General features: G+C 45.7%; 1 protein-coding gene across 1 annotated transcript; it reads right to left on the reverse strand.

Annotated features, from left to right (window-relative positions):
- Positions 1-10,586: 10,586 nt before the first annotated feature.
- LOC309563257 (uncharacterized protein) lies at positions 10,587-38,902 on the reverse strand (the record flags this gene model as incomplete). Its single annotated transcript, XM_082267664.1, has 8 exons — positions 10,587-10,699; positions 19,049-19,116; positions 19,198-19,322; positions 20,453-20,695; positions 26,808-27,152; positions 32,237-32,470; positions 36,982-37,116; positions 38,884-38,902. The coding sequence occupies 8 exons, from the start codon at positions 38,900-38,902 to the stop codon at positions 10,666-10,668; spliced, it is 1,203 nt and encodes a 400-aa protein (XP_082123790.1). The 3' UTR covers positions 10,587-10,665.
- Between the last annotated feature and the right edge of the window lie 33,187 nt (positions 38,903-72,089).

Genomic DNA, 72,089 nt, shown 5'->3' on the forward strand with positions numbered 1-72,089 from the left:
TGTATAAAGTACTCGAAATTTCTACTTGAGTAAAAGTACAAGTGCTCGATCAAAAAGTGACTTGAGTAGAAGTGGAAGTGCTCGCAGAAAAAGTTACTTAAGTAGAAGTACTAAAGTATTCAACATTTTTTTTACTTAAATATTGCAAGTAGTTTTTTCAAAAAATTTGCTACTTAAGTACTAAAAGTAAAAAGTACCAGTAGTTTTGAAAAAAAAATTCTACTCAAGTACTGAAAGTAGAAGTACAAGTACTGTGTTATGTAGTTATTAAAGAAAGAAGTCAAACGTTTGAACATCATATTGTTTTTTATTATTTCAAATGATTAACCTGTGTTTGTTAGTAGTTTCTTGATGCACTTTAAGCGCTGTAGCACCATTTATTTGTTTGTTTCATATTTTCTTTTTATTGGAAAGATTTGGTATAGCAGCTTTTATTATACACAGCCTTTATTTTCGTATGCGCTGATTTACAAATGACATTATACACATTTTTTTGAGCTTTATGCAACCTGCCATCTACTGTTCTGGCAGTGGTAATTTTTTTAAAAGTAACGAGTAACTATGCAGCACAAAAAAAAAAATACTTGAGTAGAAGTATCGAAATCATTGAAAAAATGTAGTGAAGTAAAAGTAGAAGTAGGAGAAAAAAATTCTACTCTAGGAAAGTACAGATACCGCATTTCGGTACTTAAGTACAGTACTTAAGTAGTTCTACTTCGTTACTATACATCTCTGGTAGGAACTACTTCTTTACCCCCCAGAATCCGAAAGCGAGTGGCGACACAATTACATAAAAAACAGCTGATTGACGTATGGCGTTTACTACATCCTGGAGAAAAGGATTATACCTTCTACTCCCCTCCACATACATCATACTCGCGGATTGATTATTTTTTAGTCCCACATGCACAACTACAATCTGTACAGTCTGTAACAATCGGTTCTATTCCGTGGTCCGACCACGCACCATTGACACTAATATACACATTATCAGATACACCCCTAATCAGATCACAGACATGGTCATTGAACTTGAGCCTCCTACAAGATAAGACGGTGATTAGCGAAGTGGAGAAGGAACTCACACATTATTTTCAAACTAACTCAGATGAAGAATTAAGTCCGGGAGTGATATGGGAAGCTCACAAGGCAGTAATTAGGGGGGTATTTATCAAACATGGTGCTAGATTGAAGAGACAACGTATACAGCAGATGAACGAACTTCTACAGAATTTACATGATTTAGAGTCACGACACAAACATGCACCTACAGCAGAATCGACGAGAGAGCTTACCACAATACGCAAACAGATAGTAGATACACTACAATATAAAGCCAAAGCAGCACTACAGAGAACCCGTAGGGTGATGTATGAATCAGGGGACAAGTGTGGGAAAGTGTTAGCTAGAACCTTACGTGACACACAAACGAGAACCTATATCTCTAGGATCATATCACAAGCAGGGCAGAAAGCTGAACGACCTGAAGACATAGCACGGGACTTTCGAAAATATTATCTGTCACTTTATAATTTGTCTCCGCAGCCCATTGATCCGGAAGTAGTGATTAATTACATTTCTAAATCAGGTATGATAAGATTAACAGAGGAGGTGAGAGAAGAATTATCTACTACTATCTCCCTGATGGAATTACAAACAGCAATTAAAAACACAAAAACAGGAAAGGCACCAGGGCCGGACGGGCTGCCAATACAGTACTATAAGACCTTTTTTCAAATTCTCGGCCAACAAATGATAGATATGTTTAATAAATCACACACAGATACCCCGTTTCATAGAGATACGTTAAGAGCACACATAACAGTTCTGCCAAAGGAAGGGAAGGACCCTACAAAATGCCCTAGCTACAGGCCTATTTCATTATTAAATGTAGATCTGAAATTATTTTCAAAAATCCTCGCTAATAGACTACAACCTCACTTACCTACTTTGATACATCTAGACCAGGTGGGCTTTGTACCCACCCGAGAGGCACGGGATAACACTGTAAAGGTTTTAAATCTTCTGCATGTAGCGTATAACTCTAAACAAGCATGTATATTTGTCGGGACGGACGCGGAAAAAGCATTCGATCGGGTCAACTGGAACTTTATGTCCGCGGTATTGAGGCATGTAGGGGTAGGAGAAAGGATGAGAGAATGGATACTACAGTTATATTCAGCCCCTTCGGCCCGAATTAAAGTAAACGGGGTTCTATCTGAGAGCTCACGACAGGGGTGTCCGTTATCACCCCTATTATTTGTTCTCACTTTGGAGCCCTTTCTGTGCACTGTTAGAAATAACCCCGATATCAGTGGCATAAAACTGGCAGGCACTCAACAGAAAGTATCCGCATATGCAGACGACATGTTATTTAACCACTTAAGCCCCGGAAGATTTTACCCCCATTCCGACCAGGGGGTATTTTGCGATTCGGCACTGCGTGACTTTAACGGACAATTGCGCGGTCGTGTGACGCTGTACCTAAACGAATTTGGCGTCCTTTTTTTCCCACAAACAGAGCTTTCTTTTGGTGGTATTTGATCACCTGTGCGATTTTTTGATCACGCGCTATAAACAAAAAAAGAGCGTCAATTTTGCAAAAATAACAATATTTTTCACATTTTTTTATATGAAATTCCCCCCCAAAAAAATGTAAAAATCTAAATTTTTTAACATTTTCGGCCAATTTGTTTTATGCTACCTATGTTTGGTAAAAAAATCGCAAAAAGCGTATTTTGATTGGTTTGCGCAAAAGTTATCGCGTTTACTAACAAAGGGAAAGATTTTTGTCATTTTTGTTGTTTTTTTTTTAACGCGTAATGGCGGCGATCTGCGATTTTTTTTGCGGTACTGCGACATTGCGGCGGACAGATCGGACCCTTGACTGACATTTTTGACACTTTTGGGGTTACCAGTGACATTTCTACAGTAATCAGTGCTATATATATGCACTGTTACTGTAAAAATACACTGGTAGTGAAGGGGTTAACTTTATTTGGGAGGGAGGGGCTGTGTGTGTCCCTAGGGGCGTGCTTTCTACTGTGATTGGCTGTGGCTTCAGCTGTAAGGACACTGATCAACGGATCTACATAGTAGATCCATGTGATCAGTGTCTTTGCAGCGAGGAGAATGACAGGCAGCTTGTTTACACAAGCTGCCTGACATTCTCCCTCTCCCCCGCCGATCGCCGAGTGGCCGGCGGACATCGGGTCTGCTGGTCACACGCGCGGGGGGGGGTCCGTGACCACGCGGGAGCGGGAGCGCGCCTCCGGGGGCGCGCGCTCGCTCCCTAGACCTTCACAAGCAAGCAACGTAGCCCTACGTTAGTTTGCCTGTGAGGGGCTGACCGCCGACGTAGATAGTCGTGCGGCGGTCGGCAAGTGGTTAATCTTACCAACCCTCTGATTTCTCTCTCTTTAAAGATCAATCTGAGTAAGTCTAAAGCAATGGGAGTAGGAATTTCACAATCTCTGAAGGCACAACTGTATACAAATTTTAATTTAAAATGGACAGACTCGGCCTTGAAATATCTGGGGACCTTATTACCACCTGTGCCTTCTCAGATATTTAAGATGAATTTTCCACCATTATTGAATAAAATAAGAGACCAATTACAGAGATGGCGTACAGGACTTAGTTCCTGGTTTGGTCGCAGTAATATAATTAAAATGAACATATTACCGAAATTCCTATATCTCCTTCAGGCTTTACCTATTTCGATTCCATCTAACTATTTCCGACAGGTGCAGGTAGTATTTTCAAAATTTATTTGGGCCCAACGGAGACCGCGACTTAAGAAACAGTTACTTTATCTTCCTAAAAACTATGGTGGATAGATATTAGCGGTTCCAGATATATTAAGATATTACCACGCAGTTCACCTAGGCAGACTTATAGACTGGAACCGTCATAATGAGATTAAACTATGGCCTAGTGTAGAACAGGCGCAATGTGATATACCGCTGAATAGAGCACCATGGTGCTTCGGCTCATTACCACGAGATATGACACGCCACCCGACTGTAGGTACAACGATCCGGATATGTTCAAAAATTTTTCAAAACCCGGCTTTCTCGACAAGGCATTCACCATTAATGCCTGTTTTAGGGAATCCACAGTTTGCCCCGGGATATCAGGAGAAAACTTTCTGTAGATTAAGAGACAGGGGGATCTATCAGGTATCCCACTTTTTGAGATCAGGCTCTTGGGTGTCGGTGGCTATAATGACCTCCCCTGAAGAGGGGTATGGATTAGACCATTGGAAAGCATTCCAACTTCATCATTTTTTACAATCACAGCGTACCCCACAGGAATTCGATAGGCCACTAACCACCTATGAGAAGATGTGTACACAAACAGGAACGATATCCCATGTAATATCAAAGGTTTACTCCCTAATACTCACGCCAACATCAGACTATAGACCATCTTACATAGATAATTGGGAGAAAGAATTAAATTATAAGTTTTCATTAAGACAATTACAACATATCTTACAATTTACATTTAAATCCTCCATCTGTACACGGGTACAAGAGACAAACTATAAATTGATATCTAGATGGTATTACACACCAACACGCTTACATATATTTTCACCGAACAATTCAGATAGATGCTGGCGCTGTCAAAAAGAAAAGGGGACTTTACTACATATTTTCTGGGAATGTTCTAAACTTGATAACTTTTGGAAACAGGTGCGAGAGATTTCCCAGAAATTTACAGAACACATAATACCGGACGAACCTGTTTTCTTTCTTTTTCACGCTCCGGATATGCCGGATAGGCAATATAAACATTCTATCATTCGCCATCTATTGGATGCGGCTAAGGCGTGTATACCCCTGTGCTGGCGAGAAACTAACTCGCCGACTATTAACATGTGGATAAACAAAGTAGAAGAAATGAATAAATATGAAGACCTGATTCTATCAACACGAGGTCAACACGAATTATACACTAAAACATGGACATTATGGAATCAGTTTATAGTTTCAGATGAAGGGAGAACCCATTACACTTCCCCTTAGTTAGTAGAAAATAAATGGGGGGTAAGGGAGGATACCAGACTCATAGGGAGAAACATTTAGACAACATCGTGATAGCACGGAGAATACAATAGGAGCATCAATGGACACTCCCCCAAATGGAGGAGGGGTTTTTTTTTTTTTTTTTTTTTACACAAGGGGTGTGGATGGGTCACGAGTGGATTTAATTGGCACAAGTGGAGGGGAGGGTTTGTCCTCCCCCCCCCCCCCCCCCATAACAAAAATTTTTTTTTTTGTATTTTATATCACAGTTAACCATGTCACATTTTCAGTAGAAATACATTTACTGTTGTGACACAATACTTAAATTAAACACATAGTAGCACCATTTTTAAAAGGTATTGGTTAACGAGACTATTTAATTGTAGGTAGCCTTGGAACACTAAGGATAAATTTAAATAAACATAGTATCACTTGACACAGGATTACACAGATACAAGAAATATAAGGAAACACAATAGGGAACACCAAGGGAAGGGGAAGACACTTAGAAATAGGATTTGGGGGAGGTTGATCTGAGCGAGGGGATTACTAAACTTAGGAGAATTCTCCGTGGACCGAGGAACCCCCCTTACATTACTCCCAAGAACATCTCCGTCCTTCAAGGGAGCAGTTCATAGAGTACCTTTGAAGGAAATATAAAAGGGAAAATGAAATGAATAGAAGAGAAGAAAAGAAAAAGAGGAAGCTTATAAACAGAGACCTTTGGGAATAGAAAATGAGAAGAGGACATATAGGTATAACCCCATTTAGGGATTCTGACTTACGAATTTAGGGGAGTATTATGTAGAGACAGGAATTGATGTAATAAAGGATAAAGAGCTAAAGTATTTATGGGATAACAGTTGAGGGGGGGAGGGTAGAGGGAGAGACTTTTGATTTATATTTTTTTATTTTTATTTTTATTTTTATTTTTTTTATTTTTTTTTTTGTTTTGTTTTCTTTCTTCTTTCTTTTTCTTGTTTTATTAAATAACGTTAGAAAATATTAGGGACATTGGAGAGTACCGATGACTTTAGTTAATTGTATCAATTAAGTCCTACAACCTTGATTGAATTTAATTTAACAGATGATGCTGGAAATAATCTTGTGTTGAATGCTTTATAATGTAGATTGGACTTGAAATGATGTACTGAAATATTTTCATTGTCTCTTTTGAATAAATAAATAAAATATAAAAAAAAAAAAAAAAAAGGAAAAAAGAAACAAAACATCCAACGAAGCAAGAACAGAGTCCTTCAAAAGTCTTTGTCTATGTAGTGCCAGAGCAATAGACAGTGCCTTTAATGCAGGGTCATTGGTGTCAGTTATAGGAACCACCGTACAATGTCACCACCACCAGCTCTGGCACTACATAAACAAAGACTTTTGAAGGACTCTGTTCTTGCTTCGTTGGATGTTTTGGATTATTTATGCAATTTATGCACTTTATTTATTTGCACTTTAAATATCTCCCAGGTGATAGAAAGTTCTATTGATAAATGCGATATTCTGGCATCTTATTGGCAGAGAACAATGGGACACGCAGCAATTTGGTAATAACAAAGTAACATTTGTCCGGATGAATGTTACAATGTAACAATGAAGTCATCCGGAATTCATTCTCATCACCACCCATACATTGATCATTGATAAGATGTCCAACTCTGCAACTTCCCATCATCTACGGCCCTGGAGCCCAACCAGCCACCCAGGGGCCACACAGTGCCACAGGGGCCCCTGCAGACAGCGATCTGTTTCCGTGCTCACTCCAACCAGTTCACAAATTCTTTAGACTGACTTCATGTTGTAAATTCTTTGGCTTCTCACTTTCTATCTTACAAAAGAAGAAGCCCAAGCTGAAGTACAAACCGAGAATTATTAAGGATAATGAAATTACCACATGCTGCTTACACTTCTTCTATAGGGTGCTTTTATTGAAAAAAAATCACTGTCCGCGCCATCTAGTGGCCATATTGCGGTATTTTCCTGAAAAACCTAATCAGGAAAATCCTCCATTACGGCCACTAGATGGAGCTGCCATAGGAAATAAGCATTTTATACATAATACTGTGATTATTTGTGACAACTGTGCAAATGCTTAAGGCATAAATAGATATACAGTATATAGGCCCTCATGTAAATATTTAATGCGGAACAAGTGCTTTTTTTGGAGGACTGTAGGGAGCACAAAATGTAGAAGTGTTGACTTGTAAAGGGGTCGTTAATAGTAATGATCTCTAACAGTCTCATGTAACATGTCCCCAGTCTATGACCATCTCCTGAAGCATGACCCCAGTCTATGACCATCTCCTGAAGCATGTCCCCAGTCTATGACCATCTCCTGAAGCATGACCCCAGTCTATGACCATCTCCTGAAGCATGTCCCCAGTCTATGACCATCTCCTGAAGCATGTCCCCAGTCTATGACCATCTCCTGAAGCATGTCCCCAGTCTATGACCATCTCCTGAAGCATGTCCCCAGTCTATGACCATCTCCTGAAGCATGTCCCCAGTCTATGACCATCTCCTGAAGCATGTCCACAGTCTATGACCATCTCCTGAAGCATGTCCCCAGTCTATGACCATCTCCTGAAGCATGTCCCCAGTCTATGACCATCTTCTGAAGCATGTCCCCAGTCTATGACCATCTCCTGAAGCATGTCCCCAGTCTATGACCATCTCCTGACGCATGACCCCAGTCTATGACCATCTCCTGAAGCATGTCCCCAGTCAATGACCATCTCCTGAAGCATGTCCCCAGTCTATGACCATCTCCTGACGCATGACCCCAGTCTATGACCATCTCCTGAAGCATGACCCCAGTCTATGACCATCTCCTGAAGCATGTCCCCAGTCTATGACCATCTCCTGACGCATGTCCCCAGTCTATGACCATCTCCTGACGCATGACCCCAGTCTATGACCATCTCCTGAAGCATGACCCCAGTCTATGACCATCTCCTGAAGCATGTCCCCAGTCTATGACCATCTCCTGAAGCATGTCCCCAGTCTATGACCATCTCCTGAAGCATGTCCCCGAGTCTATGACCATCTCCTGAAGCATGTCCCCGAGTCTATGACCATCTCCTGAAGCATGTCCCCAGTCTATGACCATCTCCTGAAGCATGTCCCCGGTCTATGACCATCTTCTGAAGCATGTCCCCAGTCTATGACCATCTCCTGAAGCATGTCCCCAGTCTATGACCATCTCCTGACGCATGTCCCCAGTCTATGACCATCTCCTGACGCATGTCCTCAGTCTATGACCATCTCCTGACGCATGACCACAGTCTATGACCATCTCCTGACGCATGACCCCAGTCTATGACCATCTCCTGAAGCATGTCCCCAGTCTATGACCATCTCCTGAAGCATGTCCCCAGTCTATGACCATCTCCTGAAGCATGACCCCAGTCTATGACCATCTCCTGAAGCATGTCCCCAGTCTATGACCATCTTCTGAAGCATGTCCCCAGTCTATGACCATCTCCTGAAGCATGTCCCCAGTCTATGACCATCTCCTGAAGCATGTCCCCAGTCTATGACCATCTCCTGAAGCATGTCCCCGAGTCCATGACCATCTCCTGAAGCATGACCCCAGTCTATGACCATCTCCTGAAGCATGACCCCAGTCTATGACCATCTCCTGAAGCATGACCCCAGTCTATGACCATCTCCTGAAGCATTTCCCCAGTCTATGACCATCTCCTGAAGCATGACCCCAGTCTATGACCATCTCCTGAAGCATGTCCCCAGTCTATGACCATCTCCTGAAGCATGTCCCCAGTCTATGACCTTCTCCTGAAGCATGTCCCCAGTCTATGACCATCTCCTGAAGCATGACCCCAGTCTATGACCATCTCCTGAAGTATGTCCCCGAGTCTATGACCATCTCCTGAAGCATGATCCCAGTCTATGACCATCTCCTGAAGCATGACCCCAGTCTATGACCATCTCCTGAAGCATGTCCCCAGTCTATGACCATCTCCTGAAGCATGTCCCCAGTCTATGACCATCTCCTGAAGCATGACCCCAGTCTATGACCATCTCCTGAAGCATGTCCCCAGTTTATGACCATCTCCTGAAGCATGACCCCAGTCTATGACATCTCCTATAACGTGTTGGCAGTCTCCGACCATCTCCTGTCTTCACCCTAACAGCTTTCTGTAGCATTACATACACTGAATATTATATGTGGCCCTATGGTGATGTCTAGGGCCACACTTGTGACCCCCTTTATCAAGTAACGTGACCACTATTGGTCTATGGAACCTCTCAGCCAGCTCTTTCACCCAGTGGTCCTCCTTCACATCTGACAGATTTGTGTTGCAAGATAAAGGGGGCCCACATTTGTGGTCCCCTTTATCAAACAAACTGACCACCCTACGGAGTATCAATCAATCCTGTGGTCCTCCTTCACATCTGACTGGTTTGTCTTGGAAAATCAAGGGGTCTTGTACTTGTGGCCCCCTTTATCAAGGTGACCACCATTGGTAAGTAAGTAAGGTGACCGCCATTGGTCCCTTGAGCCTCAGCCAGCTCTTTGACCCCGTGATACTCCAAGTGTGCCCCCCCTTTATTAAGTAAGTTGACCACCCTACGGAGTCTCAATAAACTCTGTGGTCCTCCCTTTCACCTGACAGATTTGTCTTGGAAGATAAAGATGGCCCCACACTTGTGGCCCCCTTTATCCAGTAAGGTGACCACCATTGGACTATGGATCCTCAGCCACTTCTTTAACCCAGTGGTCCTCCTTCACATCTGACTAACTTGTCTTACAAAGTAAATTGACCCTGGCCCTTGTGGTCCCCTTTATCAAGTACTGTAAGTTGCCCATCCTATGGAGTTTCAATTGGTCCTGTGGTCCTCCTTCACATCTGATAGATTTGTCTTGGAAAATAAAGGGGGTCCCGCATTGTGGCCCTCTTTATCAAGTAAGTTGACCACCCCACAGATTCTCAATCAACTCTGTGGTCCTCCTTCACATCTGACAGTTTTGTCTTAAAAAATCAAGGAGTCCTGTACTTGTGGCCCCCTTTATCAAGTAAGATGACCCCCAATGGTCCATGGAGCCTCAGACAGCTCTTTCACCCCGTGCTCCTCCTTCATATCTTACAGACTTGCCTTGGAAGATAGAGGGGGCCCCATGCTTGTGGCCCCCTTTATGAAGTTGACCACCATAGGTCTATGGAGCCTCAGACAGCTCTTTCACCTGTGGTCCTTCTTCACATCTCACAGATTCATGTTGGAAGATGAAGGGGGGGACACAAGTGCGGGGTTGTTGTAAGTAGACCCCCCTGTGGAGTCTCAATCAGCCCTGTGGTCCTCCTTCACATCTGATAGATTCGTGTCATAAGAAAAAAAAAAGCTTCTGCAGTCTATTTGACTATTTACAGCCGCAGTATATACAGTGCAATATATCTGTAGTCCATACAAGGGCGGGATTCATATATACAGTGTCCCGTAGACTGACTACGCTCATCCCACATAACAGTCTAATGGAAGAGTCAGAAGGTGCCATGAAGTATCCGGTTCTTCGATTTTTCATTTTCATATAAGCATTCAGTCCATCTAGAAGTGTAATAGCCTGCAGGGGCAATCAGTGCAATATTCTGCAGGATATCCAGTGCAGTCAGATGTTCTCTCTGAGCCTCTTGGGTGCAAACCTGGGAGACAGAAGATATAAGAGATCAGATCAAAGCTTCATTTACTCTATATTACTAATATATATATATATAGCAGTCTACCAATATATTCCATATCTACACTAATCAGCCATAACATTATGACCAACCGCCATAACCCGTCCAGGCATGGACTCTGCTAGACCTCTGAAGGTATACTATGGTATTTGGCACCAAGCTGTCACTAGTAGATGCATTAAAGAGGTTGTAAACTCCGCTGAATTTTTTTTTTTTTTTTTACACCCTGAAAGAGAAACACATAATGAGCTAGTATGCATCGCATACTAGCTCATTATGAAATACTTACCTTAGAACGAGCCCCCGCCGTGCCGCCCGCTTACCTCTATGACGGGCGACATGTCCAGTCGCCCGTCTTCCGGGATCGCGGCATCCGGCCATCTGATTGGCCGGAGCCGCGGTGACATCACTCCCGCGCACGCGTGCGGGAGCCGACAGTCACGGCACGGGACTCTGAAGAAACGGCACCAGTGGCAGTTCCTTCAGAGCGCATGCGCCAGTGACGTCACTGGATGCATGTAAGGTAAATATCTCCTAAACGGTGCAAGTATAGGAGATATTTACAGTACCTATAGGGAAGCCTTATTATAGGATCACCTATAGGTAAAAGTGTCAGAGGAGGGTTTACTTCCTCTTTAAGTCCTGTAGGTTGGGAGGTTGGGCCTCCATGGATCAGATTTGTTTTTCCAGCACATCCCACAGATACTCGATTGGATGGAAATCTGGAGAATTTGAAGGCCAAGTCAACATCTCAAACTCATTTTTGTATTCCTCAAACAATTCTTGAATTAATCTGACCAGGCTACCTTCTTCCATTGCTCCATGTTCCAGATCTGATGCTCACGTCCTCATTGTAGGGGCTTTTGGCTGTGGACACGGGTCAGCATGGACACCCTGACCGGTCTGCATCTACAGCCCCATACATAACAACCTGTGATGCCGTGTGTGTTCTGACACCTTTCTACCAGCCAGTACCGGGACAGTCTCTTCCAGCGCCCCCTCTCCCCCATTCCTAGTGCAAGCCATAGAATGGGTGAACCGCCTTGTGCCCATTCACTGCCCCCTTGCACCGACTGTCAATGGTCGGCATGGAATGTGCACTACACATTTGTGGCCATTTTCTTGATTTTTACAGTAGTAGCCATCAAAGCAGATATGTAGCTACAGCCTGTCCCTGTTTATGAACCACTATTCCTGAAGCTTGAGTGCAGTAAGGGCTTCCCTCTACTGCTGCGCCCAGGGCGGCTTCCTCTCCTGCCCATCCCTTGTCTCCGCCCTAGATTCAGCATTAACTATTTCAGCAAGTTGAGCTACAGTCGTTTCTCTATTGAATCAGACTACGCAGGCCAGCCTTCCCTCCCACCTCTATCAATGAGCCTTATGAGCCTTCCCTCCCCACCTCCTTTAATGAGCCTTCCCTCCCCACCTCCATTATTGACCCCTATGAGCCTTCCCTCCCCACCTCTATCAATGAGCCTTTCCTCCCACCCTCCATCGATGAGCCTTCCCTCCCCACCTCCATCAATGAGCCTTCCCTCCCCACCTCCATCAATGACCCCTATGAGCCTTGCCTCCCCACCTCCATCAATGAGCCTTCCCTCCCCACCTCCATCAATGACACCTATGAGCCTTCCCTCCCCACCTACATCAATGAGTCTTCCCTCCCCACTTCCATCAATGAGCCTTCTCTTCCCACCTCTATCAATGAGCCTTATGAGCCTTATGAGCCTTCCCTCCCCACCTCCATCAATGAGCCTTCCCTCCCCACCTCCATTATTGACCCCTATGAGCCTTCCCTCCCCACCTCTATCAATGAGCCTTTCCTCCCACCCTCCATCGATGAGCCTTCCCTCCCCACCTCCATCAATGGACCTTCTCTCCCCACCTCTATCAATGAGCCTTCCCTCCCCACCTCCATCAATGAGCCTTCCCCCCACCTCCATCAATGAGTCTTCCCTCCCCCCCTCCATCAATGAGTCTTCCTTACCCACCTCCATCAATGAGCCTTCCCTCCCCACCTCCATCAATGAGTCCTCCCTCCCCACCTCCATCAATGAGCCTCCTCCCCACCTCCATCAATGAGCCTTCCCTCCCCACCTCCATCAATGGACCTTCTCTCCCCACCTCCATCAATGAGCCATCCCACCTCCATCAATGAGCCTCCCCACCTCCATCAAAGGCCCTTCCTTCCCCACCTCTATTAATGAGCCTTCTCTCCCCACCTCCATCAATGAGCCTTTCCTCCCCACTTCCATCAATGAGCCTTCCCTCCCCACCTCCATCAATGAGCCTTCCCTCCCCACCTCCATCAATGGACCTTCTCTCCCCACCTCCATCAATGAGTCTTCCCTCCCCACCTCCATCAATAAGTCTTCCCTCCCCACCTCCATCAATGGACCTTCTCTCCCCACCTCCATCAATGAGTGTTCCCTCCCCACCTCCATCAATGAGCCTTCCCTCCCCACCTCCATCAATGACACCTATGAGCCTTCCCTCCCCACCTACATCAATGAGTCTTCCCTCCCCACTTCCATCAATGAGCCTTCTCTTCCCACCTCCATCAATGAGCCTTCCCTCCCCATCTCCATCAATGAGTCTTCCCTCCCCACCTCCATCAATGAGTCTTCCCTCCCCACCTCCATCATTGGACCTTCTCTCCCCACCTCCATCAATGAGCCTTCCCTCCCCACCTCCATCAATGAGCCTTCCCTCCCCACCTCCATCAATGAGCCTTCCCCCCACCTCCATCAATGAGTCTTCCCTCCCCCCTCCATCAATGAGTCTTCCCTCCCCACCTCCATCAATGAGCCTTCCCTCCCCACCTCCATCAATGAGTCCTCCCTCCCCACCTCCATCAATGAGCCTCCTCCCCACCTCCATCAATGAGCCTTCCCTCCCCACCTCCATCAATGGACCTTCTCTCCCCACCTCCATCAATGAGCCATCCCACCTCCATCAATGAGCCTCCCCACCTCCATCAAAGGCCCTTCCTTCCCCACCTCTATCAATGAGCCTTCTCTCCCCACCTCCATCAATGAGCCTTTCCTCCCCACTTCCATCAATGAGCCTTCCCTCCCCACCTCCATCAATGAGCCTTCCCTCCACACCTCCATCAATGGACCTTCTCTCCCCACCTCCATCAATGAGTCTTCCCTCCCCACCTCCATCAATGAGTCTTCCCTCCCCACCTCCATCAATGGACCTTCTCTCCCCACCTCCATCAATGAGTGTTCCCTCCCCACCTCCATCAATGAGCCTTCCCTCCCCACCTCCATCAATGACACCTATGAGCCTTCCCTCCCCACCTACATCAATGAGTCTTCCCTCCCCACTTCCATCAATGAGCCTTCTCTTCCCACCTCCATCAATGAGCCTTCCCTCCCCATCTCCATCAATGAGTCTTCCCTCCCCACCTCCATCAATGAGTCTTCCCTCCCCACCTCCATCAATGGACCTTCTCTCCCCACCTCCATCAATGAGTGTTCCCTCCCCACCTCCATCAATGAGTGTTCCCTCCCCACCTCCATCAATGAGCCTTCCCTCCCCACCTCCATCAATGACCCCTATGAGCCTTTCCTCCCCACCTCCATCAATGAGCCTTCCCTCCCCACCTCCATCAATGACCCCTATGAGCCTTCCCTCCCCACCTACATCAATGAGTCTTCCCTCCCCACTTCCATCAATGAGCCTTCTCTTCCCACCTCTATCAATGAGCCTTATGAGCCTTCCCTCCCCACCTCCATCAATGAGCCTTCCCTCCCCACCTCCATTATTGACCCCTATGAGCCTTCCCTCCCCACCTCTATCAATGAGCCTTTCCTCCCACCCTCCATCGATGAGCCTTCCCTCCCCACCTCCATCAATGGACCTTCTCTCCCCACCTCTATCAATGAGCCTTCCCTCCCCACCTCCATCAATGAGCCTTCCCCCCACCTCCATCAATGAGTCTTCCCTCCCCCCCTCCATCAATGAGTCTTCCCTCCCCACCTCCATCAATGAGCCTTCCCTCCCCACCTCCATCAATGAGTCCTCCCTCCCCACCTCCATCAATGAGCCTCCTCCCCACCTCCATCAATGAGCCTTCCCTCCCCACCTCCATCAATGGACCTTCTCTCCCCACCTCCATCAATGAGCCATCCCACCTCCATCAATGAGCCTCCCCACCTCCATCAAAGGCCCTTCCTTCCCCACCTCTATCAATGAGCCTTCTCTCCCCACCTCCATCAATGAGCCTTTCCTCCCCACTTCCATCAATGAGCCTTCCCTCCCCACCTCCATCAATGAGCCTTCCCTCCCCACCTCCATCAATGGACCTTCTCTCCCCACCTCCATCAATGAGTCTTCCCTCCCCACCTCCATCAATAAGTCTTCCCTCCCCACCTCCATCAATGGACCTTCTCTCCCCACCTCCATCAATGAGTGTTCCCTCCCCACCTCCATCAATGAGCCTTCCCTCCCCACCTCCATCAATGACACCTATGAGCCTTCCCTCCCCACCTACATCAATGAGTCTTCCCTCCCCACTTCCATCAATGAGCCTTCTCTTCCCACCTCCATCAATGAGCCTTCCCTCCCCATCTCCATCAATGAGTCTTCCCTCCCCACCTCCATCAATGAGTCTTCCCTCCCCACCTCCATCAATGGACCTTCTCTCCCCACCTCCATCAATGAGTGTTCCCTCCCCACCTCCATCAATGAGTGTTCCCTCCCCACCTCCATCAATGAGCCTTCTCTCCCCACCTCCATTATTGACCCCTATGAGCCTTCCCTCCCCACCTCCATCAATGAGCCTTCCCTCCCCACCTCCATCAATGACCCCTATGAGCCTTGCCTCCCCACCTACATCGATGAGTCTTACCTCCCCACTTCCATCAATGAGCCTTCTCTTCCCACCTCCATCAATGAGCCTTCCCTCCCCATCTCCATCAATGAGCCTTATGAGCCTTCCCTCCCCACCTCCATCAATGACCCTTCCCTCCCCACCTCTATCAATGACCCTTCCCTCCCCACCTCTATCAATGAGCCTTATCTCCCCACCTCCATCAATGAGCCTTCCCTCCCCACTTCCATCAATGGGCCTTCCCTCCCCACCTCCATCAATGAGCCTTCCCTCCCCACCTCCATCAATGGACCTTCTCTCCCCACCTCCATCAATGAGTCTTCCCTCCCCACCTCCATCAATGAGTGTTCCCTCCCCACCTCCATCAATGAATGTTCCCTCCCCACCTCCATCAATGAGCCTTCCCTCCCCACCTCCATCAATGAGCCTTTCCTCTCCATCTCAATCAATGTCCCCTATGAGCCTTGCCTCCCTACCTTCATCGATGAGTCTTCCCTCCCCACTTCCATCAATGAGCCTTCTCTTCCCACCTCCATCAATGAGCCTTCCCTCCCCATCTCCATCAATGAGCCTTATGAGCCTTGCCTCCCCACCTACATCGATGAGTCTTCCCTCCCCACTTCCATCAATGAGCCTTCTCTTCCCACCTCCATCAATGAGCCTTCTCTCCCCACCTCCATCAATGACCCTTCCCTCCCCACCTCTATCAATGACCCTTCCCTCCCCACCTCTATCAATGAGCCTTATCTCTCCACCTCCATCAATGAGCCTTCCCTCCCCACCTCTATCAATGACCCTTCCCTCTCCACCTCCATCAATGAGTCTTCCCTCCCCACCTCCATCAATGAGTCTTCCCTCCCCACCTCTATCAATGAGTCTTCCCTCCCCACCTCTATCAATGAGCCTTCCCCCCCCCACCTCCATCAATGAGCCTTCCCTCCCCACCTCCATCAATGAGTCCTCCCTCCCCACCTCCATCAATGACCCTTCCCTCTCCACCTCCATCAATGAGTCTTCCCTCCCCACCTCTATCAATGAGTCTTCCCTCCCCACCTCTATCAATGAGCCTTCCCCCCCACCTCCATCAATGAGCCTTATCTCCCCACCTCCATCAATGAGCCTTCCCTCCCCACCTCCATCAATGACCCTTCCCTCCCCACCTCTATCAATGACCCTTCCCTCTCCACCTCTATCAATGACCCTTCCTTCCCCACCTCCATCAATGAGTCTTCTCTCCCCACCTCTATCAATGAGCCTTATCTCCCCACCTCCATCAATGAGCCTTCCCCACCTCCATTATTGACCCCTATGAGCCTTCCCTCCCCACCTCCATCAATGGACCTTCTCTCCCCACCTCCATCAATGACCCTTCCTTCCCCACCTCCATCAATGAGCCTTCCCTTCCCACCTCTATCAATGAGTCTTCCCTCCCCACCTCCATCAATGAGCCTTCCCTCCCCACCTCCATTATTGACCCCTATGAGCCTTCCCTCCCCACCTCCATCAATGAGTCTTCCCTCCCCACCTCCATCAATTAGCCTTCCCTCCCCACCTCCATTATTGACCCCTATGAGCCTTCCCTCCCCACCTCCATAAATGGACCTTCTCTCCCCACCTCCATCAATGAGCCTTCCCTCCCCATCTCTATCAATGAGCCTTCTCTCCCCACCTCCATCAATGTGCCTTCCCTCCCCACCTCCATCAATGTGAGTTCCCTTCCCATCTCCATCAATGAGCCTTCCCTCCCCCCCTCCATCAATGAGTCTTCCCTCCCCCACCTCCATCAATGAGCCTTCCCTCCCCACCTCCATCAATAAGCCTTCCCTCCCCCACCTCCATCAATGAGCCTTCCCTCCCCCACCTCCATCAATGAGCCTTCCCTCCCCACCTCCATCAATAAGCCTCCTCCCCCCCTCCATCAATGACTCTTGACTGTCCATGACACTGTCCCCAGCTGGCCGGTTTTCCTTCCTTGGACCACTGCAGGCCGGGAACATCGCACAAGAGCCGCGGTTTTGGAGATGCTCCGACCCAGTTGAGAAATTACAATTTGGTCTTTGTCAAAGCCCCTCAAATCCTGACTACAAAAAATCCCAAAAACTCTCTACTGGGTCCAAAATTATTGACACACTTTTCACTGGTGGGGGAGCCCTCCACAAATAGCAAATGCTATAAACCCTGAGAGATATGGATACGGCTCGGCCGCTCTCCCCGTATATAACAGTGACTTGGCCTTCATATCAATATTTAGGGCCTACAGAATAAAACCTTTGCTGACTTCTCATCTATACATAGGACAGCTCCCCCCCCCCCATTCTATCAAGGTGATCAATATATTTAATTCTTACTGTATTTATTAAAAAATACACATTACTCCATAGCAGTGATGAAGAACCTTGGCACCCCCAGATGTTTTGGAACTACACTGCAGAGTGAATGAGCATCATGGGAAATATAGTTCCAAAACATCTGGGGTGCCAAGGTTCCCCATCACTGATCTAGTGCAAAGACAGAGATCCGCGTTCCTGCTTAGCAAAAACACAAGATCTCCATTTTCCTCTCTCACAGACCGCCGTTCTGCCCCTCCTCGGAATGATGGGTGGGTCCTGGCGGCCGCAATAGCCTGCTGATTGGCTCCTGCTGTGTCCAATTACGGGGGGAGCGGAGCTCCGGTGGCACGCCCAAGATCTTGTGAGCAAAATCACATACAGGTACGTAAGCAGACCTTCCCCCATTTAAGCCGCCAGTGTTTCTATCTAGCTCCTCCCCCTTCCCTTACTTTTCTTCAGTTCCATTATAAAAAGTGTTTTGTTTTTTTAATTGTTTTTTCTTGAGTTTTTGACACATTTTTTATTGCCTGGGTGAGGGTGATGTTGCGCTCCCCTGGCGCTGGTGGCAATTGCGTGCCGCCCCACAGGTGTGTCATGGGGGCTTTGGAAAAGGGGTGATACCTGCGGCATATCTGAACACACGTTGGTGTAATCCTGGACCTCAGGGGTCCTGTGCGGGAAACCCCCTACACATGCACAGAGGTGCCGCAGGTCTCTACCAGGCCTGGCCAAGCCTTTCAACACACGTGTGTATGGCAGGGCTGGAGGAAGGGGGAGGGGACTGAAGCTTCTCTAGCGATCCTGGTCCTCAATAATTGGGGTCCCCTACACCCACCAAAAGGGGGATTCTAATGGGTCAGATGAATACAATACTGGGTCTAGTATATCTAAAACATTTGTCCAGTTATAGAGTGAGGGAACGTTCCGTGTCAGGTGGTCACTTCTCTCCGTGTCACCTTCTCCATATGTCCTCGTCACCATTCTCACCTGGACAGAACAGGACGGGAAATCCGACATTTTACAGTTGTCACCAGAACAGGAAGTGAGGGGGAAATCTTCCAATGGGGACACCTGTTCTTGTGACAACTAAGATCCCTATTAAAGTTATAAAAGAGTGACCCCAATCACCCGGGGCACACTTACCCATTGCACTCGCACACCCTCTGCTGGTGCAGGTTCTCCAGTAACCAGGCTCTGTACCGCGCACGCCTCTGCAAGGGAGAGAACAGATCAGACCGCGCCGAGCGCACCGAGGACAGAGCGACAATCACAGCCGTCCAATCATTACTCACCATTCTGCGACACCGAGCCGCCATAACTGTGATGATGACCACAATTAGTAGGAGGACAACGACTCCCACCGCCACTGTCACCCAGAAGAGGGCGGTGGAGGGATGGAAGAGGCTCAGGGTCACCTCTGCGGAAGAAGGATGGAAGACAATTATCTATCTACTGCCTCAGCCTACAGAATCTGACAAAAGTAAGTACATCCCTCACATTTTATTGTATCATTTTATGTGACAACACTGAAGAAATGAGACTTTGCTACAATGTAAAGTAGTGAGTGTACAGCTTGTATAACAGTGTAAATTTACTGTCCCCTCAAAATAACTCAACACACAGCCATTAATGTCTAAACCGCTGGCAACAAAAGTCAGTACACCCCTAAGTGACAATCTCCAAATTGAGCCCAAAATATTTTGTGTGGCCACCATTATTTTCCACCACTGCCTTAACCCTCTTGGCCATGGAGGTCACCAGAGCTTCACAGGTTGTCACTGGAATCCTCTTCCCCTCCTCCATGATGACATCACAGAGCTGGTGGATGTTAGAGACCTTGCGCTCCTCCCCCTTCTGTTTGAGGATGTCCCACAGATGCTCAATAGGGTTTAGGTCTGTCCAGGGCTTTTTTTCTCGGAGAATAGGTGCAGGAACTCCCGCCTTTTGAGTCACCCCCTTGTCTCCACCCACTACCCACCTCTGAGCACTGTCCCTTGGTTCCATCCCCTAACCACCTCCCACGCACAATAAAATACCTCACCCAGCAAAAAAGATCCACCTCAGCAACATTAGACCCCCTCTAGTAGCAACAACGGCTCTCCCAGCAACCAGTATCAATAGATAAGCCAACAATAGACCTCTACCTCAATAGGAGATTCCTACCAACAACATAAGACCCCCCCCAGCAACAATAGATCCCCCAGAAGCAACAATAGACCCTCACACAATACCAGATCCCTACCAGTGACAATAGATCCCCAAGCAGCCAGCATCAAGAGACCCTCCTTAACACCCCCACACCCCTTGCTATTACATACATTCAGTGCTGGAGGTGCCAGAAACTGCGTTCCATCGCGTTCCTGCTGAAAAAAAGCCCTGGGTCTATCTATCTATCTATCTATCTATCTATCTATCTATCTATCTATCTATCTATCTATCTATCTATCTATCTATCTATCTATCTATCTATCTATCTATCTATCTATCTATCTATCTATCTATCTATCTATCGTAGTTCTAACATTTGCATCTTCAGTGGTCGCTCACCCAGTTTCAGATTAGCGCTGGCCATGGTTTTTTCTCCAATCAGAACATTGCAGGTCCAGTTCCCCAATGTCTCCGGCACGGCGGTGATATTCTTGGTGAAGGTTCTCTGTCCCGGCTGCCCGCACACTCTCTGTCCAATCACATTATAGTACCAGCAGAGTCTCCCATCCCGGTCCAGGCAGGTTACGGCACATTGGAGGGTCACATTGGACTCCATATAGAAGGAGGTCGGAGACGCAGACACTGCAAGAAAGAAGAAAGCACCAAATTCTGTTGTGAGATTTCCACCAATAAACAAACCCGGAATTCGTTGATACATACAGGGGTAAGATACATACATACGGGGTCAGACCAGGGTCAGATACATACCAGGATCAGATACATACCGGGGTCAGATACATACCGGGGTCAGATACATACTGGGGTCAGATACATACCGGGGTCAGATACATACAGGGGTCAGATACATACCAGGATCAGATACATACAGGGGTCAGATACATACTGGGGTTAGATACATACCAGGATCAGATACATGCCGGGGTCAGATACATACTGGGGTTAGATACATACCGGGATCAGATACATACAGGGGTCAGATACATACCGGGGTCAGATACATACTGGGGTCAGATACATACTGGGGTCAGATACATACAGGGGTCAGACCAGGGTCAGATACATACCGGGGTCAGATACATACCAGGGTCAGATACATACGGGGTCAGATACATACGGGGTCAGATACATACGGGATCAGATACATACCGGGATCAGATACATACCGGGGTCAGATACATACCGGGGTCAGATACATACTGGGGTCAGATGCATACTGGGGTCAGATACATACATACAGGGGTCAGACCAGGGTCAGATACATACCGGGGTCAGATACATACCGGGGTCAGATACATATTGGGGTCAGATACATACGGGGGTCAGATACATACAGGGGTTTGATACATACCGAGGTCAGATACATACGGGGTCAGGTACATACCGGGATCAGATACATACTGGGGTCAGATACATACGGGGATCAGATACATACAGGGGTCAGATACATACAGGGGTCAGATACATACAGGGGTCAGATACATACAGGGGGTCACATACATACGGGGGTCAGATACATACCGGGGTCAGATACATGCCGGGGTCCGATACATACCGGGGTCAGATACATACCGGGATCAGATACACACGGGATCAGATACACACGGGGTCAGATACATACCAGGGTCAGATACATACCAGGGTCAGATACATACCAGGGTCAGATACATACGAGGGTCAGATACATACCGGGGTCAGATACATACGGGGGTCAGATACATACAGGGGTCAGTTACATACGGTGGTTAGATATATACAGGGTTTGGACACATCAGGGGGGGTTATCTGGAAACACGCCATGTTTGGTGGGTGTGAAAGTGACGCCATGTTTGGCGGTGAAGGTGGAAGTGATGTAACATTCTTCCGTTGTGTGATGAGACAAGGAACCTCCAGCTGGGAAGCCTCGCTGCATGTGCTGCTACTAATATGGAGTCCTGTCAGAGATTACTAAGCTCCAGAGAGGGCAGATTGTTGGTGCCGCTCAGCTGGTGCCTCTGTGACTGAAATTGGCAATTTATTTGCCAAGTGGCGAGGTTCAGTATCCGAGGTTTTGATGACATATACAGTTTCTGGGAAAATGTCATCTGATAAGGAAACATTGCCCCGGATTGTGACCCGGAATAAGAGAAGTGACGGCAGAGCTCGGTCTCTGTCCTCCAATCCCGCGTCCACAAACACTCTGCGGAGGAAACTCCATAGACAAGACCTCCACAGACGAGCTGCAATGGCCAAACCACCAATGACCGATATTAGTGGTCAGAAGAGGAGAGAGTGGTTCAACACCCATAAATGGTGAACTATTCATCAATGGAAGAGTAAAATATGGTCTGATGAATCGAGCTTCACTCTGTTCCCAACCACCGAATGTTCTGATGTGTGGCAAACACCATTCCAAGCTTAACACCAGATCTGTCTTGTGCCAACTGTAAAGCATGGTGGTGGCCCAATCATGGTTTGGGCAGCCATGTCTTGGTATTCTGCAGGCCCCATCATTACCTTGAAAGCACACCTCCCAATTTTGTGAGATGGGAACTAGGGACACCCATTAGGAAAAGTATGTGGACATAAGACACACCCCCTGCCACGCCCCCTGGAGAATTATATAAAAAAAAAAAAAGATTAATTAAACCCACAAGTGCTTTTTTTTACAACTACTCTATAGATCAGACCAAAATGAGGGACAAATTAGGCAGAAAGAGGGACAGAGGGACTTTGTTCCATATCAGAGACAGTCTCTCCAAATCAGGGACAGTTAGGAGCCGCCAAATCAAAACGTTGGTGCAATGCACCTGTCTCCTGTGCTCTAAGAGGTGATCTTCTAGCCACATCCAGCCACACTCATTCGGCCATCGAAGACCTTCTACTCATAAATGCTTCGGCCTTGCACCCCCTTACAAGACCAGGGTAGTCTGAGATCACTAAAACTGAAAAACAAACAAGGGTGCACCGGCCTACTGCATTATCCTCCACAAAGATTTTATTAATAAAAAGTGTGACTATACTCACAAACAAAATCTTGATACAAGCATGCCAAATGGATACGTTGCCATCAGCATCTGAACCAAAGGGTGTATCGTCTTCTGGAACTTGAAGGCTTACGCGTTTCGAGGCTTAACCTCTTCCTCAGAGCCTATAGACCATTATCTAAGCCATTACTTGATATACTTGACAATGACCTCTTGAACCGGATGCAACTGAACCTGGACCTGGGCCCTCCCCCTCAGTTGGGAGCTGCGTTGAAAGGTAGAGTCCCTGCCAGCGACTATGTACACATTATGGGTGACCATGTGCACCCACATTGTTTCTGGAAGACTGCACCATTTACCAGGACCATAATGCTCCGATTCACACAGCTGGCGTCAAATCGTGTTTTGATGAGCATCCAGACAAAGTCCCGCACCTTTCTTGGTCGCCGCAGTCACCGAGTCTCCATTATCCACCATCCAAGGCTTAGATTTGGCAATTCCCAACACCATATTAGGTAACCATTTCATTCTTTTACCTGCTGCATAGCTCCCAACTGTCCCTGATTTGGAGGGACTGTCCCTGATTTGGAACAAAGTCCCTCTGTCCCTCTTTCCTCCTGATGTGTCCCTCATTTTGGTATGATCTATACAGTTGTATATAAAATGCACTTTTTTATCTTTCAAAAAGTGTTTCCAAGTGCTAAATTTTCCATCCAATTTCTAAATTGCTGAATTTGTCAATTTTAAAAGCCAATATTAAGGAATAGTATTAAAAAAAAAAGGACTTGTAGGTTTAACTAATCATTTTTTTAATGTGTAATTCTCCTTTAAGGGGGCGTGGCAGGAGGTGTGTTCTATGCCTACATACTTTTGCTAATAGGTGTCCCTCATTCCCATCTCAAAAAGTTGGGAGGTGTGCTGCTGTTTTCATATTTTTACCCAACCCCTGTATCAGTGGTGGGATTCAGCCGGTTCGCACCGGTTCTATGGAACCGGTTGCTAACTTTCTGCAAGTTCGCAGAACCGGCTGATCCCTCTTAGCTGGTGGCCGGGGAGCAGCAGAGCAGTGCGCCCCGAGGCCGAGCCCGCCCATTCTGTGACAATAGCGAATGAAAATTCGCTATTGTCACACGGATCCTCCTCCTGGCCAATCAGGGAGCGGGTCCTCCCGCTTCCTGATTGGCCGAAAGGCAAACGCCGTGCCATTGGCCGAGGAGGCGGGAGTACTGAGGAGATGCGGGGAGCTGGGGACTGAAGAGAAGCTGCCGTGATGACCGTCCGTGAGGTAAGTAAATGGGTCTTGCGGTGGGAATGCTGGCACTCAGCAATGATTGGGGGCAATGCTGTGGTCACTGTGCATTGAAAGGGGGCACGCTGGTCACTGTGCATTGAAAGGGGGGCACGCTGGTCACTGTGCATTGAAAGGGAGCACGCTGGTCACTGTGCATTGAAAGGGGGCACGCTGGTCACTGTGCATTGAAAGGGGGCACGCTGGTCACTGTGCATTAAAGGGGGCACGCTGGTCACTGCATTAAAAGGGGGCACGCTGGTCATTCTGCATTAAAGGGGGCACGCTGGTCATTCTGCATTAAAGGGGGCACGGTGGTCACTGCATTGAAAGGGGGCACGCTGGTCATTCTGCTGGGAAAGTCGGAACTGGTTACTAAAATTTTTGAATCCCACCACTGCCCTGTATATATATATATATATTACTAGCTAATAGCTAGTAGAAAGACTACAAGCACTGAACTTATTCTCTCTGGAGAAGAGACGATTGAGGGGGGATATGATATCAATGTACAAATACTGTACTGGCGACCCTGGCATAAGGAACAAACTATTCAGAGTAAGGAGATACAATAAGACACGTGGCCACTCACTAAGACTAGAGGAAAGGCGGTTTAACATTAAAATACGCAGGGAGTTCTTCACTGTAAGAGCAGTAAGGATGTGGAATTCTCTTCCACAGGCAGTGGTATCAGCAGGGAGCATTGATAGTTTCAAAAAACTATTAGATGGGCACCTTAAAGACCACAACATACAGGGGTATACAATGTACAACATACAGGGGTATACAATGTACAACATACAGGGGGTATACAATGTACAACATACAGGGGTATACAATGTACAACATACAGGGGTATACAATGTACAACATACAGGGGTATACAATGTACAACATACAGGGGGTATACAATGTACAACATACAGGGGTATACAATGTACAACATACAGGGGGTATACAATGTACAACATACAGAGGGTATACAATGTACAACATACAGGGGTATACAATGTACAACATACAGGGATATATACAATGTACAACATACAGGGGTATACAATGTACAACATACAGGGGTATACAATGTACAACATACAGGGGGTATACAATGTACAACATACAGGGGGTATACAATGTACAACATACAGGGGGTATACAATGTACAACATACAGGGGTATACAATGTACAACATACAGGGGTATACAATGTACAACATACAGGGGGTATACAATGTACAACATACAGGGGGTATACGATGTACAACATACAGGGGTATACAATGTACAACATACAGGGGGTATACAATGTACAACATACAGGGGTATACAATGTACAACATACAGGGATATACAATGTACAACATACAGGGATATACAATGTACAACATACAGGGGTATACAATGTACAACATACAGGGGGTATACAATGTACAACATACAGGGGTATACAATGTACAACATACGGGGGTATACAATGTACAACATACAGGGGGTATACAATGTACAACATACAGGGGTATACAATGTACAACATACAGGGATATACAATGTACAACATACAGGGGTATACAATGTACAACATACAGGGATATACAATGTACAACATACAGGGATATACAATGTACAACATACAGGGGTATACAATGTACAACATACAGGGGTATACAATGTACAACATACAGGGGTATACAATGTACAACATACAGGGGTATACAATGTACAACATACAGGGATATACAATGTACAACATACAGAGGTATACAATGTACAACATACAGGGGTATACAATGTAGGGCTAACAGCAAACACACACACACATCATAGGTTGAACTGGATGGACTGATGTCTTTTTTCAACCTCACTAACTATGTAACTATGTAACTATGTAGCTAAGGTTCAGGCCAAACGCAATTCAGTAGAAATCCATGGGAAAATGTCACATCATAGCAGACAGATGGACCAATCAGCTTTGGCCTTGGAATTCTCCGCCCCTACCTGTGGCAAAGTGGCGGGATGCTGATGACATCATTGACTTATTATGGCCACATGTCCATATTTGTACACAGACATTGTCCAAATATGGGCATGTGTCCCCGCCCCCTTTGTTTTCATGCAGCTTTGGGGGCGGGATTTCCATGGTTGGGTCTGTGACCATGTGACAGTTTCCCACAGGTTGTAAACTTTGGCATCCCCGGCATCCTTATTACTGATTTAACCACTGCCGCAGTTTTATGTCGCTACTTTGGACGTTATCTATGGCTGCAGAGAGCAGATAGCTGCCATAACCCCCCTATTTTATTTTTTTTGTTATAGGGCGGGAGCTCCTCTTACACATAAAAGTGGTCCTAGAATAAGATTCGCTGCAGGATCACTTTTATAGATGGCGGGAGAGGATACCCCCTCCCGCTGCTTCTCAGTCGTCCACCATCATCTAGCCCTTTGCTCCCAAGCCTAGCGGACCCATATACCGGGCTCATCTTACCTGTCATGTTGGACACACAGACCTCCCTGGTCAGATGTCTCTTCCGGTTCCCAAGCTGTAGGACGATCTCCATCAGATAGGGGCCACTTTTAGGCTTGGTGAGGTTGTAGCTCAGGTCCTTAGCCTGCTCTTCTGTTAACTTTGTATCACAATTTGTCTCCCAGCACCCGGCTCCGCCACCCGCCGTCAGACCTTTTATCGTCTCGGAGGAAAAGGTGAGGTTTCCTCCTACGACTCTCACTTGATTTTCTAAGGGAGTCCTCCGCACATTAAAATTGAAGATCCAAGGAAGGAGGACCGGGCGTTTTCCAGAGGTGTACACGATGGACGGGGAGCGGGAGAAACCTGGAGGGGGGAGGAGGAAACATTTATAGAAATGAGAAATCTAATATACTGGCCATAGACAGGCAGAGAAAAATCCTTCCTGAATTTATAACAAATAGAAATACATAAATGGGTCTGTTTTCTGTGTTCTGTCCATCCATCCCTGAGATTTACACAGAACTGCCTGACAGGCAGGAGACCTGCTACAGTTTATTAGCACTTACAGGTCTTGTCCCTCCCCCAGCCTGTGATTGGACAGTTAAAGGGGAAGCAGCAGGCGAATTAAATAATCTCTTTATCACCCTGCACTCTCCTCCTATCAGCGTGCTCTTTGTTAGCATATGAGGATGCACAAGGACTGCACAAATATCCTGTGACATAAAAAATTGCAATGGCCACCGTTTTTTCCTCCAGGGACTCTGCTTTCAGCAAATACAATGTCTTGCGAAAGTATTCGCCCCCCTTGAACTTTTCGACCTTCTGCCACATTTTATGCTTCAAACATAAAGATATAAAACTGTAATTTTTTGTGAAGAATCAACAACAAGTGGGAGACAATCATGAAGTGGAATGAAATTTATTGGATATTTCAAACTTTTTTAACAAATAAAAAACTGGAAAATTGGGCGTGCAAAATTATTCAGCCCCCTTAAGTTAATACTTTGTAGCGCCACCTTTTGCTGCGATTACAGCTGTAAGTCGCTTGGGGTATGTCTCTATCAGTTTTGCACATCGAGAGACTGAAATTTTTGCCCATTCCTCCTTGCAAAACAGCTGGAGCTCAGTGAGGTTGGATGAAGAGCGTTTGTGAACAGCAGTTTTCAGTTCTTTCCACAGATTCTCCATTGGATTCAGGTCTGGACTTTGACTTGGCCATTCTAACACCTGGATATGTTTATTTGTGAACCATTCCATTGTAGATTTTGCTTTATGTTTTGGATCATTGTCTTGTTGGAAGACAAATCTCCGTCCCAGTCTCAGGTCTTTTGCAGACTCCATCAGGTTTTCTTCCAGAATGGTCCTGTATTTGGCTCCATCCATCTTCCCATCAATTTTAACCATCCTCCCTGTCCCTGCTGAAGAAAAGCAGGCCCAAACCATGATGCTGCCACCACCATGTTTCACAGTGGGGATGGTGTGTTCAGGGTGATGAGCTGTGTTGCTTTTACGCCAAACACAACGTTTTACATTGTTGCCAAAAAGTTTGATTTTGGTTTCATCTGAGCAGAGCCCCTTCTTCCACATGTTTGGTGTCTCCCAGGTGGCTTGTGGGAAACTTTAAAGGACACTTTTTATGGATATCTTTAAGAAATGTCTTTCTTCTTGCCACTCTTCCATAAAGGGCAGATTTGTGCAGTATACGACTGATTGTTGTCCTATGGACAGAGTCTCCCACCTCAGCTGTAGATCTCTGCAGTTCATCCAGAGTGATCATGGGCCTCTTGGCTGCATCTCTGATCAGTCTTCTCCTTGTATGAGCTGAAAGTTTAGAGGGACGGCCAGGTCTTCGTAGATTTGCAGTGGTCTGATACTCCTTCCATTTCAATATTATCGCTTGCACAGTGCTCCTTGGGATGTTTAAAGCTTGGGAAATCTTTTTGTATCCAAATCCGGCTTTAAACTTCTCCACAACAGTATCTCGGACCTGCCTGGTGTGTTCCTTGTTCTTCATGATGCTCTCTGCGCTTTAAACGGACCTCTGAGACTATCACAGTGCAGGTGCATTTATACGGAGACTTGATTACACACAGGTGGATTCTATTTATCATCATTAGTCATTTAGGTCAACATTGGATCATTCAGAGATCCTCACTGAACTTCTGGAGAGAGTTTGCTGCACTGAAAGTAAAGGGGCTGAATAATTTTGCACACCCAATTTTTCAGTTTTTTATTTGTTAACAAAGTTTGAAATATCCAATAAATTTCATTCCACTTTATGATTGTGTCCCACTTGTTGTTGATTCTTCACAAAAAATTACAGTTTTATATCTTTATGTTTGAAGCCTGAAATGTGGCAAAAGTTTGAAAAGTTCAAGGGGGCCGAATACTTTTGCAAAGCACTGTAATGTTTGGGGGTTCTAAGTAATTTTCTAGCTAAAAAAAAAAAAAACTATTATTATAACGTGTGAAATATGAAAAAATTGCCTTGGACAGGAACTGGTTAAAGGTTGGGGGGTCGGGGGGAGGTGTGTGGGGGGGGGGGGGAATACTACAATAGACTCCTAGGACTGTAACTGGATGGGAAAATGGACATCTGGGTTTCCAAAAATAGCTGCAACTAGGCCGTGATTATTTTTATAATAAATATGTATCTATATTATATCTTATATAGTTTAACGATAATAATATTATTATTTGATTATATCTTATACAGTTATACAGAAAAACCTTGGATTGAGAGCGGTTTGCAAGACAAGCAAAATCTTTTTATGACTTAGTAGTTGGTGGGGAAACCCTTGTTGGCAGTCACAGAGGTCAGACGTTTCTTGGAGTTGGCCTCCAGGTTTGCACACATCTCAGGAGGGATTTTCTCCTCTTTGCAGATCTTCTCCAAGTCATTAAGGTTTGAAGACATTTGGTAACTCCAACCTTCATCTCCCTCCACATATTTTCTATGGGATTGATGTCTGCAGACTGGCTAGGCCACTCCAGGACCTTAATGTGCTTCTTCTTGAGCCACTCCTTTGTTGCCTTGGCTGTGTGTTTTGGGTCATTGTCATGCTGGAATTCCCATCCATGACCCATTTTCAATGCCCTGGCTGAGGGAAGGAGGTTCTCACCCAAGATTTGATGGTACATGGCCCCGTCCATCGTCCCCTTGATGCGGTGAAGTTGTCCCCTTAGCAGAAAAACACCCCCAAAGCATAATGTTTCCTCCTCCATGTATGACGGTGGGGGATGGTGTTCTTGGGGTCATAGGCAGCATTCCTCCTCCTCCAAACAAGGCGAGTTGAGTTGATGCCAAAAATCTTGATTTTGGTCTCATCTGACCACAGCACTTTCACCCAGTTCTCCTCTGAATCATTCAGATGTTCATTAGCAGACATCAGACGGGCTGTACCATGTGATTTCCTGAGCAGGGGGACCTTGTGGGTGCTGCAGGATTTCAGTCCTTCACAGCATAGTGTTACCAATTGTTTTCTTGGTGACGATGGTCCCAGCTGAGATCATTGAGGAGATTCTCCTGTGTAGTTCTGGGCTGATTCCTCACCGTTCTCCCTCATCATTGAAACTCTATGAGGGGAGATCTTCCCTGGAGCCCCAGACTGAGGAGACTGACAGTTATTTTCTGTTGTCACCTCTCACCAAGCTGCTTGGCGATGGTCTTGTAGCCATTCCAGCCTTGTGTAGGTCTCCAATCTTCTCCCTGACATCCTTGGACAGCTCTTTGGTCTTGGCCATGGTGGAGAGATTGGAATCTGATTGGTTGATTCTGTGGACAGGTGTCTTCTATACAGGTAACAAGCTGAGATTAGGAGCACTCCTTATAAGAGAATCCTCCTAATCTCAGCTTGTTACCTGTATAGAAGACACCTGGGAGCCAGAAATCTGCTGATTGGTCGGGGATCAAATACTTATTTCACTCATTATTAATAATAATCAATTTATAACTTTTATGAAAGTGTTTTTCTGGATATTTTTGTTGTTCTGTCTCTCACTGGTAAAATAAACCGACCAATAAAATTATAGACTGATCATTTCTCTGTCAGCGGGCGAACGTACAAAATCAGCAGGGGGGTCAAATATTTTTTTCCCCTCACTGTAAGTCAGTATTTTTGGCTTGAAAATTACTTATAACCCTCAAACTTTTTATTTCTTTTAGCAGACACCCTAGGTCAGTGATGGGGGAACCTTGGCACCCCAGATGTTTTGGAACTACATTTCCTCATGCCCTTTGCAGTGTAGTTGAGCATTATGGGAAATGTAGTTCCAAAGCATCCTGGGTGCCAAGGTTACCCATCACTGTCCTAGGGAATAAAATGGCGATTGTTGCAATTTTTATTATTTCACACAGCGCAGCGGTTTTTTTAAATGCAATAAAAAATGAATTTAAAAACAAAACACAATATATATCCCACTTTTTTATATGAAACATAAAAAACATTATATAATATAAAAGATGATATTACGCTGAGGAAATAGATACCTAACATGTCACGCTTTAAAACTGCGCACAATGGAATGGCCACAAACTACAGCACTTCAAAAATCTCCATAGGTGAATCTTTAAAAATCATTACAGGTCACCAGTTTAGGGTTACAGAGGAGGTCTAGCACTAAAAATATTGCTCTCGCTCTAACGATGGCGGCGATACCTCACATGTGTGCTGCGAATACCATTTACATATGCGTGCACAACTTATATATGTGTTCGCTTCTGCGCGCAAACACAGAGGAATGGGGGCTCCCCCCCCCCTTTTTTTTTTTTTTTTACACTGTCCCTTAAATTTTTTTGATCACTTTTATTCCTAATACCAGGAATGTAAACCTCCCTTGTAATAAAAATAAGCATGACAGGGCCTCTTTATGGAGAGCTCTGGGGTCAAAAAGACCTCAAATCTCTCATTTACCTTTGAGAAGCAAAAGATCAAAAAAAAAATTATCTTTTACTATTAAAAAAAAAAAAGTTTACTTCCCTAGATCGGAAGTGACGTCATGACGTCATAACGTCACCCTGGTCCTCCAAGGCCATAGTGGCGATCGGAGAGGATCTGGTCTCTATTTTCCTCTGTGACAAGCCAGCTGCATCGTCGGATCGTTTCTTGGGCGTGCTGGTAAAAATGGTGAGCAGTGAGCGGCGGGAGTGGGGGGGGGGACACCCATCCCGCCGCTTCTAAATGCATTCCAGTGGCTAGTTAGCTGCTCAGATCGCTTCTATTAGAAAGCCAGCTGGCTAAAATAAACAAAAAAACTGCTGATAGCTAAATCCATCAAACCGCAACGTATATATATATACTGTATGTATTGCAGTCAGCAAGTGGATAATATATTATTATTATTATTATTATTATTATTATTATTAATAATTCACTTATTATTTTTTTTAAATATCTGCCCAACAGATTACCGGTAAAGGAAACGAGTTTATAATCGGGATACATTACCATTGACTTCTATTGGAAATTCAATGGCTTTTTCCAGTCCATTGCCCATATCTACTTGGGCTTTGTAGGTCCCTCGGTCCTCTATCTGCACGTTGTCCTTCTTCAGGACCGGTCCATCTGCGATCTTCCCTTGATTTTTCCACCAGGACACGGTGAGATCCATTTCAGGCAGGGATTTAATGGTCAGCATTAGATTTTCCGATGCCAGGAGGATCATGGAAGGAACGGTCTCCACTATGAAAAAAAATCAGAGAGGAGGATTATTCTGAAGAAGAAAAAAACTATTCCTGAGATTAGGAACATACACAAAATGTAACGCGATTCCAAACCCCAAAGATTTATTTCTAAATTAAACATCACAGAAAAAAATATTAAATAAATATACAGTGCGGGAAAATAAAGATTTGATCCCTGCAGATTACAGAGAAATGGCGGGTGTATAATTTTTATCATAGGTGTATTTTATATGATAGAGACAGAATATCAACCAAAAATCCAGTAAAATAAGTTCACATGGGGGGAGGCCAGGATCTGGGGGCCCCCTTGTTAAAGGGGGCTTCCAGATTCCTATAAGCCCCGCACCTGCAGACCCCCACAACCACAGCCCAGGGTTGTCGGGAAGAGGCCCTTGTCCCCATCAAAATGGGAACAAGGTGCTTTGGGGGGGCACCCCAAAGCATCCTCCCCATGTTGAGGGCAAGCAGCCAGGTAAGGTTCAGGAGGGGGGGTGCTCGCTCTACCCCCCCCCCTTTCCTGGCCTGCCAGGCTGCATGCATAGATAAGGGTCTGTTATGGATTTTGGGGAGGACCCTATGCCATTTTATTTTAAAATTCTGCCGTGACTGTAGGGACGGTGACTGTAGGGACGGTGACTGTAGGGATGGTGACTGTAGGGAAGGTGACTGTAGGGATGGTGACTGTAGGGACGGTGACTGTAGGGATGGTGACTGTAGGGACGGTGACTGTAGGGATGGTGACTGTAGGGACGGTGACTGTAGGGACGGTGACTGTAGGGAAGGTGACTGTAGAGATGGTGACTGTAGGGATGGTGACTGTAGGGATAGTGACTGTAGGGATAGTGACTGTAGGGATGGTGACTGTAGGGACGGTGACTGTAGGGATGGTGACTGTAGGGGTGGTGACTGTAGGGACGCTGACTGTAGGGACGCTGACTGTAGGGAAGGTGACTGTAGGGATGGTGACTGTAGGGATGGTGACTGTAGGGACGGTGACTGTAGGGAAGGTGACTGTAGGGTAAGTGACTGTAGGGATGGTGACTGTAGGGAAGGTGACTGTAGGGAAGGTGACTGTAGGGTAAGTGACTGTAGGGAAGGTGACTGTAGGGAAGGTGACTGTAGGGAAGGTGACTGTAGGAATGGTGACTGTAGGGATGGGGACTGTAGGGACAGTGACTGTAGGGAAGGTGACTGTAGGGACGGTGACTGTAGGGATGGTGACTGTAGGGACGGTGACTGTAGGGACGGTGATTGTAGGGACGGGGACTGTAGGAATGGTGACTGTAGGGACGGTGATTGTAGGGACGGGGACTGTAGGGAAGGTGACTGTAGGAATGGGGACTGTAGGGATGGGGACTGTAGGGACAGTGACTGTAGGGAAGGTGATTGTAGGGATGGTGACTGTAGGGAAGGTGACTGTAGGGAAGGTGACTGTAGGGACGGTGATTGTAGGGACGGGGACGGTAGGGAAGGTGTTCTTAGGGTAATAGTCAGCATTTTTCTTCCTCTAAACACAGTGATTCCCCCTTCTTAAGGAGGCACATGTAGAGCAAATGCCGATGAACTTCTAAGTGATTCAGAGAAGGATTGGGAGAAAGTGCTGTGGTCAGATGAGACCAAAATCGAGCTCTTTGGAATTAACTGGACTTGCCGTGTTTGGAGGAAGAAAAAGGCTGACTATGACCCTAAGAACGCCTTAGGGTGTTCCGTACAGACACCTTCCCTACAGCCAAGCACCGTGGTGGAAACATGATGGTTTGGGGCTGTTTCTCTGATAAAAGTACAGACTGACTTTGCTGCATTGAGGGGCCAATGGGCGGGGCCATGTATTGTAAAATCCTGGATGAGAATCTTCTTCCCTCAGCCAGAACACTGAAGATGGGCCATGGATGGGTCTTCCAGCATGACAATGACCCAAAACATACCGCCAAGGCAACAAAGGAGAGGCTCAAGAAGAAGCACATTAAAGTCATGGAGAGGCCTAGCCAGTCTCCAGACCTTCATCCTATAGAAAATGTATGGAGGAGCTGAAACTTTAAGTTGCCAAGAGACAGCCAAGAATCCTTAAGGATTTAGAGAAGATCTGTAAAGAAGAGTGGACCAAAATCCCTCCTGAGATGTGTGCAAACCTGGGGGCCAACTACAAGAAACGTCTGACCTCTGTGCTTCCAACTACAAGAAACGTCTGACCTCTGTGCTTCCCATCTACAAGAAACGTCTGACCTCTGTACTTCCAACTACAAGAAACGTCTGACCTCTGTGCTTCCAACTACAAGAAACGTCTGACCTCTGTGCTTCCATCTACAAGAAACGTCTGACCTCTGTGCTTCCATCTACAAGAAACGTCTGACCTCTGTGCTTCCCAACTACAAGAAACGTCTGACCTCTGTGCTTCCATCTACAAGAAACGTCTGACCTCTGTGCTTCCAACTACAAGAAACGTCTGACCTCTGTGCTTCCCAACTACAAGAAACGTCTGACCTCTGTGCTTCCATCTACAAGAAACGTCTGACCTCTGTGCTTCCATCTACAAGAAACGTCTGACCTCTGTGCTTCCATCTACAGGAAACATCTGACCTCTGTGCTCCCATCTACAAGAAATGTCTGACCTCTGTGCTTCCATCTACAAGAAACGTCTGACCTCTGTGCTTCCATCTACAGGAAACGTCTGACCTCTGTGCTTCCCAACTACAAGAAACATCTGACCTCTGTGCTTCCCAACTACAAGAAACGTCTGACCTCTGTGACCCCCAACTACAAGAAACGTCTGACCTCTGTGCTTCCCAACTACAAGAAACGTCTGACCTCTGTGCTTCCAACTACAAGAAACGTCTGACCTCTGTGCTTCCCAACTACAAGTAATGTCTGACCTCTGTGCTTCCATCTACAAGAAACATCTGACCTCTGTGCTCCCATCTACAAGAAACGTCTGACCTCTGTGCTTCCATCTACAGGAAACGTCTGACCTCTGTGCTTCCAACTACAAGAAACGTCTGACCTCTGTGCTTCCCAACTACAAGAAACGTCTGACCTCTGTGCTTCCCAACTACAAGAAACGTCTGACCTCTGTGCTTCCAACTACAAGAAACGTCTGACCTCTGTGCTTCCCAACTACAAGAAACGTCTGACCTCTGTGCTTCCAACTACAAGAAACGTCTGACCTCTGTGCTTCCATCTACAGGAAACGTCTGACCTCTGTGCTTCCATCTACAAGAAACGTCTGACCTCTGTGCTTCCATCTACAAGAAATGTCTGACCTCTGTGCTTCCCAACTACAAGAAACGTCTGACCTCTGTGCTTCCATCTACAAGAAACGTCTGACCTCTGTGCTTCCAACTACAAGAAACGTCTGACCTCTGTGCTTCCATCTACAAGAAACGTCTGACCTCTGTGCTTCCATCTACAAGAAACGTCTGACCTCTGTGCTTCCATCTACAAGAAACGTCTGACCTCTGTGCTTCCAACTACAAGAAACGTCTGACCTCTGTGCTTCCATCTACAAGAAACGTCTGACCTCTGTGACCCCAACTACAAGAAACGTCTGACCTCTGTGCTTCCATCTACAAGAAACGTCTGACCTCTGTGCTTCCATCTACAAGAAACGTCTGACCTCTGTGCTTCCATCTACAAGAAACGTCTGACCTCTGTGCTTCCATCTACAAGAAACGTCTGACCTCTGTGCTTCCATCTACAAGAAACGTCTGACCTCTGTGCTTCCATCTACAGGAAACATCTGACCTCTGTGCTCCCATCTACAAGAAACGTCTGACCTCTGTGCTTCCATCTACAAGAAACGTCTGACCTCTGTGCTTCCATCTACAAGAAACGTCTGACCTCTGTGCTTCCATCTACAAGAAACGTCTGACCTCTGTGCTTCCATCTACAAGAAACGTCTGACCTCTGTGCTTCCCAACTACAAGAAACGTCTGACCTCTGTGCTTCCCAACTACAAGAAACGTCTGACCTCTGTGCTTCCATCTACAAGAAACGTCTGACCTCTGTGCTTCCATCTACAAGAAACGTCTGACCTCTGTGCTTCCAACTACAAGAAACGTCTGACCTCTGTGCTTCCAACTACAAGAAACGTCTGACCTCTGTGCTTCCATCTACAAGAAACGTCTGACCTCTGTGCTTCCAACTACAAGAAACGTCTGACCTCTGTGCTTCCATCTACAAGAAACGTCTGACCTCTGTGCTTCCAACAAGGATTTCTCCACCAACTACTAAGGGGATCAAATACTTATTTTACTCCCTGAACTGCGACTCCATTTATAACATTTGTATCATGTGTTTTTCTGGATTTTTGGTTGATATTCTGTCTCTATCATATAAAATACATCTATGATAAAAATTATACACCCGCCATTTCTATGTAACAAAATCTGCAGGGATCAAATTATTATTTTCATCGCTGTATGTAGATATATATATACACAGTGTATATGTACCCACTGAGGTTTACATCACAAACACATGAATCCTACCATCCCCCACTCATCCAGGCCGTACCTTGGAGGACTAGAAGTTGGACTGTTTGTGACTGTGTGTTCTTCTGACAAGTGTAAATGCCGGAATCATCGGGGGTTAATTTAGTTATCTGCAAATCATTTGTAGAGTCATTTGGAACAGTGAAACGTTCTTGCTCTGTAAAAAAGAAAAATTGCACAATATTAAATATGATTAAGATTATGCCGTGCCCCAAAAATCCTTGTTTCCCAATCCTTCCTTTTCTCACAATATTAAATAATTATTTGCAATGTCGTCTGCTCTACCTTAATGAGAAAGTATACCACATTTTGGCCACTAGGAGGAGCTCATGATACAGGAGTTAATCTATTGGAACAATTTTGGCCAATTTACAGGAATGGGTCTGACATTTGGCCAATGAATGTTTTATAAATTGACCCCTTAATATCATAGGGCAGTGATGGGAAACCTTGGCACCCCAGATGGTATAGTCCGGTGATGGAGAACATTGGCACCCCAGATGATATAGTCCGGTAATGGAGAAGATTGGCACCCCAGATGGTATAGTCCGGTGATGGAGAACATTAGCACCCCAGATGATATAGTCCGGTGATGGAGAACATTAGCACCCCAGATGGTATAGTCCGGTGATGGAGAACATTAGCACCCCAGATGATATAGTCCGGTGATGGAGAACATTGGCACCCCAGATGATATAGTCCGGTGATGGAGAACATTGGCACCCCAGATGGTATAGTCCGTTGATGGAGAACATTGGCACCCCAGATGGTATAGTCCGGTGATGGAGAACATTAGCACCCCAGATGATATAGTCCGGTGATGGAGAACATTGGCACCCCAGATGATATAGTCCAGTGATGGAGAACATTGGCACCCCAGATGTTTTGGAATTACATTTCCCATGATGCTCATGCAATCTGCATTGTAGTGGAGCACCATGGGAAATGTAGTTCTAAAACATCTGGGGTGCCAATGTTCTCCATCACTGGACTATATCATCTGGGGTGCCAATGTTCTCCATCACCGGACTATATCATCTGGGGTGCTAATGTTCTCCATCACCGGACTATACCATCTGGGGTGCCAATGTTCTCCATCACCGGACTATATCATCTGGGGTGCCAATGTTCTCCATCACCGGACTATATCATCTGGAGTGCCAATGTTCTCCATCACCGGACTATATCATCTGGGGTGCCAATGTTCTCCATCACCGGACTATATCATCTGGGGTGCCAATGTTCTCCATCACCGGACTATATCATCTGGGGTGCCAAGGTTCCCCATCACTGTCCTAGGGTGACAACACTATAGAGGAGCTGTTTTGTCAACTTAGGTTGCTCTCCTAATTTGTAATTCAAACTGAATATATGCAAGCTAAAATACAAAAGGATTACCGCGCTGATGTATAAGGAGAGCTGCAAGCACCACAATTGACAATTATTGTGAAAAATTAGAAATACAAAAGTGTGAGTGCCAAGTAAACATCACAACTAGCAACAAAAACACATAAAAAATCCCTACGTATTAAAAAAAAAAAATTCACAAAGTAACACTTACGTGTTGAAGAAAAAGCAAAGAAAAAAGTCCATAACTTATAGTCCATAAAGGGCCACTTATGGTGTACCCGTGCAATATCTCATGAGGATGTCATAGGTGACGAAACGTGTCAGGGTCCATTGCATTATTGTAACAAGTGCTTACCTTCTATTCATGAAGGTTGTTTTCACTTTTAAATAAATTAGTTGAAGATGGTGTTACAGGATGTGCGACTGCTTGGTGTATGTTTACATGTAAATCCATTCTGAGAGTGACAGGGGGTCCAGGTTCAAGTTTTGTCCACACCAGAATTGTGGTGTTTGGAGTGTTCCAGTCCCCAGAGACATCAGAGAGATTCATCTTTCCTGGTGAACATCTACTTACCTCTGCCTGTGTGATCCATTACTGTAGAGTAGTTGGGTCCACAATGTTTGGTAAGCGACCCTATTCACCCAAGGTGGTTTGATTTTGACGTTGGTGGCCATTCCTATTTTTAAGCATTTGACGTTGGTGGCCATTCCTATTTTTAAGCATTTGACGTTGGTGGCCATTCCTATTTTTAAGCATTTGACGTTGGTGGCCATCCCTATTTTTAAGCATTTGACGTTGGTGGCCATCCCTATTGTTAAGCATTTGACGTTGGTGGCCATCCCTATTGTTAAGCATTTGACGTTGGTGGCCATCCCTATTGTTAAGCATTTGACGTTGGTGGCCATCCCTATTTTTAAGCATTTGACGTTGGTGGCCATCCCTATTTTTCAGCATTTGACGTTGGTGGCCATCCCTATCTTTAAGCACCTTTATGCACTTTTATCCACTTTGATATTGGGCAGACACACCATTAGTGGCCCTTTATGGACTTTTTTCTGTGCTTATTCATATGCAGCCATTTGAACGTTGTCCAGAGCTTCTCTGCTGTCAGACATTTTTACTAAGGGCAGAGGATTACTCACCCAACATATGACCTTGCTCTACTGCTCTTACTGCACATGTGCAGGATCTCACTGCCAAATTGTGATGTCAGAAATATGTCAGGAAAGTCCCACTCGTGTGGTAGTGGCAGCACAGACTGGTCACTATCCTGCATGCGCAGGATCCCTGCACCCCTCACCGCCAGTGTTCTGTCGCATGCCCACCTGTACGCTCATCATTCTGCCCTATTACCCCCGCTCACCACTTTGAAGGATCCCCCCTCTTTCCACTTAACCCCTTCTTCACCACCGCTCTCACCTCACCTACCCTACATCTCTTCCTTCCTACAGGATGGGCACCACCACTACATAATCTTACACACTCACTCACCACTCTGCCTCACTTCTCCATCACCCCCCCCCCCCCCCCACGCTCTCACTCTTCCTCACCCCTCCTTATCATTTTTATATCCCCACACTCTCAATATTCTACCCCCCCCCCCCAGCACACACAGCCATGCCTGCATTCCCTCCTCCTCAACAAATAACTATACCATGTACAGAGCATCCGAAAAGTATTCACAGCGCTTCACTTCTTCCACATTTTGTTATATTACAGCCTTATTCCAACATGGATTCCATTCATTATTTTCCTCAAAATTCTACAAACCCCTCCCCCATAATGACAACGTGAGAGAAGTTTGAAATCTTTGCAAATTTATTAAAAATAAAAAAGGAAAATAATCCAATGTACATAAGTATTCACACCCTTTGCCCAATACTTTGGTGAAGCTCCTTTGGCACCAATTCCAGCCTCCAGTATTTCTGAGTATGATGCTACAAGCTTGGCACTCCTATTTTTGGGCAGTTTCTCCCATTCTTCTTTGCAGGACCTCCCAAGCTCCATCAGGTTGGATGGGGGAGGGTCGGTGCTCAGCCATTTTCAGATCTCTCCAGAGATGTTCAATCGGGTTCAAGTCTGGGCTCTGGCTGGGCCACTCAAGGACATTCACAGAGTTGTCCCATAGTCACTCCTTTGTTATCTTGGCTGTGTGCTTAGGGTCGTTGTCCTGTTGGAAGATGAACCTTCGCCCCAGTCTGAGGTCCAGAGCGCTCTGGAGAAGGTTTTCATCAAGGATGTCTCTGTACATTGCTGCATTCATCTTTCCCTCCATCCTGACTAGTCTCCCAGTTCCTCCCCTGAAAAACGTCCCCACAGTATGATGCCACCACCATGCTTCACAGTAGGGATGGTATTGGTCAGGTGATGGGCGGTGCCTGGTTTCCTCCAGACATGACGCTTGCCATTCAGGCCAAAGAGTTCAATCTTTGTTTCATCAGAGCAGAGAATTTTGTTCCTCATGGTCTGAGAGTCCTTCAGGTGACTTTTGGTAAACTCCAGGCGGGCTGTCATGTGACTTTTACTGAGGAGTGGCTTCCGTCTGGCCACACCCACACAGGCCTGATTGGTGGAGTGGTGCAGAGATGGATGTTCTTCTGGAAGTTTCTCCTCTCTCCACAGAGAAGCGCTGGAGCTCTGTCAGAGTGACCATCGGGTTCTTGGTCACCTCCCTGACTAAGGCCCCCCTCCCCTGATCGCTCAGTTTGGCCGGGCGGCCGCTCTATGAAGAGTCCTGGTGGTTCCAAACTTCTTCCATTTACAGATGATGGAGGCCACTGTGCTCATTGGGACCTTCAATGCTACAGAAATGTTTCTGTACCCTTCCCCCGATCTGTGCCTCCATACAATCCTGTCTCCGAGGTCTACAGACAATTCCTTGGACTTCATGGCTTGTTTTGTGCTCTGACATGCACTGATAACTGTGGGACCTTCTATAGACAGGTGTGTGCCTTTCCAAATCATTATCCAATCAACTGAATTTACCACAGGTGGACTCCAATCAAGTTGTAGAAACATCTCAAGGATGTGTATGGGAGGGGTGAGAGCAAATGGACTTTATTGGCACTGACAACCAGACAGTTACATAGTTACATAGTTACATAGTAGGTGAGGTTGAATAAAGACAATAGTCCATCTAGTTCAACCTGTGTAGGTGTGTGTGGCTGTAATCATCTCACATACCCCTGAATGTTCTGATCCTTGAGATGTAAGTCTAAGAGTCTTTTGAAAGCCACCATACTACCCGCAGAAACCACCTCTTGTGGTAGAGAATTCCACAATCTTGTTGCCCTAACAGTAAAGAACCCCCCGCGTTGCCTGAGGTTAAAACGCTTCTCCTCTAATCGCATTGTTTGCCCTCGAGTCCTCATGCAATCCCTTCGAATGAACAGCTTTTTTTCTAAGCTGGGATCCCCATTAAGATATTTATAAATTGCTATCATGTCCCCCCTCAGACGTCTCTTCTCCAGGGAGAATAAATCGAGCGATTGTAGACGCTCTTCATAGTCAAGGTCCTCCAATCCCCTAATTAGTTTAGTTGCCCTTCTCTGGACTCTCTCCAGCTCCAACACATCCCTCCTGAGGACTGGCGACCAGAACTGGACGGAATACTCCAGATGCGGTCGGACCAGAGTTTTATAAAGTGGAAGGATTATAGTCTTATCTCTGGAATGCATCCCTTTCTTTATGCATGCTAATATTCTGATGGCTTTGGAAGCTGCCGCTTGACATTGCATGCTGTTTCCTAATCTATCATCAACCAAGACTCCCAGATCCTTCTCCATTTTTGATTCCCCCAAGGGCTCCCCTCCTAACGTGTATTGTGTTTTTATGTTTTTAGTCCCCAAGTGCAAAACCTTACACTTCTCCACGTTAAACCTCATTTGCCATGTTGTTGCCCACTCTGTTATTTTGTCCAGGTCATTCTGTAGAATATCTGCTTCATGCTGTGCAGTTATTGCCCTGCCCAATTTTGTGTCATCTGCAAAAACTGATATCGAACTACTGATCCCGTCCTCAATGCTGTTTATGAATAAATTGAACAAGGTTGGTCCCAAGACTGAGCCTTGGGGGACCCCGCTTACCACCTCAGACCAGTCTGAGTATGCGCTGTTTATTACTATCCTTTGGACACGCCTTTTTAGCCAGTTCCGTATCCAAGAGCAAACCCTGCTATCGATACCTGCAGACCTTATTTTATAAATTAAGCGCTTGTGGGGAACTGTATCAAACGCCTTAGCGAAATCCAAGTACACCACATCCACTGGTCTCCCCCTATCTAGCTCACAGCTCACCTCCTCGTAGAATGTTAGGAGATTGGTTTGACAAGAACGCCCATTTGTAAACCCGTGCTGATTACTGCTGATGATGTTGTTGTCCTTAGCAAACTCTACGATATAGTCCCTTATCATCCCCTCCAGAAGTTTACATACTACTGATGTCAGACTGACAGGCCTATAATTTCCCGGGATATGCCTCTGGCCCTTTTTGAATATTGGAATCACGTTAGCTTTCTTCCAATCCCCTGGTACATCTCCTGTCCTAATACTGTCAGCAAAGATCAGGAACAGTGGTCTCGATATAACTTTACTGAGTTCCTTGAGTACTCTCGGATGTATGCCATCCGGTCCTGGTGATTTGTTTGTGTTAAGTTTATCCAGCCTTTCCCTGATTTCCCCCTCTGTTAGCCATGGTGGCAAGTCCTGTTTATTACTACTAACCATACAGTCATGGTCAGTGTACCCCATACAGTCATGGTCAGTGTACCCCATACAGTCATGGTCAGTGTACCCCTCCTTTTCCTGTGTAAAGACTGACGAGAAAAAAGCATTCAGCACGGTTGCTTTTTCAGTGTCCTCTGTAACCATCCCCCCATCATCGCTAATTATGTGTGCAATATGCTCTGCCCTAGTTTTTTTGCTGTTGATATATTTAAAGAATTTCTTTGGGTTTTTTTTACTATCCTCTGCTATTTGTCTCTCAAAGTTGATTTTAGCCATCTTGATTTCTTGTTTACTTTTCTTATTTGCCTCCTTGTATTGCTCGAAAGCCGATACTGTGCCCTCTGATTTATACTTCTTGAAGGCCAATTTTTTCCCCCTAATAAGTTTTTTGACGCTACAGTTTAGCCAGCCAGGTTTGGCTTTGTCTCTTCTAAATTTATTTCCCATAGGAATGCACTGCAAGATGCCTTTGCCTAATATGTTCCTAAAGCATTCCCATTTTTCCTCTGTGGTCAGGGATCCCAGGGTTTGGTCCCAGTTTACCCTTTCCATCATTGAGTACAATTTTGGAAAGTTTGCCCTTCTGAAGTTTAGGGTTCTTATGTTCCCCACTTGTCTTGTTATATTGTTATTTCCACTAAATGTGATCATCCTGTGATCGCTAGAGCCCAGGTTGTCCTGGACTCCTACCTCCGAGATTATGTCTGGGTCATTAGTGATCAATAGATCCAGGACTGCATTTTCTCTAGTAGGGGAATCCACCAACTGTGACGTGTAATTATCCAGTAAGGTTTCAGTGAATAGCCGGGCCTTTTGTGAGTGTGCAGTCCCCTCTTCCCAGTCAATGTCAGGATAATTGAAGTCCCCCAATACGATGACTGATCCCAATTTTGCCACTTTACCCATTAGTGCTAAAAATTCCAGCTCTACCTCCTCCCCTTGGTTAGGTGGCCTATAGCAAACCCCCACAATTACTTTCCCCTTTTCTCCTTCCCTATGGAGTTCAACCCACACAGATTCTAAATCCATGCTCATCCCATCCGTAATGTCACTCCTTTCTGTCACCTTTATATTGTTCTTGACATAGAGACATACCCCTCCCCCTCTTTTTCCTACCCTGTCCTTCCGGTACACCGAATACCCTTGGATATTGGCCAGCCAGTCATGTGAGGGGTCGAACCAAGTCTCTGTTATTCCCACAATGTCTATGTCCTCCTCATGTACTAACATTTCCAACTCATCCATTTTATTAGCTAGGCTCCTGGCATTAGCATATACCCCTCTTAGTTTTAAGGAAGTTAAGCGCAATTGGCGGTTATGTTTATTCCTGTTTGGTCTGAGGTTCTCCCGCACAGACCTGCCAATTGACATTGTGGACCTACTGTCGCTGCTGACACTACAGCTGCCTTCAGTCCTCTGCTCCCTCCTGACTGACTCTACTTCTGAGCCCTCAGTTAAGTCATAAAATTAGAATATTTTATTAGAAATTATTAAAAAACGTATATACGTATGTGTGTCACCACAGGTGCAGGACATAAAAAATATCAAAACAAATTAATAAATGTCAAAGAAAAAAAAAAAAAAAACTGGGATAAAAAAATATTGCAAAAAGAAGTTCTATGGATAGAACGTTTAAACGCAACAACACCGCCTGGTCTGAATGAAATCCTGTCGTATAAAAATCTATAGTGATATCAGCGATGATTTATTCCTCCCAGTATTAGTGTAGTCATGGTAACGGGGTCTCTTACTTTTCAGGTGCTGCTTTCCTTCTCTTTTCTTCCTTTCTCCATCTTTTTTCCTCCCCCCCCCCCTTTTTTTGAACACCAGATCATAAAACACATATTCTGTTTCAATGTATCTTTATTATATCATATGATTGTTTGTGAATGTTCTTTCCCCTTTTTTGAATTCGTTCCTCTTAGATGAATGGAGGAATCAGGGCAATTTCTAGACTTGGCCTCCAGTGGTTTCTCAGACCTCGTTTTTGGATCTAGTCCCTTCCTCCATCCATCCTTCCCTAATATCCTTTTGATTAGGCGTTCCCCCCTTGTCTGTTCATATATTTTTTTAGGGTTGTCTCTATATTTTTGTAAAACACAATGATTTTATGTCTGTATTGAGCTTTGATATTTGCTCCTTGTATTTAGTGTCTTTGTTACATTGGGTTCATGATGCTGATGCCTGTGGTTGTGCGGCCGGCCATTCATAGCGTCTGTACCTTTTAGTGCCTGGAGGTGCGGCTGGTAGCGCCGTCACCTCACAGGAGCTCTGCTTCCCCTTCCACAGCCGGTTCAGGGATTCCCCTTTACGGCTTTTTCCCAACTAGCGCGGCAGTGAGGCAGGGGATAGCCCGGTGATTTGAATGGGCGTCTCCCACCCCCTTCATCACCGGAGCTTCCCTGTCAGTGGGCGGCACGTCACGAAGAGGTTGGATTCGCTTCCACCTCTCGGACCCGCCCTCAGTGTTCCGTGTCACGGGATTGGGCAATTCCATCTTCGCGCCCTTCCCGACCAGAGCTGAGGGCGGTCTTCATGCCGGGCTGTGTTGACGTCACACGCCATTCCGGCGTGCTGACTCTCGCAGTCGGGGGCTATTTAGTCCAGACCGAAGCGCGTGCTCGGTCTGGAGCCTTAGGAGGTCACGGCCGCTCCAGCCGGCACCATATCCCTGACATACTCGTGCAATTTGGGCAGCCTTACAGGTCAGTAATATGCACAATCAATTGTATGGCGTCAATACCGGCTCGGTTTTTGATGCTATCTGGAACATGGTTGTTTTTCCAACATACCTTTATATCTTCTTGTCTCTGCTTTTTTACTTTGGTTCCTAGGTCTATTTTATGCCCTATTGACTAGTAGGGGATGCCTGCCCAACAGCAAGCTATTTTCCTACAAGCCATTTGAATATCCTTGGGATGTCGTGATTTAGTGCACATACTGAGGTATGCTTTGTTAATATTTTCTATCCTTCTCTTTTTTCACCTGCCCCCCCCCCCCTAAATGTATCCAGTGTACATGACTACGGCACATTATTGCATATGTGCATTATACAAATGAGCTTTTAACCACTTAAGCCCCGGAGGATTTGGCTGCTAAACGACCAGGGGGTATTTTGCGATTCGGCACTGCATGACTTTAATGGACAATTGCGCGGTCGTGCGACGCTGTACCTAAACAAATTTGACGTCCTTTTTTTCCCACAAACAGAGCTTTCTTTTGGTGGTATTTGATCACCTGTGCGCTTTTTACTTTTTGCGCTATAAACAAAAAAAGAGCGTAAATTTTGCAAAAATAACAATATTTTTCACATTTTTTTATATGAAATTCCCCAAAAAAAATGTAAAAATCAAAATTTTTTAACATTTTTGGCCAATTTGTTTTATCCTACCTATGTTTGGTAAAAAAAATCGCAAAAAGCGTATTTTGATTGGTTTGCGCAAAAGTTATCGCGTTTACTAACAAAGGGAAAGATTTTTGTCATTTTTATTGTTTTTTTTTAACTAGTAATGGCGGCGATCTGCGATTTTTTTTGCGGTACTGCGACATTGCGGCGGACAGATCGGACCCTTGACTGACATTTTTGACACTTTTGGGGTTACCAGTGACATTTCTACATTAATCAGTGCTATATATATGCACTGTTACTGTAAAAATACACTGGTAGTGAAGGGGTTAACTTTATTTGGGAGGGAGGGGCTGTGTGTGTCCCTAGGGGCGTGCTTTCTACTGTGATTGGCTGTGGCTTGAGGTGTAAGGACACTGATCAACGGTTCTACATAGTAGATCCGTCTGATCAGTGTTTTTACACCGAGGAGAATGACAGGTGGCTTGTTTACACAAGCCGCCCGACTTTCTCCCTCTCCCCCGACGATCGCCGAGTGACCGGCGGACATCGGGTCCGCCAGTCACACGCGCGGGGGGGGTCCATGACCACGCGGGAGCGGGAGCGCGCCTCCGCGGGCGCGCGCTCGCTCCCCAGACCCTCCCAGGCTAGTGACGTTAATTAACGTCACTCTGCCTGGCCGGGGCTGACCGCCGCAGTAAATCTACTTGCGGCGGTCGGTAAGAGGTTAATGCATATTACCATCCCTATTTTTGTTCTTCATTGATATTCTCTGGGTTGGATCCCAGAGTCTCATATCCCTTTTTTCATAACATATTCTGCCCTCTGGTTTTGTTTCCAGTGAATACAGAATTACTTGATTGGTACCCATCTCTGACTGCGTTTATGCATCATAATATTCAGCTATCCTTCCGTCACCTCAATTACATCTTTTGGGCTTAATGGGTAAGATATTGGATACCAAGATCTCTATGATCATTTATATCTTTTAATATATTTTTTGATACTCCCCCTTTTTTTGTTTACCGATATTTACTCTATATGTATTTGTCTTATTAGATTAAGGATTGTCATCCTAAATATCCCCCCACCTCCATTACACACACCCCTTTTTCCTTTGGGGTGTTATTTGGCACGCATTTGGACTTTCGCCCTTGTGTCTGCCCCGCGACCACAGGCATCGGCATCTATTGAACAGAAAACAGTGCTTCTGCACACTGTGCTACCAATATTGTTACATTGGTAAGAAAAAACATAGCTAATTCATTCAGATGGGTTATGCAATTATATATGTTGATGAGATATTGTATGTATTGTCTCCCTTCCTTTTTCAGGAAGGGGACACGCATGCAGGGTTTTTTTTCAGCAGGAACGTGAGGGAACGCAGTTCCGGCACCTCCAGCACTGAATGTATGTATGTAATAGCAAGGGTTGTGGGGTGTGTTGGTCTCTTGATGCTGGTTGCTTGGGGATCTATTGTCACTGGTAGGGATCTGTTATTGTGTGATGGTCTATTGTTGCTGGGGAGGGGTTCTTATGTTGTTGGTAGGGATTTCCTGTTACGGTAGAGGTCTATTGTTGGCTGATCTACTAATATTGGATGCTGGGAGAGCCTTTGTTGCTACTGGAGGGGGGTCTAATGTTGCCGGGGTGGAGGGTAGGGGATGGATCCAAGGGACAGTGCTCAGAGGTGGGTAGTGGGTGGAGACAAGGGGTCACCCAGAAGGGGGGAGTTCCTGCACCTATTCTCCGAGAAAAAAAGCCCTGCACGCATGTATATATATATATATATATATATATATATATATATATATATATATTCCTTTAATGGGCTATGTATAAATCCTAAACTCTTCCTCTCTATATTTTTGTAGAATTGTTTCAGCCTCCATATAAACTCCTGAAGAAGCGCTAACCGCGCGAAACATGTAGAGTTTGCCTATGACCGGAATATAGTAACAAAATACAGAGCCTCCCTAATCTTACCGCCGATGGATTTGTCCTAACGTTCTATCTTGCTATACCAGGAATAGCCCTAGGGCTGCCTTAGTACTTACAGTCTTTATAGTTCCATATACGGTATATTTTGTCCATATAGGTGGTTATAGAGGCTATGGTTATTTAGGTTATATATGCCTTTTAAAGTTGCCCTTTTTTTTCTTTGACATTTATTAATTTGTTTTGATGTTTTTTATGTCTTGCACCTGTGGTGACACACATACGTATATACGTTTTTTAATCATTTCTAATAAAATATTCTAATTTTATGACTTAACTGTCTGGTTGTCAGTGCCAATAAAGTCCATTTGCTCTCACCCCTCCCATGCACATCTTGAATAGGACGTGGCACGTATTACTTTAAGTGTCCACAGCGTCATCCTGTGTTGACACCAACCTCCTTTGACATCTCAAGGATGATCAGTGGAAACAGAATGCACCTGAGCTCATTTCTGTCATGGCAATGGGTGGGAATACTTATGTACACGGCAAAGGGGGTGAATACTTATGTACATGGGATTTTTTTTTTCCTTTTTTATTTTTAATACATTTGCAGATTTCAAACAATCTTCTCTCACGTTGTCATTATGGGGGAGGGGTTTGTAGAATTTTAAAGAAAATAATGAATTGAATCCATGTTGGAATAAGGCTGTAACATAAAATGTGGAAGAAGTGAAGCTCTTCCGGATGCTCTGTATGGTCGCCCACACTTAAAGGGCCAGTTACAATTGCCAGTATTCTATGTCATCCACAAAGGGGACCAGACTGTCCCAGATTACTCCCCGATAGAAAGGGAACTGATAGGACATCATCTATATATTCTCACCCTTTTTTGGCACTGCCGGGCCGTAGGTTTTTTTTTTTCCACCTTTCAAGAGCAGTTTGTTGTCTTTTTTCCACTCGATGTCCCCAGCAGAATTAATACCGCATGGCAATGTGATCGTCTCACCGTCCCGATAGATCACCCTCTCACCAGACGCCAGGTAAAGATCTGAAATTAAAAAACAGAATTCAATATCAAACGAGAGAGAAAAAAAAAAAAAAGTTATTATATAAGCTAAAACAAAGAACAAAAATATAATATATGGAGAAGAGAGGGAGGTGTTTTGTAGTCCCAATACACTCCTTGGGTGACAAACAATGCTGCTCAGTACGGGGGTCACCCCGGAAGTGGGTTAACGTTGGGATTACCAGGCTGAAATAAAGTGTGAAAAAAGAAAACGAATGCCACTGCCACATCATAAGCTGAAATACTATCAATGGTTGCTTTCATATGAAGATAATTTGGGGGGGATTTACTAAAACCGGAGAGGGCAAAAGCTGGGGAAGCTGAGCACGGGAGCCAATCAGCTTCCAGGTTTTATTGTCAAAGCTTTACTGAAGTTAGAAGCTGATTGGCTGCACCAGATTCTGCGCTCTCCAGTTTTAGTAAACCAGCCCATCTGTCTCCTAGGTGGGTGGCTTGGTGGGTCGGTGCAGTCAGTGCTGGGACAAGGTCATCTAGTGCCCAGGGCAAGGATGCCAAACTGCACCCCCCTTCCCTTAGGGTTAGATTCAAGGTGCCCCCCCACATCCCTGCAATAAACCATTGCACCCAGGGCAACCTCCCCTCCTGCCCACCCCTTGTCCTGGCCCTGGGTGCAGTGTGGTGCGGCGGGACAGGAATGTATTGTAATGGAAGTTGGAAGGGAACCCTATCGGGAACACTCACAGGATGTAACAGCGATGTGATGGTAGTCTCAGAAAAGCCGGCAGCATTTGTTTTGAGGAATGGAATGTGGCCTGGCCGATCCATATGCAAATGGGGAGGTTTCCAGGAAAGAGGGTGTGTCCCTGCACTTTCCTTACTCTTCCGAAACCCTTCCCTGATGCTAAGCACTGTCCCTGACAGACGAGTATCCTGTCCCTACACTGCCACTCGCAAAATGCATGCCAAACTTGGGAGCCAGGGTCCTAAATAGACTCTGCCTGATCCAAGATGGCCACCAAAGCCACATGGGGTGCCAGCATCCAATTAGATGCTGCCTCTCTGTGACCGAGGAAACTATAGAGGAACTAGGTTCCTCTCAAGTTCCTCCTCCACCTGCATTGCTACTGCAGATTTCCCAATCTACATACTGAGCTATTTTTGACTTGAGCTACTGGTTTTCTAGGCACCAGGCTTTAGGCCAGGTCCTGGCCCCATCCCACACCCATTCTCAGGACCCAGCCCCATCTTACACCCATTCTCAGGACCCAGCCCCATCTTACACCCATTTTCAGGCCCTGACCCCATCCCATACCCATTCTTAAGCCCTGTCCCCATCCCACACTTATTCTCAGACCCCAGCCCCACGTCACCGCCATTCCCTGGCCCTGGCCCCATTCTCAGGCGCCAGCCCCATCCCACACCTATTCTCAGGCCCCATCCCCATCATACACCCATTGTCAGGCCCCAGCGCCCATGCCATAGCCATTCTCAGGCTCTGGCCTTATCCCACACCCATTTTCAGGCCCCAGCCCTATCACACACCTATTTTCGGGCCCCGGCCCCATTCCGCACCCATTGTCAGGCCCCAGCCTCATCCCACACCCATTCTCAGGGCCCTGGCTCCAGTCCCATCCCACACCCATTCTCAGGCTCCTGCCCAATTCCATAACCATTCTCATGCCCTGGCCCCATCCCACACCCATTCCTAGGCCTTGGCCCCATCCCATACCCATTCTCAGGCTCTGGCCTCATCCCACACTTATTCTCAGGCCTCAGCCCCATCCCACGTCCATTCTCAGGCCCCGACCCCATTGCACACCCATATTCAGGCCCCGGTCCCCATCGCACACCCATACTCAGGCCCGGCCCCCATCCCACACCCATTCTTGGGCCTTGGCCCCATCCCATACCCATTCTCAGGCTCTCGTCTCATCCCACACTCATTATCGGGCCTCAGCCCCATCCAACACTCATTCTTAGGCCCCAGCCCCATCCCACACCTATTCTCAGGCCCCAGCCCCATCCCATAGCCATTCTCAGACTCTGGCCTCATCCCACACTCATTCTCAGGCCCTGGCCCCATCACACACCTATTCTGGGGCCCCAGCCCTATCCCACACTCATTCTCAGGCTCTGGCCCCATTCCACACCCATTCACGGGCCCAGCCCCATCCCACTCCTATTCTCAGGCCCTGGCCCCATCCCATAGCCATTCTGAGGCCCTGTCCCCATCCCACACCCATTCTTAGGCCCACTGATTTACATCATTCAGACATGCGTCAGCCCTTGCCATCCCTCTGAAATGTGATCTGCAGTGAATCACTTTTAGAAGACAGGCAGCTGCAAAGCAACACTGCAACAAAACTGTCAGAATCCTCCTCCTCCTCCTTCTCTTGGGTGTTCTGTGGTGTCACAAGAATGGTGTCTGCATAAAGTGGGCCTTGAGAATAAAGGAAGTCCTCCTCTTCCTCCTGGTGCTCTGCCTCAAGTGCTCTATTCATAATTAGGGATGATCGAACTTCCCGAAAGTTCGGCCCGGATTTCAGAACCCCATTGAAATCAATGGGACCTAAACTTCGGTAATCAAAAAACACCATTTTGAAGCCCTAAAACCCAATAAATGCCCCTAAAAAGTGCATAGGGTTCTGGGTCATGCCCCAGGGACTATTAATCACACACAAAAAAAGTTCTTAAAAATTGTCATTTTTGATAGAGAGCCAATTATTGAAAAAATTATTGAAAAAAAAAAAAGAGAGATTTCTTTGGATTTAGTGTCTGGGGGGTCTAAAAAGTGTCCCTGTGAAGTTTCAGCTCTGTAGCATGTCCAGAACCAGAAAAAAAAAGTTTGTTTGTATTAGAATGGCAATAGAACAGGATAGTGGCTCCGCTATTTTCACACCTTGTCGGTTTGTAGCAGGCGTTATTTTTTGGGGGTCTTTGGAGGCAGGCATAACATCAGAACTTCTGTGTAGGGGTATATATACACACACACATGTATGTATATATACACATACACATATATAGGTGTGAAAGTAGCAGAACACTATGCTTGCACTAATGAAATAATTAACACCCATATGGCTTCTCTGCTATAACACCTATATATGTGTATGTGTATAAATACATATAAGTGTGTGTGTATATATACCCCTATACAGAATTTCAGATGTTTTGCCTGCCTCCAAAGAACCCCAAAAAATGCCCAAAAAAACGCCTGCGCCAAAAAAAACGCCCAGGTGTGTTGTTGCAGGCGTTTTTTTGGGCATTTTTTGGGGGTCTTTGGAGGCAGGCATAACATCTGAACTTCTGTATAGGGGTATATATACACACACACTTATATGTATTTATACACATACACATATATAGGTGTTATAGCAGAGAAGCCATATGGGTGTTAATTATTTCATTAGTGCAAGCATAGTGTTCTGCTACTTTCACACCTATATATGTGTATGTGTATATATACATACATGTGTGTGTGTATATATACCCCTACACAGAAGTACAGATGTTATGCCTGCCTCCAAACATGTCCTCCAAAAAGCCCTATAAACACCTGAAACAAAAAGCAGGGTGACAGGGGCGAAGCCACTATCCGGTTCTATAAGTGTTCTAAGAGAAACTATCTTTTCTCTATAGCGGTCACCCTGACATGGAAGGGTTTGGTCACCCTGCCATAGCAGTCAGAGTCAGTTTACCCTACACTACACTACGGTCACCCTGGCACTTAACACTTTCCCTACAGAAACTAGATTTTTGAATCTAACTAAAGTGGAAAATAGCACCCTAACTACACTAGATATCCCTTTCCTCACACTAATAATTGCTAAATGACACTTTGAGAGCAGAAGTAACAGAACTGCTTCCACTCTCTTCCACAGCCCTGTATTAAAATGGTAGAGATTTGGTGGGGCTATCTTATATACTGGGGGGCGTATTCACTAATGATTGGCCTCTGGACCCCCTAGTCACTCCAATCACATTCCTAGAATTCCCCTCAATTGGCTTTTACTGATGGTTCTGGTCCAATCACGGGCTTTTAAAGCCCAGTTCCTGTCCCATTGCATTTTGGTCGGTTCTGGTTGCCGAATTCCGAACGTTTTCAGCAAAACGTTCGGAATTCGGCCGAACCTCGAACAGTCAATGTTCGGGTCGAACCGATGGTCGACCCGAACTGTTCGATCATCCCTATTCATAATGCCACACAGAGTCTTCACCAGCAGGAACACAAATGTATTGTGTCTTCAATGCATGCATTGTCAATGCTCACCATCCTTGTTGCCTCCTCAAATGGTGACAGTACAGTGAATGCATCCTTTATCAGCAGCCATTAGCGGTGGGAAAAAAAGCAGAGCCGGCTGCCGTTGTGCCATACTCACACAGGTACTCGTTGACGGCCCTCTACTGCATGTGCAGCAGCTGCAGCATTGCCAAAGTTGAGCTCCACCTGGTGGGCATGTCACAAATCAGGCAGTTTATGGGCAGGTGGAATTTCCACTGAATTTCAGCCAACTAAACACTGGCTGTGTATGACTGCCTGAAATGGCTACAGACTCTTTTGGCCTGCTTTAGAAGATCTTACAACCCTGGATACCAGGAAACCATGTACCACCAAATTGAGGACATGTGCCAGGCATGGCACATGTGTCAACTTTTTCTGTCTAAGAGCAGACAGGAGGTTAGTGCCATTATTCCACACCACCATTCCTGGCTCCAGCTGGCATGGCTTGAACCACCTCTGAGCCTGCCCCAGCAGAGCTGAAGAATCTCTGCTCTGGTGTGGCTTCTGTCCCCTAGACAGACCAGCTGAAGCACTGCATGGCATCTTTTAGCCTGACTGGTTGAAGAGCCCCTTGAAGGCTTAGGGGGTATTTGTGGTTCATAGGGCAATTCAGCAGAGGAGAGGGTAGAGCTGACAGATCTCACATCACCACCACCAGCTGTATAGAGACGTGGCAACAAAGCAAACTCCAGCAATGAGCCTTCTGAGTACCAAGCAGAGTTACCCAGTGTGCCGTGAACGAAATATAGCATCCCTGACCATGCTTGCTGGACCACGTGTCAGCAGTAATGTGGAATTTGCGCCTGACTGCCTTACCTAACCATGCAAAACATTGCCTTCCATGTGATGGTACAGGCCTGGAATAGCCTTACGTGACAAGAAATAGCAACTGGGAACTTGCCATTGTGGCACAGCACATTCTGCAAATTCATGAAAGGGGGCAGAATCTACCAGAGGGAAAGGCAGGGGTTGTTAAGCTAGCAGGGTCGCAAGATTTGCGTATCTACCTTTGTGCTGGGAGCGGCAAGAGCCCTTACTAACAATCAGGACCTCTGAACTCCCGATTCCAGGCCACTAGATTGCTGCGATAGCCTCTCATTGGCTACCACAGTGATCAGTCACTGTGAACCCTGCCCCCTGTGTTTTCTCGCTCTGTGAATGGAGGAGAGAGATTCATTGAATCTCTCTCTCTCCTTGCGAAGTAAAAATTAAAAAGTGTGTGTAAAAAATAGAATAATAATAAACAATAAAATAATAATTAAATGCAGATAATAATAAACGATAAAATAATAATAATAAAATAATAATAAAAATAATAAAATAATAATAATAATAACAAAATAAGAATATAAAAATAGGTCAATGCCAGGGTTAGTGTTTGGTTCAAGGTCAGGGTCAAACCTCAAGGTCAGTATTTTTTGGGGACAGGATTTTTTTTAAAATTAGTATCAGTGTCTGTGTGTTTTAGATTGGATTAAGATAAAAGTAAAAAGCGCAATATTATTTCTGGGTGGTACTACGGGTACAAACAACAACTAACATCCACATATGTGATATCGCTGCAATCGTCAGGAGCGGGAGAATTTATTTTGGGTTGTTCTGTGGTGGTAGGTTATGGTAGTAGCAGGAAATATACAGCTACATTTAAAAAATGTATATTTTTGTTACTGTTTTGAGCTATTTTCCTTTAATATTAAAAACAAAATCTGGAGATATCCATTACTATTTACCACCAAATGAAGGCCCAATTTGTCCTGAAAAAACGCAGTATAATCCACCTGGATGCACAAAGTAGTTGTGATGATATGTACAGTTTTTATTGTCAAAGTTGCAAAATTGTACTTAGGCATTAACATTTGTTTTACCCTTTTAGGTGTGGAGGGGTTAATGTTTGCAGTTGTTTCTTATAACTGAGCCCATATTATCTTTGTGGCCCATCTCTGGATTCTTTCCAGTTCCAGCACGTCCCTTCTGAGGATTTGTGACCAGAACTGGACGGAATATTCCAGATGTGGCCGGACCAGAGTCTTATAAAGTGGTAGAAATATATTCCTATCTCATGAGGAGATACACTTTTAATGCATGATGATATCAGAATGAATCTATTAGAAAACATTTTGGCCAGCTTGCAGTAAAGCCACGGTGCACCACATTCTTTTACCACCCCCGCCTCCTGTGTGAAGGAGCCCCAATGTTGTCACCAATAGTTCGCTGCGTGTCACACTCACATGTCTGCAGATACAGAAGACAAAAGCTGACTCCATGCAGCTTCTTCATGTTTCCAAATGCTGATAGAAAATCTCTTCTTCTCCTCTAATTTATTGGAGTTCCTGAAGTTACAGAAAGAAAAGAAACATTTACTAGAGAATAAAATGAAACATTTCCCGCACCTCTGATAAAGATTTCTATGATGATGGGAGTATACTGAGCCCACCTTGGATCATTCACAAATATTACAATGGATATCATTTTATTATTAGAAACCTTTCATACAAATCACACATTTCTGAATATTCCTACCCGGCGCTAAAGTATGAAAATATCAAAATGTACTTCAGTGATCAATCAATAATATTGCTAAATCGTGATTTATGCGTAAAATATCATATCATGTTATCAGGTACACCCCCCCCCCCCCCCCCCATATGTCACCAATCATACCGGGAGAATCACCGCCAGTATCCCGCATTGGCCAATAAATCTCTGTATAACCTGAATATTGATTAGTGATCATAGAACTCTTATCATAGGACATGTCTCCAAATCTGTTAGGATCAATACAAGGCTACTGCCTGTGGGTGACCCCAAAACCCCATCCACATATAGATAAAGACTTCCTGAGGTGGTGAAGAAATAAGATTACTTCTACTATTAGGAAATGGATAGATAGATAGATAGATAGATAGATAGATAGATAGATAGATAGATAGATAGATAGATAGATAGATAGATAGATAGATAGATAGATAGACAGACAGACAGACAGACAGACAGATAGATAGATAGATAGATAGATAGATAGATAGATAGATAGATAGATAGATAGATAGATAGATAGATAGATAGATAGATAGATAGATAGATAGATAGACGGACAGACGGATAAATAGAATGATATCAGATAGATGGATGGATTGATGGATGGATGGAAGGACAGATGGATAAATAGAATATCAGATGGATGGATGGACGGATAAATAGAATGATATCAGATACAGTAGATAGAGGGATGGATGGATAGATAGACAGGCGGATGGACAGATGGATACATAGAATGATATCAGATAGATAGAAGCGCAGACCTATATTCAGCTCTCCAGGATAAAGTTCTATTATATAAAACTGAATTAGATTTTTGGAATTTTCTGCCCTTCGGATGGGGAATGAATGAGGTCCGAGACCTCTCGTCTGGTACAATATTTGGGGTGATATATGGGGAGTCCGGTACAATATTTGGGGTGACATATGGGGTGTTCAGTACAATATTTGGAGTGACATATGAGGTGCCCGGTACAATATTTGCGTGATATATGGGGAGTCCGGTACAATATTTGGGGTGACATATGGGGTGTTCAGTACAATATTTGGGGTGACATATGGGGAGTCCGGTACAATATTTGGGGTGACATATGGGGTGTTCAGTACAATATTTGGGGTGACATATGGGGAGTCCGGTGTAATTTTTGGGGTGACATATGGGAGTCTGGTACAATATTTGGGGTGACATATGGGGAGTCCTGTACAATATTTGGGGTGACATTTGGGAGAAGATTTTTTGGTGTATGTTGTAGAGATTGTGGATTATCAGAGATATTTCCTCTCACCCTCCTAGATTTGGGTGTACAGTATTTGGGGTGATATATGGGGAGTCTGGTGTAATTTTTGGGGTGACATATGGGGCGTCTGGTACAATATTTGGGGTGACATATGGGGAGTCCGGTACAATATTTGGGGTGACATATGGGGCGTCTGGTACAATATTTGGGGTGACATATGGGGAGTGCGGTGTAATTTTTGGGGTGACATATGGGGAGTCCGGTACAATATTTGGGGTGACATATGGGGTGTTCAGTACAATATTTGGGGTGACATATGAGGTGCCCGGTACAATATTTGCGTGACATATGGGGCGTCTGGTACCATATTTGGGGTGACATATGAGGTGTTCAGTACAATATTTGGGGTGACATATGGGGAGTCCGGTGTAATTTTTGGGGTGACATATGGGAGTCTGGTACAATATTTGGGGTGACATATGGGGAGTCCTGTACAATATTTGGGGTGACATATGGGGAGTCCGGTGTAATTTTTGGGGTGATATATGGGGAGTCCGGTGTAATTTTTGGGGTGATATATGGGGAGTCCGGTGTAATTTTTGGGGTGACATTTGGGAGAAGATTTTTTGGTGTATGTTGCAGAGATTGTGGATTATCAGAGATATTTCCTCTCACCCTCCTAGATTTGGGTGTACAGTATTTGGGTGTCGGTGCGCCGGGTGCGCAGACCGCAGTGCGTTTGATTCTGGCAGACGGAGCCGGAGGACTCGGGGGGTCTGAAGTGGTTTTGTGGGTGCCGCCCTCCCCCGTCTTCCGCTCTTAGTATCCTCTCTCCCAGCACACACCATCGAACGTTTCCTGTTGTTGTGGGGAGACCACAGGCCTGCAGGGGAAGGAGCGACGACAATTCACAGCAGAAAGGAATATAGGAAGGAGACCACAGATGGGGGAGGGGGGTTCAGTCACACAGCAAATATATCAAAGACACCCAAAAAAATCTGTGCAGGAGCAGAAAGTGATACAGATTGATACATGAGCGATGATTTGTATAATTGGCCCAATGAAAGGCCAAACTCCGGTACCCCAGCCTGGTATTGGCCAGCGATGAGCTCATCTCCCGGTCACTCTGCTCTCTCCACCAATCACGCTCTCCCACACTTCTTTTTTCTGCCTCCTAGTCTGATGACCAGCCAACCCACTTCCTCTGAGCCAGGACCCGCCCCAGCCCCCGACTGGACGGTGAAATCCAGAGATCCCCCCCCCCCCCCATTCCCCCACTGCCACTCAGTGCTGGGACAAGGTCATCCAGTGCCCAGGGCAAAGGATGCCAAATTGCACCCTCCCCCCTTCCCCTAGGGTTAGGGTCAAGGTGCCCCCCCATCCCTGCAATAAACCATTACCTCCAGGGCAACTGTCCCTCCTGCCCACTCCTTGTCCCGGCCCTGCTGCCACTAGATGTCCTCAGTCTTATGGCCAACATCATTCAACCTTGTAAGGCTCGGCATATATTATACAATCTGATTGTACAATCATCGGCCTGCCTGATTGGATGCTTGTTTCATCTTCCCTCATATCACATGGAGATCAGATTATCCTAAGATAGAGACCTGAGATTGTAAGCTCCTTGGCCCAGGACTGATATGAATGTACATTATACTATATGTAAATATCGGTGTAGATTGTCAGTATTATATAAATATCTGTATTAAAATCAATAAAATATACGATTGCAGCTTCTCACTGTGTTCTGCTATTGGATAAGTCCCAGTATGTCTATGTAGGGGGGGGAGGGGGGGGGTCTGTGTACAGATCTGTGTGTGTGTGGGTGGATGTATAGCAGTGAATGGAGATATTCGGAGGGCTTGTGGTCGGTTCCTGGTAGGTTTGATCTTCACCAGAGATTGGCTCTGATTTACCAGCCGCTTCCAAAGATAAATTTACACCTCGAGACCCCGCAGAGACGCCGCAAGGTTACATCGCATCAATCGCTTACCCCTACCCTTAGATTGTAAGCTCTTTCAAACAGTACACTCCTAACCCCCACCCCTGTACTGAACTATATTGTAACTGTACTGTCTTTGCAAACTGTTGCCACTATATACAGTATCTGACAAAAGTAAGTACACCCCTCCCATGTGACTTTGCTACAATGTAAAGTAGTGAGTGTACAGCTTGTATAACAGTGTAAATTTACTGAACAAAAGATTTGTTTGGACAGCCGCACTCCAATACAAATATTTATTGAAAAAGAGCTTTAGCCCCCGTTCACACTGGGGCGACCTGTCAGGCGACCCGGTCGCCTGACAGGTCGCTGTAGGTCACCTTCCATAGGGAAGCTGCGGACCCGTTCTAATAGGAGCGACACAAGTCGCTCCGACTTAGAAAAAGGGTCCGGAGCTTCTTTGGGGCGACCTGGAGCGACCTGCATAGACTTCAATGTTATGAAGTCCGTGCCGGCCGCTCCGAGGTCGCGGTGCGAGCAGCGCGCCGCGACCTGTGAGGTCGCCCCGGGAAGTAGCGTCGCCCCAGTGTGGGCTTAAAAATACCACAACATGCAGATGTACTTTTATCTTCTTTTTCAATAAATATTTGTATTGGAGTGCGGCTGTCCAAACAAATCTTTTGCTCAGCAAATTTACACATTTATACAAGCTGTACACTCACTACTTTACATTGTAGCAAAGTCTCATTTCTTCAGTGTTGTCACATGAAAAGATAGAATAAAATGTGAGGGTGTACTTACTTTTGTCAGATACTGTAAATCCTGAACAATAATAATAATAAAAATACACTGTAGTCATAAAGGGATGGACATGGTCAGCAACAATACTCAGGTAGGCCGTGGCATTTAAACCATACTTAATTGGTACTAAGGGGTCCAAAGTGTGCCAAGACCCCCCACACCATTACACCACCATCACCAGCCTGAACTGTTACCCCCCATATTAGGTCAATGTTCTTGGCCATGTGGCTATATTAGGTCAATGTTCTTGGCCATGAGGCTATATTTAGTCAATGTTCTTGGCCATGTGGCAATATTAGGTCAATGTTCTTAACCATGTGGCTATATTAGGTCAATGTTCTTGGCCATGTGGCTATATTAGGTCAATGTTCCTGGCATGTGGCTATATTAGGTCAATGTACTTGGCCATGTGGCCATATTAGGTCAATGTTCTTAGCCATGTGGCAATATTAGGTCAATGTTCTTTGCCATGTGGCTATATTAGGTCAATGTTCTTGGCTATGTGGCAATATTAGGTCAATGTTCTTGGCCATGTGGGTATATTAGGTCAATGTTCTTGGCCATATGGCCATATTAGGTCAATGTTCTTGGCCATGTGGCTATATTAGGTCAATGTTCCTGGCATGTGGCTATATTAGGTCAATGTTCTTGGCCATGAGGCTATATTAGGTCAATGTTCTTGGCCATGTGGCCATATTAGGTCAATGTTCTTAGCCATGTGGCAATATTAGGTCAATGTTCTTAGCCATGTGGCAATATTAGGTCAATGTTCTTGGCCATGTGGCTATATTGGGTCAATGTTCTTGGCCATGTGGCCATATTAGGTCAATGTTCTTAGCCATGTGGCAATATTAGGTCAATGTTCTTAGCCATGTGGCAATATTAGGTCAATGTTCTTGGCCATGTGGCAATATTAGGTCAATGTACTTGGCCATGTGGCCATATTAGGTCAATGTTCTTGGCCATGTGGCCATATTAGGTCAATGTTCTTGGCCATGTGGCAATATTAGGTCAATGTTCTTGGCCATGTGGCTATATTTAGTCAATGTTCTTGGCCATGTGGCTATATTTGGTCAATATTCTTGGCCATGAAGCTATATTAGGTCAATGTACTTGGCCACGTGGACATCTTAGGCCAATGTACTTTTGCCATGTGGCCCTATTAGGTCAATGTCATCTACCTACAGTAACCTGGCCATATTGCCATATTGGGTCAATGTTCTTGGCCATGTGGACATCTTAGGCCAATGTACTTTTGCCATGTAGCCATATTAGGTTAATGTCATTGACCTACAGTAACCTGGCCATGTGGACATATCCAAAATCAATCAAACTTCAGCGCTCACTTCTGGTGATTGGTATAATTTCTAACGATGCGGCTCTCCTTAAGCAGAGAAACTCCAAAACACTACAATGCGAAGAAGCATGCCTCCTGAAGCAATGAGAGCATACCTCCTGAAACGCTTCAGCTGTCCTACTACAGAGACTTGACATCCCTGATTCTGGAATTGTGATATATAAGCTGTGAATCTTCTTATGTTTGTGAGTACTTTTTTTTTAATAAATATAAAATGATGGTAAGGTAATACACTAGGCATGTGGCCATATTAGGTCAATGTACTTGGACATATAGACATATTAGGATAATGTTATTGGCCACATGGCCATATTAGATCAATGTTATTGACCTAATATGGCAATATGGTGATATTGGGTCTACAGCATTGACCTTAACATAGCCATTTAACCATATCAGGTCAGTGTCACTGACCTAATATGTCCTTGTGACCTTATATGGTCATCGATGTCAGGAGCATCACCGCCTCTTTGTGAACATAACCTCCAGGAGGGGAAATCTCATGCCCTCAGCTCATTGGCCCAGGAAAGACAGCTAACTTCCAGGTTCAGAACTTCAGACTGAACCCACCATAAACTGTTCACCTCTGTTTGCTTTCTGGCCCCAAAAACAGCACCGGTATGGGGCTCTGAGGTCTGCTGTCTCGCTGTGTATGGCGGAAGGCTCTGCAGATGGTGGCTTCTGTGGGTGAGATGTAAAGGAAATCATTTACAGTACATTGGTACAGAATTCTTCTCTCAATCCCCAACACAAAGAAAGACTTTTCAGATTTCTTATCAGAGAAGATTTGTCAGCAGGAAGAGGTGGGAGGATGAATGAATGAAGTGGAATACTTAGACTGAGAAATAAGATTTTGTCTTCCAAGTATCCAAACACGAATGTCTCAGTTCTAGATCTCCAGATATCTCCATGTAAAGGAGAGAAGATGGGACAACGCTTCTAAGAGTAACCATTGTGATATGAAGAAGCCTCAGGGTCTGGCTCAGAGAACCATCGGTAGTCGCCTTCCTACTCTGGAAATCCATCATACTTGTTCTGTCAATGGACCATTAAAGGGTAAATTCACCTTTTCATAAAAAAATGGAAAGATGAACTGACCCCAGAATCCCTCCACACCCCCACTGGTCCCTGCTGAGCTTAGCTGGTTCCATGCCATTCTCCTAGATGCTGGAACAAATCACTCACTGATAGCCCCAGTGACTATGTAACATTATAATCCAGCAAATGGCATTCTCCTTTAGACCTACCATTACCTATGTAGAGGAAGGGCCTTCTTTATTTGATAAAGGAGATTGTATAGTATATCATTGTCTGAAGGTAGGACTTTAGATTGTAAGCTCCTTGGGCCAGGGACTGATGTGAATGTGCAATATGTAAAGATCTGTGTAAATTGTCAGTACTATATAAATATCTGTAATAAAAACTTATATATGTATACTTTGGGACCCTATTACTGTTTTCTGCTATTGGATAAGTCACAGTATGTCTATATAGGGGGGAGGGGGGGTCTGTGTACAGATCTGTGTGTGTGTGGGTGGATGTATAGCAGTGAATGGAGATATTCGGAGGGCTTGTGGTGGGTTCCTGGTAAGTTTGATCTTCACCAGAGATATGCTCTGATTTACCAATGACTTCCGAAGTTAAATTTACACCTCGAGACCCCCTTCCGTAGAGACGCCGCAAGGTTACATCGCATCAATCGCTTGCCCCTACCCTTAGATTGTAAGCTCTTACGTGCAGGACCCTCCTATCCCCTCTGTACTGGGTTGTATTGTAATTGTAGAGTATTTGCAAACTGTTGGCACCATATAAATCCTGAATAATATTATGAATAATGTTCTGTAGCCCTGCTATAGAGAAGGAGAAGGATTGGAGGCTCTGACGATGGAAACCCAACCTCCTGACTTCTGTCTGAACCCTGATGGTGATCTAGACTGTCTTATCTGGGGGTGCATTAAAAAAAGTCAGGGGGCAAAATGTCAGCAGTGTGACAGAGATGTAGGGAACCAGAATTCCCCATTCACTCCCCCCGCTTCTGTACCACGCGTCATAACCCAGGAATAACATCTGACAGGGAGTGCAGAAGCAGTGCAGGAGTGAACTGAGAACACTAGTATGTATTAGGATGTTATTAGATTAGGAGGATTAAACAGAACCTGAGCCTCCTTCCATCAAGTGTCCCTACTGAGTCCCACCTTACATCAGGGGTCCTCATCAGAGTCCCTCTTTACATCACATGTCCCTATCACTGTGCCTCCTTGCATCAGGTGTCCCATCAGAGTGCCCCCTTATATCAACTGCCCCCATCAGAGTGCCCCCTTACATCAACTGTCTGCTTCAGAGTACCTCCTTAAATAAAGTGTCCAGATCAGGGTGCCCCCTACATCAACTGCCCCATCAAAGCCTCCCTTACATCAATTGTCCTCACCAGAGTCCTCCTTACATCAATTGTCCCCATTGGAGAACCCACTAAAAAAAATAGTCCCCATTGGAGCACCCACCTACAATAATTGTCCTCATCATGGACACTCTTATATAAATTGTCCCCATCAGAGACCCACTTACACTAATTGTTCTCATCAGAGTCCCCATTACACCAATTGTCCCCATCAGAGTGATCTTTACATCAACTGTCCCCATCAGGGTCCCCCTTACAACAATTGTCCCCATCAGAGGGCTTCTTACACCAACTTTCGCCATCAGAGTCCCCCTTACACCAATTGTCCCCATCAGAGTGCTCCTTACACCAACTGTCCCCATCCTCCTTAAATAAAGTGTCCACATCAGGGTGCCCCCTTACATCAACTGCCCCATCAAAGCCTCCCTTACATCAATTGTCCTCCCCAGAGTCCTCCTTACATCAATTGTCCCCATTGGAGCACCCACCTACAATAATTGTCCTCATCAGGGACACTCTTACACTAATTGTTCTCATCAGAGTCCCCCTTACAACAATTGTCCCCATTAGAGTCCCCCTTACACCAATTGTCCCCATTAGTGTGCTCCTTAATCCAACTGTCCCCATCAGAGCCCCCTTACATCAATTTTCTCCATCAGAGTGCTTCTTACACCAGTTGTCCCCATCAGAGTGCTCCTTACACCAACTGTCCCCATCAGAGTCCCACCTACACTAATTGTCCCATCAGAGCCACCCTTACTCCAACTGTCCCCATCAGGGTGCTCCTTATTCCAACTGTCCCCATCAAAGACCCCCTTGCATCAATTTTCTCCATCAGAAAGCCTCGTGGATGAGTGGATGGACTCTTAGCGAGTTGGGAGTGGGGGGAACAGAAATAAAATCTGGGGGCACCCCCTAGATCCAGGCCTGTGCTCCACCATACACTGCTAAGCTCTGGATGCCTCAGCACCGGTATGGGGCTCTGAGGTCTGCTGTCTCGCTGTGTATGGCGGAAGGCTCTGCAGATGGTGGCTTCTGTGGGTGAGATGTAAAGGAAATCATTTACAGTACATTGGTACCGAATTCTTCTCTCAATCCCCAACACAAAGAAAGACTTTTCAGATTTCTTATCAGAGAAGATTTGTCAGCAGGAAGAGGTGGGAGGATGAATGAAGTGGAATACTTAGACTGAGAAATAAGATTTTGTCTTCCAAGTATCCAAACACGAATGTCTCAGTTCTAGATCTCCAGATATCTCCATGTAAAGGAGAGAAGATGGGACAACGCTTCTAAGAGTAACCATTGTGATATGAAGAAGCCTCAGGGTCTGGCTCAGAGAACCATCGGTAGTCGCCTTCCTACTCTGGAAATCCATCATACTTGTTGTGTCAATGGACCATTAAAGGGTAAATTCACCTTTTCATAAAAAAATGGAAAGATGAACTGACCCCAGAATCCCTCCACCCCCCCACTGGTCCCTGCTGAGCTTAGCTGGTTCCAGGCCATTCTCCTAGATGCTGGAACAAGTCACTCACTGATAGCCCCAGTGACTATGTAACATTATAATCCAGCAAATGGCATTCTCCTTTAGACCTACCATTACCTATGTAGAGGAAGGGCCTTCTTTATTTGATAAAGGAGATTGTATAGTATATCATTGTCTGAAGGTAGGACTTTAGATTGTAAGCTCCTTGGGCCAGGGACTGATGTGAATGTGCAATATGTAAAGAACTGTGTAAATTGTCAGTACTACATAAATATATGCAATAAAAACATATATATATGTATATTTCGGGACCTTCTTACTGTTTTCTGCTATTGGATAAGTCCCAGTATGTCTATATAGGGGGGAGGGGGGGTCTGTGTACAGATCTGTGTGTGTGTGGGTGGATGTATAGCAGTGAATGGAGATATTCGGAGGGCTTGTGGTCGGTTCCTGGTAAGTTTGATCTTCACCAGAGATTGGCTCTGATTTACCAATGACTTCTGAAGTTAAATTTACACCTCGAGACCCCGCAGAGACGCCGCAAGGTTACATCGCATCAATCGCTTGCCCCTACCCTTAGATTGTAAGCTCTTATGTGCAGAACTCTCCCACCCCCTCTACTGAGTTGTATTGTAATTGTAGAGTATTTGCGAACTGTTGGCACTATATAAATCCTGAATAATATTATGAATAATGTTCTGTAGCCCTGCTATAGAGCGGGAGAAGGATTGGAGGCTCTGACGATGGAAACCCAACCTCCTGACTTCTGTCTGAACCCTGATGGTGATCTAAACTGTCTTATCTGGGGGTGCATTAAAAAAGTCAGGGGGCAAAATGTCAGCAGTGTGACAGAGATGTAGGGAACCAGAATTCCCCATTCACTCCCCCCGCTTCTGTACCACGCGTCATAACCCGGGAATAACATCTGACAGGGAGTGCAGAGGCAGAGCAGGAGTGAACTGAGAATGCTAGAATGTATTAGGATGTCATTAGATTAGGAGGATTAAACAGAACCTGAGCCTCCTTCCATCAAGTGTCCCTACTGAGTCCCACCTTATATCAGGGGTCCTCATCAGAGTCCCTCTTTACATCAGATGTCCCTATCACTGTGCCCCCTTCCATCAGGTGTCCCATCAGAGTGCCCCCTTATATCAACTGCCCCATCAAAGCCTCCCTTACATCAATTGTCCTCACCAGTCCTCCTTACATCAATTGTCCCCATTGGAGCACCCACCTGCAATAATTGTCCTCATCAGGGACACTCTTACACCAATTGTCCCCATCAGAGTCCCCATTACACCAATTGTCTCCATCAGAGTGATTCTTACACCAACTGTCCCCATCAGGATCCCCCTTACAACAATTGTCCCCATCGAAGTGCTCCTTACACCAACTTTCACCATCAGAGTCCCCCTTACACCAATAGTCCCCATCAGAGTGCTCCTTACACCAACTTTTGCCATCAGAGTCCCCCTTACACCAATTGTCCCCATCAGAGGGCTTCTTACACAAACTGTCCCCATCAGAGTCTCCCTCGCACTAATTGTCCCTATCAGAGTGCTCCTAACAACAGTTGTCCCCATCAGAGTCCCCCTTACTTAAATTTTCTCCATCAGAGTCCCCCTTACACAAGTTGTCCCCATTAGAGTGCTCCTTACATAAACTGTTCCCATCAGAGTCCCCCTTACACCAATTGTCCCCATCAGAGTGCTTCTTACACCAGTTGTCCCCATCAGAGTCCCGCCTACACTTATTGTCCTATAAGAAGTCCCCTTTACACCAAATGTCCCCATCAGGGTGTTCCTTACATCAACTCTCCCCATTAGAGTCCCTCTTACACCAATTGTCCCCACCAGAAAGCCTTGTGGATCAGTGGATGGACTCTTAGCGAGTTGGGAGTGGGGGGCACAGAACTAAAATCTGGGGGCACCCCCTAGATCCAGGCCTGTGCTCCACCATACACTGCTAAGCTCTGGGTGCCTCAGCACCGGTATGGGGCTCTGAGGTCTGCTGTCTCGCTGGGTATGGCGGAAGGCTCTGCAGATGGTGGCTTCTGTGGGTGAGATGTAAAGGAAATCATTTACAGTACATTGGTACCAAATTCTTCTCTCAATCCCCAACACAAAGAAAGACTTTTCAGATTTCTTATCAGAGAAGATTTGTCAACAGGAAGAGGTGGGAGGATGAATGAATGAAGTGGAATACTTAGACTGAGAAATAAGATTTTGTCTTCCAAGTATCCAAACACGAATGTCTCAGTTCTAGATCTCCAGATATCTCCATGTAAAGGAGAGAAGATGGGACAACGCTTCTAAGAGTAACCATTGTGATATGAAGAAGCCTCAGGGTCTGGCTCAGAGAACCATCGGTAGTCGCCTTCCTACTCTGGAAATCCATCATACTTGTTGTGTCAATGGACCATTAAAGGGTAAATTCACCTTTTCATAAAAAATGGAAAGATGAACTGACCCCGGAATCCCTCCACACCCCCACTGGTCCCTGCTGAGCTTAGCTGGTTCCAGGCCATTCTCCGAGATGCTGGAACAAATCACTCACTGATAGCCCCAGTGACTATGTAACATTATAATCCAGGATATTCTCCAGATATCTCCATCTACAGGAGAGAAGATGGGACAACGCTTCTAAGAGTAACCATTGTGATATGAGGAAAGAGAATCCTCGAGGGTCGGCTTCCTACTCTGGGGGACATTTATCATACTTATTGTATGTCTATAGACCAGTAACCCTTGTGCTGCCACAATTCACTATAAAATACATTAAAGTTCATTTTAGGGCACACAAGCAGAATATATTACTAGAAAAAAATGAGTTTACACCGATTAATAGATACCCAACATGTCCAGCCTTAAACCTGGGTGCGTCCATCAAATGGTGACAAAATTCACTACCCTAAATCGTCCACTGGGGGCGCTTTATAACGGGCCTAGAATTGTTGCTCTCAGTTTGGTGTGCGCAGTCATATGTAACACGTGCAGCGCAATCTGCGTTTTATGTGCATAGCCACCCCCCGACACGTGTTACATTCTTAACCACTTAAGCCCCGGAAGATTTTACCCCCTTCCTGACCAGGGGGTATTTTGCGATTCGACACTGCGTGACTTTAACGGACAATTGCGTGGTCCCCATAAACAGAGCTTTCTTTTGGTGGTATTTGATCACCTGTGCGATTTTTTGATCATGCGCTATAAACAAAAAAAGAGCGACAATTTTGCAAAAATAAAAATATTTTTCACATTTTTTTATATGAAATTCCCCCCCAAAAAAATGTAAAAATCAAAATTTTTTAACATTTTCGGCCAATTTGTTTTATGCTACATATGTTTGGTAAAAAAAATCGCAAAAAGCGTATTTTGATTGGTTTGCGCAAAAGTTATCGCGTTTACTAACTAAGGGAAAGATTTTTGTCATTTTTGTTGTTTTTTTTTTAACGAGTAATGGCGGTGATCTGCGATTTTTTTGCGGGACTGCGACATTGCGGCAGACAGATCGGACCCTTGACTGACATTTTTGACACTTTTGGGGTTACCAGTGACATTACTGCAGTAATCAGTGCTATACATATGCACTGTTACTGTAAAAATACACTGGCAGTGAAGGGATTAATTTTTTTTTGAAAGGGAGGGGCTATGTGTGTCCCTAGGGGCGTGCTTTCTACTGTGATTGGCTGTGGCTTCAGATGTATGAACAGTGATCAACGGTTCTACATAAACGTATGATCATCCTTCATACACAGGGGAGAATGACAGGCAGCTTGTTTACACAAGCCGCCTGACTTTCTCCCTCTCCCCCGCCGATCGCAGGGGGGTGCGTGACCGCGCGGGGGCGGGAGCGCACCTCCGGCAGCGCGCGCTCGCTCCCTAGACCCTCACAGGCTAGCGACGTAGACCTACGTCGCTTTGCCTGTGAGGGGCTGACTGCCGACGTAGATCGGCGTTAGACAGTCGGCAAGTGGTTAATAAAGAGTGGAAGGTCTCTAACATCCACCAGCTCTGTGATGTCATCATGGGGGAGGGGAAGAGGACTCCAGTGACAACCTGTGAGGCTCTGGTGAACTCCATGCCCAAGAGGGTTAAGGCAGTGCTGGAAAATAATGGTGGCCACACAAAATATTGACACTTTGGGCCCAATTTGGACATTGTCACTTAGGGGTGTACTGACTTTTGTTGCCACCGGTTTAGACATTAATGGCTGTGTGTTGAGTTATTTTGAGGGGACAGTAAATTTACACTGTTATACAAGCTGTACACTCACTACTTTACATTGTAGCAAAGTCTCATTTCTTCAGTGTTGTCACATGAAAAGATTAATGTGAGGGGTGTACTTACTTTTGTCAGATACTGTAGGTCAGTGTCAGAGTTAGTATTAGGGTCTAGGTAAGGGTCAAAGGTCAGGGTATGCAGAAAATTGCACTTTTGCCTTTGTAGACAAAAATCCTAGCACCTGCCCCGTCTAAATTGACCCTAGAATGTGTGTGCAAGTCTATAATTGTATAGTGTATGGTATAATTGTATAGTATATGGTATAATTGTATAGTGTATGGTATAATTGTATAGTATATAGTATAATTGTGTAGTGTATGGTATAATTGTATAGTGTATGGTATAATTATATAGTATATGGTATAATTGAGGGTGGGAAAAAAGTTGGTAATGTCGCTACCTGTTGATCAGTTCAGATTCGATGCAGACGCTCCAGTAGACGTCCAATGACGAAACGTGTAGGGCGGGGCTTCATACATCAACGTCACTTCCAGTTTTTGCATTGAGGAGACGTGGAACGCGGAAGAATCCCGGCGTCTGCATTGAATCTGGACTGATCAGCCTTAACTGTGAGTGTGTTATACTTGCCTTTAGTCTGCATTATTTACTACACCATGGGGTTTTCTTTCTTTTTGAGCACCCAGAACGGACCCACCACCGGAGGATCCTCATAAGGGTTGCCCAGCCATCAATGACTTAACCCCCGAAGTTTTTCATATCTGCTGCATGTGGAGAGACCATTCCTGCCTGCATTCAATACCCCATTTTGAGGGTTAAAAAAAAAAAGGGTGAGTGCGTTACCTGGTGGTTTCACGGGTACCAGCACTTTGTCACTCACTTTAGTTTATGCACCACCCTTTTTTCTTTTACACCAGCACTGCTCTCAGCACAGTAGTGTTTAGAGTTTGTACCTTGACATATTTTTTGGACAACACTCCTACTTTGATTGTATTTTTGCACAATATTGCACTTTAATAAACAGATTTGCACCTATATTTGATACCCCACATGTTTATTTACAGCACTGAGCACTTTGTGGGCATTATATGTTCCCAGCCCAATATAGATCCTGTCACTTGGCACTTGCACTTTAACATCATTTGGATTTTATATTGTATGGTCACTACTTATACAAACCAATAGGATCTAGTGCTATTCCTTTCACAACAGGTAGCACCATTACCAACTTTTTTCCCACCCTCATTTACACTTGACCCCTTCTTTAGGGGTTGGTTGGTGGCAGCTTTACACCTGTATACAAATAGATTTCTTATATACTCCATAGCGCGGGTCATTCCATTTTTTTCATATATGGTATAATTGTATAGTATATGGTATAATTGTAGAGTGTATGGTATAATTGTATAGTAAAAGAATGGGCAAACTACGGCCTGCGGACCTTTTAATCCGGACCGTGGAGCGCTAGCTAATTTGCCGGTCCTAGGCTTCAGCAAAGGGTGGACCCGGGGCGCAGAGCAGTGCGCCCCGAGCCCACCCATTGTGTGACAATAGCGAATTAAAATTCGCTATTGTCACACGGATCCTCCTCCTGGCCAATCAGAAAGTGGGTCTAATATACCTGCTTCCTGAATGGCCGCAAGGCAAACCCCATGCCATTGGCCGAGGAGGAGGCGGGAGGACTCGAGGAGACACCTGGGGACTGAGGAGAAGCTGCCGCTGCTGCTGCAGGTAAGTGCACTGGTCTCCCGGGGGGGGGGGGGCACACTGCATTGAAGGGGACACGCACGCTGGTCTCTGCATTAAAGGGGGCATGCACGCTGGTCTCTGCATTGAAGGGGGCACACATGCTGGTCTCTGCATTGAAGGGGGGCCCGCACACTGGTCTTTGCATTGAAGGGGGCATGCACGCTGGTCTCTGCATTGAAGGGGGCATGCACACTGGTCTCTGCATTGAAGGGGGGCACAGACGCTGGTCTCTGCATTGAAGGGGGCACGCACGCTGGTCTCTGCATTGAAGGGGGCACACATGCTGGTCTCTGCATTGAAGGGGGCATGCACGCTGGTCTCTGCATTGAAGGGGGCAGGCACGCTGGTCTCTGCATTGAAGGGGGCACGCACGCTGGTCTCTGCATTGAAGGGGGGCACAGACGCTGGTCTCTGCATTGAAGGGGGCATGCACGCTGGTCTCTGCATTGAAGGGGGCATGCATGCTGGTCTCTGCATTGAAGGGGGCACGCACGCTGGTCTCTGCATTGAAGGGGACACGCACGCTGGTCTCTGCATTGAAGGGGGCACACACTGGTCTCTGCATTGAAGGGGGCACACGCTGGTCTCTGCATTGAAGGGGGCACGCATGCTGGTCTCTGCATTGAAGGGGAGCACGCACGCTGGTCTTTGCATTGAAGGGGGCATGCACGCTGGTCTCTGCATTGAAGGGGGCACGCACGCTGGTCTCTGT

The sequence above is a fragment of the Pelophylax lessonae genome (genome assembly GCF_965119305.1).
Source record: "Pelophylax lessonae genome assembly, chromosome: 9".
NCBI lineage: Eukaryota > Metazoa > Chordata > Amphibia > Anura > Ranidae > Pelophylax > Pelophylax lessonae.